Source organism: Peromyscus maniculatus, chromosome 14, assembly GCF_049852395.1.
Source record: "Peromyscus maniculatus bairdii isolate BWxNUB_F1_BW_parent chromosome 14, HU_Pman_BW_mat_3.1, whole genome shotgun sequence".
Taxonomy (NCBI): Eukaryota; Metazoa; Chordata; class Mammalia; order Rodentia; family Cricetidae; genus Peromyscus; species Peromyscus maniculatus.
Window position 1 is genome coordinate 58156778 of NC_134865.1, and position 61705 is coordinate 58218482.

At 47.2% G+C, this 61705-nt stretch overlaps 1 protein-coding gene across 1 annotated transcript; it reads left to right on the plus strand.

Annotated features, from left to right (window-relative positions):
* Window positions 1-24071: 24071 nt before the first annotated feature.
* On the plus strand, window positions 24072-47438 carry Batf (basic leucine zipper ATF-like transcription factor). Its single transcript, XM_006990295.4, has 3 exons — window positions 24072-24388; window positions 26806-26910; window positions 46911-47438. Exons 1-3 carry the CDS (start codon window positions 24326-24328, stop codon window positions 47118-47120), a joined length of 378 nt encoding a protein of 125 aa, XP_006990357.1. The 5' UTR covers window positions 24072-24325; the 3' UTR covers window positions 47121-47438.
* The last annotated feature ends 14267 nt before the right edge of the window (window positions 47439-61705 follow it).

Below are 61705 nucleotides of genomic sequence, written 5' to 3' on the forward strand. Positions count from 1 at the left end.
CAGCTCTACGCCTTTGAAGACTGCTTTTTATTTTTTGTTTTTTGGTTCTGCTGAGCCAGACTGAACTAAAACGAGGCTCACAAAAGGTATCCTTCAGGCATTCACTCAAACCCGTGAGGCATGGCAAACAACTAAAGATGAAAAAGAAATAGAAGGGTGAATAGAAGGGTAGGGGAAGCTGGTCTTCTCCAGCACACCAACACCAGTGCCTATCAGTCAGCCCTGGACACACACATGTAAGTAATATTATACAGACTGGACAGGTTATATTTAGGAATATATGTGTATATGCATGTATGCATGCACTAACAATAAGAAGAGGCCATGGATTTAAAGGAGGGCAGGGTGGATGGGAGGGCTTAGAGGGAGGGGAGGGAGGGAGAAATGTACTTATATTACAATCTCAAAAATCAAACTTAAAAGAAACTCGAGCACATTTTAATAACAGGCAGACAGATCTTTGTCCATTCTCAGTCAGCCAGGTCTATAGAGTGAGTTCCAAGCCAGTCAGGGCTACTTTGACCAATCTTTCTACTTATAACACACAGTGAAAATAAAATAATTCTTGTGGAGGCAAGGGGCAAGCGGATCTCTGTGTGTTCGAGGCCAGCCTGGTCTACAGAACAAGATCCAGGAAAGGCGCAAAGCTACACAGAGAAACCCTGTCTCGAAAAACCAAAAATAAATAAATAAATAAATAAAATTGTTTAATTTTTTCTTTATTTCTTCCCTTTCCTTCTTCCTTTGCCTCCGTTATTATTATTACTATTATTATTGTTTTCTAAGCCTGTTTTCTGCAATGGATTTAATGCTACTTTTTTTTTATTTCAGGTTAGGCTCTCTCTTGTTGGACCCTACCACTCATGGGTCTGTTTTCATCTGGTTGTAGCACACTCTCTAGTAACTTTTTTGAGAAAGGGATGGAGATGCCGATTTATTTATTTATTTATTTATTTATTTATTTATTTATTTATTTATTTATTTATTTATTTATTGTTTTTTAGAGACAGGGTTTCTCTGTGTAGTTTTGGTAGCCTGTCCTGGAACTCACTCTATAGACCAGGCTGGCCTCAAACTCACAGAGATCCACCTGCCTCTGCCTCTCAAGTTCTGGGATCAAAGGCAGGTGCCACCACTGTCCAATTTAACACTGATTTATTTTTATGGGTGCTTGCATGTTTCAAGATGCCGTTTGTCCTTCGGCTTCATCGTATTTTGGCTGTATGGAGTTCTGCCTACAAGATAATGTGTTTGTCAGAATTGTGGAGACTTTGTGGCACTGCCTCCCACCCAGCAGAGTAAATTCAAAGCCTGATGCCTGTGTGTACCTCCCTCCTTGGTAAGTTACCCATTGCTTTTCCCCAGAAAAAAAAAAACCTGTTTTTAGGATGCTCTCCCCATTTTCTTGATCTTACGTGGTTTCACAAAGAGGCATCCAGAAGTAGGCTTTCCTACACTTGTCTCATCTGTACTTTCAATTTTAAGATACATATTTTTTCAATTTGGGAAAATATTTTTGGCCAGTTCAATATCTCTTCCTAGGTTTATGGACTTTCTAAAACAGCTTTAGATTTTATAAATCTATACACATGGGCATGACGTGTGTGTGTTGGGGGTCAGACTACAACTTGCAGAAGAAACAGGTTATCTCCTTCTGCGGTGAGGCCCAGGGATCCAGCTCATGCCAGACTTAGCCTTTATCTGCTGAGCCATTTCCAGGGCTCGCTTGTTTTTCTGTATTTTTTGTTTTGTTTTTCCTTCTGGAATTCTTGTTAATCAAATGTTGGATGGACCTTCCAGGTGAGCCCTTTTGTATTACTTTTCCTTCCAACTCTTGAATTTAAGTTTTTGAATTAATTCACATTCATTTCTTTGCTCTGCTCTTATGCTGTTTTTCCTTCGTGAGTCCCATATCGAATATTTCTGAGAAGACTAATTGAAACAGTTAATTAGCTCTATTTGTTCCAGGGTCAGCAGTCGAATTATTTGTTCTTTTCTCTTCTTTTTACATTCATTTTCTCAGGTCAAATACCTAGTCATCCTTGGTTGTACAACAATTATCCTTAGGAATGAAGGACTGACTGGGTTGAATAGACAGGGAGATGCCATGGGTTTCTTGGGTATACATGTTTCCTTAAGACATTGTTTTGGAGTTTTTGTTTTGTTTTGTTTTGTTTTGTTTTGTTTTGTTTTGTTTTGTTTTGTTTTGTTTTGTTTTGTTTTGTTTTGTTTTGTTTTGAGACAGGGTCTTTCTATGTAGCCCTGGCCCTGGGAACTTGCTACATAGATCAGCTGGTCTCAAGCTTACAAAGATTCACATGCCTCCATCTCCAGAATGCTGAGATTAAAGGCGTGTGCCACCAAGCCTAGCTTAAGGCATTATTGATATAAGTTCTGTGTATGTCAGTCTTCACTCTCTAGTGGAGGGGCAGAGTACAAGGAAGGTCCTCCCTACACACACACACACACACACACACACACACAGAGAGAGAGAGAGAGAGAGAGAGAGAGAGAGAGAGAGAGAGAGAGAGGAACTGTAGTCATTTCTAAGAAACCTGTCAATTTTTTTCTACCTAAATTCTCAGGGTGGAGCTCAGTGCCATCCTGGAGGTACATACACCATGTGTGGGGTGTGTGCTCGGACATTCCTTTGGACTATCACTGTCAAAGGGAAATTTAATATAAGCCACATAAATAACTTCAAATTATATAATGTAGCCACACCTTGAATTTTCTAGTAGCCACATTCAAAATGCAAAAAGAGATACTAATTTTAATAATATTTTAACATATACAAAATACTTTCAATTCAACAAAAGCTAAGTGGCAGTTTATATTCTTTTTTCCGACTGCGTTCAAAATCTGGTATGTGTTTTACATTTGCAGCACACCTTAATTATCAACAACCACGTCTGAAGGGCTCAACAGCCGTGTGGCTATCACTCTGGCCACCAGGGTTTGGGGCCTTATTCTGATGCTCACCTTATTTCCACCCCGTCCCCTGCCCTTGCTCTGGATACCCACACACGCTCCTACTCTACTTCCCACTAGGGTTTCCCTCTCACACAGCTCCATCCATTCTGTTACACCGCCCTCCCGGACTGCCTCCTGGCCGGCTCCGTGCCTCCCTCCTCTTGTTAAGCATTTGTCCTCTGGAATGTCTTCCCTATGGTTTCAGACACCGGGCTCAGCTTACCTTGGGTCAGGGTTGAGTTTAAGTAAACCTTTTGCATAAGAGCAGAATACCTTCATCCTCCTGTGCACCCACACACATCCAAGGATGCTGCCTCCGCTGGCGGAAGGGCAGAGGTATGGCCTTGTGTCTTCTCAGACACGTCCTTGAAGATGGTCATGAGCCGGGATGGGCTGTCAGACGCTATCTCATCTACTTCCACGATCCCCTACAAACAAAAGGTCCCCCTAATTAATTCCGCAGTGAGTGCTACTCCCCAAATTCTGATTACAGATACACTCATGGGGGACTTTTTATCAATATTCTTCTATACTGAAGAGGTTGGTAGAGGAGGAGAGTGAAAAACCCCACTTGTTCAAAACAAACAAGCAAACATTGTAGCAGGGGTTGAGGAGGTGGGTCAGTGACTAAAAGCTGCTCTTGCAGAGGACCCAGGTTTATTTTCCAGAACCTGCTTTGGGAAGTTCCCAGGCACCTGTAACTCCAGCCCTAGGGGATCCAGCGCCCTCTTCTGTCCTTCTCTGCACACACACAGTGCACATACAGACAAGCAGACACACAGAATAATAGATTTCAATAAAAATTTAAAACAAACCCTGAAATGTCATAATGGTATCTGACACCTTATATGCTGATTTTTTTTTTAACTAAAAGAAGCTTTAGACAGCAGCCTGAGCTTAGCATTCTAGAAAACTGTTTCATGAAGACTGTCACCTCTCAAGTCTCCCTGATACCGAGAAACCCTGACTATATAAAATACATATTTTTTTGGCTAATGGCTTATTAGCAGTGTATTTTCTATACCATGTGACTCAAATTATTGTTTACTCTTGAGATTAAATGCTGTCTTCTTTTATTGGATTAAAATTGTGTTTTTAAGCTCTTGTTAATTTTCTTCTAGAATACAGTCACTCCAGGACTAGTGTCTTTGGTGTGTGTGTGTGTGTGTGTGTGTGTGTGTGTGTGTGTGTGTGTGTGTTGATAACCACCTTTGGAGGATTTTGTAATCCTGTTTTTCTAGGCTTCTATGACTGGACAGACAGACGTTCTTATACATACAAATGCATCCTGCAAACACTCTGTCTACAGTATCTGCCGGTCTGGAAATAATTCTTTGCATCATCTTTGATTGATTTCTCCCCACAAAGCTCTCTATGAATTTTAAACATCTTAAACAAGAATGGAAAGTTTTGAACTCTAAAACAAACAAACAAACAAACAAAGAATGGCTCATGGAGAAAAATAATTCTTCATTTCTGATTGCCCATTGATCTTGTCACTGGGATGCCCAAGGAAGTGTACACTTGCACGAGGAGAAACCGAAGGAGATGGAGAAGTCTTGCAAAGAGTGGAGGACAGTGTGGAAACACTGTGTTCTGTCGGGGGTGGGGGGTCATGGTAGTGAGGCAAATTAGATTCTATTTGCGAGGAACCGGGCTGATGGGTGGCTTTTCTGTGGCATGAACTGGGAGCGTTGACTGGTGTATACCTGAGGCTGAAGCTGGAGGTCATCTATCTTGTGTGTTAATGAGCTGCATAGCCACCCACCCTCCCGGCTGGACTTTAGCTCACAGTTCCAGGTCATGTTGTCCATGATAACAGAGAGCCCCCAAGGGCATTAGCTGGGGAGCTTGTCACATCACACTTGTAACAGAACAGAGAGGGACACATGCATGCTGGGGTTCAGACTGTTTTCTCCACCCTTGTACAGTCCAGGATCCTCTGGCCATGAAGAGTTCCTCCATTCATATGGGTCTTCTTGTGTCGGTTAACACATCTGAGACACTCTCCACAAGCATGTCCACAGGACCTTCTCCCGGGTGAGTCTAGATTCTATCAAGCCGACTAACCACCACACATATCTTCATTGGTTTTATGGGGGGGGGGGTTGTTGTTGTTGTTTTGTTTTGTTTTTGCTTTTGTTTTTCGAGACAGGGTTTCTCTGTGTAGCTTTGTGCCTTTCCTGGAACTCACTCTGTAGCCCAGGCAGGCCTGAACTCACAGAGATCCGCCTGCCTCTGCCTCCCGAGCGCTGGGATTAAAGGCGTGCGCTACCACTGCCCGGCTGAGATTGGGTGATTTATAATAAACAAAAATTATTTCTCCTAACTCTCTGTAGGTTGAGAATCCAAAATCAAGGTGCTGGAAGACAGCAAGGACCTCTTGGTGTGCCATCAGATGGAGGGAGGTAGGCAGGCATGCGTGCTGAGGAGTGAAGCCACTCCAGAAAACACTTTTTGTGGTGTTGGGCATCAAACCCAGTCTTCTACCTGCTAAGCAAGTGCTCTGCCACCATACTGCATTCCCAGCCTTCTGCAAACCCATTTTATTTATTTACTTATTTGTGTGTCTGTTGTTCTGTTTTTTTCAAGACAGGGTTCCTCTGTGTAGCCAGCCCTGGCTGTCCTGGCACTAAGACATCTGCCTGCCTCTGCCTCCTGAGTGCTGGTATGAAGAGCACGCACCACCATTGCCTGGCATGCAGATCCATTTTAAAAAGTCATTCGTCTATTCCCCAGGGCACAGCTAAACACCTCCCATTTAGCGCCCCCCCCCCCCGAATATTGTCAATTTGCAGACTAAGGTCCTAACGTATGAACTGGGAGACACATTCAAAGCCTAGCAGCTAGAAAAACCCTGTATGAGGTTTGTGTTATTGTTACAATTAGGGTGTATAGTCTTCCAGTTAAATGCACATGGCTGCTCTTAAAAAAAAATGAGTATGATGACTGTATTATTTTTAACCTAATTTTTAAATTTAATATCTTTATACATTAATATCTTAACATGCTGTGAATGTTTTGGGCACCATTGAAGTTTTATCATTTTTCTATGACATTCTTTTTGATAAATGCATAGTTCTCCAGTATATCACTCTCCCTCACCCTCTGCCTCGCTCCCCCCACCCCGCCCCGACCCTTTTCATGTGCTAAACTGATTTTTTGCTCATCATTCAAATCGTGTACATGTCCAACATTTTTTTGTCATCTAGAAATACATCCCCATCTCTTACACACTAATGCTCTTCTCATTGTTACCCTTGTTCTGAGTCACCTGTTGCCATCCCAGTGTCGCTGAGTCACAGCGGCTTGGAGGGGAGTGGAAGGCTTCGCTGGCCTCTCAACCATCTGCCCCAGGCTTAACTTTGCCTATTCGTATGGCAGCCATTGGAGTGACTACTTAATATTTAATTAAGTGTTGCCTTTTCCCTTTAAAAAGCACAAGGTAGAAAAGGTAAAAGTGCTGATATTAATTACAAGAAATGTAAATATTTTGACACTACCGTGACTGAGACAAAAAATGGAAGTCACCAAGAATGCTGAAAGTAGCACCTCGTCAGTTACTGGAAACTCACCCGTTTTCTGGGCACCGAAATAGTTTTAGAGAATCAGAATGCACATTATTAAAGCCCAAAATTTTACCGATAACTGATCGGCTCAGCAAACTGTGGTTCTGTTCATTCAATGACTATCAACCGCAATGGGAAGGAATACAATAGGATGATGCCCCGCAAAGACACAGAAAACCAGTGAAATCAAAAGTGGTCCCTGCTAAAAATCACTGAAGTCAATAAAAAAGATCGACACAGAGAGTGTATGAGCAGTTGGGGGATGGGTAAATGGGAAAGTTTGGAGGAAGAAAAGTGACAGCTAAGGGAAGTGTGTGTGTGTGTTTGTGTGTGTGTGTGTGTGTGTGTGTGTGTGTGTAATGAAAACACTATAAAATGTTCAACTCAATACTCAATATATTCAGTGTATTGTGTACTTGGGAGGATAAACTGTATGTTATGTGACTCATTTCTCAATGAAGATATTAAGAAATGAAGGGGAGGTTGGGGATGTTGCTCAGTGGTTAAAGCCCTTGCTAAAAAAGCTTGAGGTCTGGAGTTTGTATCCCCAGAGACCCATGTAAACTCCATAGGTGTGGTGGCCCAGTCTCAGAAGGCAGGAACAGGGTGGGGATCCCCAGAGCAAGCTTGCTAGACTAACACATTAACAAGCTCTGGGTTTGAGAGACCTTGCCTCAATCAAGAAGGCAGAAGAGCACTCTGGAATGATTCCCCAAATCAATCCTGGGGAAGTTGTATACACACCTACATGTGCACTCACTCACATGCAGAAGCATGCACATACCCATCCTGCTGGCCTGAGAATTTAAAAAAAACAAAAAACAAAAAACAAACACATGCTTGTCAAGACTATTGACGAAGAAAGAAAGTTTTTCAACAAATTGTGCTCAAACTGGACATACCTATGCAAAAGAATGAAACTGGACCCCTTCCTCATATCATATAAAAATTGGCGTAAAAGAGATTAAACATGCTGGGCGGTGGTGGCACACACCTTTAATCCCAAGCTCGGGAGGCAGAGCCAGGCGGATATTTGTGAGTTCGAGGCCAGCCTGGGCTACAGAGTGAGATCCAGGACAGGCACCAAAACTACACAGAGAAACCCTGTCTCAAAGAGTGAGTGAGTGAGAGAGAGAGAGAGAGAGAGAGAGAGAGAGAGAGAGAGAGAGAGAGAGATTAAAGATTAAAATGTAAGTACTAAAACTATAAAACTCTTAGAAGAAAACATAGACATAAACCTAGTGACCTCAAGTAAGAAACAAATCCTTAGATACCACACAAAATCATGAGGAAACACAGCAAAAACAGGTAACTTGAATTTCACCAAAACTAAAAGGTCTTTGTTTAAAATAATGCTAATCAAGGAAGTGAGGGGCTAGAGAGATGGCTCAGCAGTTAAGAGTAGATGCAGAGCTTACAGGGAACTGGAGCTCACCTCTCAGCACCCACGTCCAACTCACAAACACCTGCGACTCCAGCTCCAGGGCACCCGACACCCTTTGAGCTCTTTGGGCATCTGCACTCACATGCACAAACTCACACATAGATACATATGTGTGTGATTGAAAAATAAAGAAGGAGAAAGTTAAAGGTAACCCCAGAAAATACTGCAAATCATATATCTTATAAAGAACCAGTACCTATAATATATGGAGAACTCTCCCAGCAGTAAAAACACAGAAACCCTCCTTGAAATGGGGAAAGGATTTGAAAAAGGCATAAAATATACACTAGATAATAGATATACCAAAAAAAGGTTCAAGACTGGGAAGACAGACCCATGCCTGAGTGCTTGCCAAGAAAGCATGAGACCTGGCATTCAGATCCTGAGAACCCCAGTAAATGCCAGGGATGCGGCCTGCCTGTAATTCTAGCCTCAAAAGGTACAGGCAGCTATCCCCAGAACTATCTGGCTAGCAAGACAGCCTAACCCAGGAGCTCTGGGGTTGATTAAGAGATTTGCCTCAATCCACAATGTGGAAGGGCAAAGGAGGATGACTCCCAATAGTAACATTAGGTTTCCACATGCGTGAGAGCGTGCATGCGTGTCCCACCCCCAAAAACATGTAAACATGTGCATGGCATATATTTATGTCCACAGACATGCAAACATGTACAATGCACACACATGAAAATATAAAAAGAAAAAAGATACTTGAGTCATTAGGAAAATACAAACCAAACCAAAATGTCTACATCACATGTATCAGATGTCTACAACAAAAAGGATGGGCATTGGTGAGGATTTGAAAAATTGAAATCCTCATGGACCACTCCATGTCATTCTGGTAGTTTCTCCAAAGTTAAACGCAGAGTGACCTGCGGCACACACAACCACCTTGTTCCTAGGTATACATCCAAGAGAACTGAAAACAGCCACACAAAACTTATACAAAAATGTTTACAGCAGCATTATTGCAAGAGCCACACGGTATAAACAACCTTAAGTGTACCAGTGGTGAGTGGACAAAGTGCGTTATAGGCATGATGGGATATTATTGGGCTGTAGAAGGGAATGAAGCCCGGATGCCTGCTGTGCCATGTATGAGCTTTGAAAACATTACCCCAAAAGGCCACTTATAAAAGATCAACATGATTTCATTTATATGGTGCTTCAAGCTGCAATAATATGAAATAGGATTTCAGCTGATTATGACATGCTAATACCTGGAAGAAGCCGAGGGCCTTCCAGAGGTCAAGCTGAGACTCAAGGAGTCTTGGCGATATTGGCTTTTGATTATTAACCATTTCCTGCTATGACTTTCTCTTGTGCTATTGTAGCTTTTCCATCACTCATTGGACACAATTTCCCCTTTCTAATGGAATATTTAGATAACCTTCTTGCAGTAATGCAGCCAGGATCCCTAATTTCAGGCCATTCTGTCATTATCGTCATTAGCAGCATCCGGCCAGGACCATCCCTGGATGGACAAAGTATCTTATCAGAGATACCTCTATACTCTCTAAGAACAGACTTAAGCATCCAGACTATCTGTCTGAGAAGGCCTGGCGGATGTGCTAATTAAGTTTAACTTTCTCCTTTCCAAAGTATTATCTCTACTTTTAGATCCACCCTTAACAATTATCTCAGAACTAAAAGGTTCCAGCTTACAGGTACATCTAGCTGTGAAGGAAGTCGCCTAGCCAAGTAGCCTAGTGACCGAGCACACTTCCCCTGCCCTGCCAGAAACAGTGGGAACAGAGATAGCTTGGAGGGATAAGGGCCAAAGGGATAAAAGGCAGTTTTATTTTCAGAGCAGGACGGAGAAGAAAAAAAGAAAATGGAAGAACTCGATGGGTAAGAACTGGAGGGGAACGAACCGAGATGTGGAAAAACTAGATTGGAAGAGAGCTAGATTAGAGAGGAACTAGATTGAAGGGCTAGAAGAGAGGACTAGAGGAATGAGATGGAAGATGAGGGAGAGCCAGATGGGGAAGAACTAGGTGGGTAAGACTAAAACGGGAAGAACTAAGGAGATGGGAAAGAATGAGAGAGGGAATTTAGAAGATTATAGAGAGGAACTAAGGACGAAGAGGAGCTAAGATGGGAAAGAACTAGGTGGATGAGAACCTAGATGGGGCAGAATTAGAGGAAGGAATTAAGATAGCACATGGGGGAACAGCAGATAAATGTAGAGAAAAATCAGGCAAGAAAGGAGCTAAGTAAGAGAGCAGAATAGAAGCTGTGTAGAGAGAGAACTGACTTAGAAAAATAAAGTGTATGGACTAAAGAATTTCGTGTATGTAGATTCATTTCATATAGTCAAAGATTAGATTATCAGCTGGTTGTAGATTCTTCCCAGACCCTGGGAGGGGACTACTGAGGGGCTGGACCCCAATAGTCCCCGTTAATATGGTGTCTTAGTCAGCTTTCTATTGCTCTATTGCTGTGACAAACACTGTGACCAAAAACAACTTGGGTAAGAGTGTGTTTCAGCTTACAAATCTCAGGTCATAGTCCATCATGGAGGGAAGTCTGGACAGGAACCCAAGGCAGGAACCTAGAGGCAGGAACTGAAGCAGAGGCCATAGAGAAATGATGCTCACTGGCTTACTCCCCATAGCTTGCTCAGCCTATTTTCTTATACAGCACAAGATCATGAGCCTAGGGCTGGCTCTGCTCACAATGGGCTAACCTCTCCCCACACCAATCATTAATCAAGAAAATGCCCCACAGATTAGAGTACAGGCCAATTTGATGGAGGCATTTTCTTGGTAAGAATCCCCTCTTTCTAGATGTGTTTCTGTTTGTGCCAAGTTGACAAACACTAAAGCCACCCAGCCAACGAAACAAACAGAAACAAACAAAACCCAGCACGTATGGAATGACCCAAACAGGGAAATCCACATAGACATAATATTAGTTCCAAAATGTGTGTGTGGTTATGGGGGCGGTGTTTGGAGGGTGGGGGTAACTGCTAGCAGAAATGGGACTTCTTTGAGGATGCTGAAATATTTCTGATGCATGTCTAGTATATTTAAAGATACCTGAAAATTAGATAATAGTGATGCCTGTACAGCTACATGGATACAGGGGGAAAAATTAACTTTTAAAGTGGGCCACAGGGCAATGAGAAAGCTGAACTGGTAGAGGTGCTTGACACTAGGCCTGAGAACCTGAATGCAAATCCTGGGTCATGCCCGCTGGGAGGAGGGGGTTGACTCCCACAGGCCGTCCTTCCTCTGACCTCCATACACATGAACAAATAAACAAATGTCGTTTTTTAAAATTAGGGGACCAGGAGATGGCTCAGGGGGCAACACTCTTGCTATGCGAGCACGGAGACCCAAGTCTGGTCCCCTGAACCCACATTAAAAACAAACAAAAAAAACAAAAAAACAAAAACAAGTTTGGGGTTGTACACCTGTAATTCCAGCCCTGGGGATGTGGAGCCGAGAAGAGCCCTGGGGCTTATGGAAGGTGACTAAGAAAGACCCCTGAGGTGTGGATTAAATGCATTAGTGATCAACTCTGAGCCACCAATAATGCATTGGTGTCGCATTGAGGAAAGAAACGTGCTCCCCCCTTGGAGTCATTTAGGCAAGAGCAGGTTCAGACTTGAATTCTCTACTTCATACTCCCTGTGTCCCGTCCTGCACCTGTGGTGTGAGTCTGCGTCTGCGCCTGACTGAAGGCAGTCCTGTGACTATGTACCTGTGTCTGTCCCTGTGTGGACTGTGTGTGTGTGTCTGCATATGTCTGTCTCTGTGTGTCTTGTCTTTCACAAAGGGCTTTGCTCTGTCTTTGTTGAACAGCACAGGAATCATCACGTGGGGAAGGAATGGTGCACTTTACAAAAATCTTTAATAGAGCTTTAAGGGATGAAGTAACTGGATCCAAATGACCCCAACTGACCCAGACAACAAACAGTATGACTGATATCATTGTTTGTCAACCAATGGCCGTAAGTGTTGTATTCAATGTTTATAGTGGAGAGTTGTTTTAGAAGACTACTTTCAACCTCTGTGTCTGCTGCTTTCAGCAAATGATATGCCCTGTTCTGGGTCAGGAGCATGGGAAAGTATATGACAAGGTTGCAGCTACTCACTAGCTTAGGTTGCAAAAGTTGATGACATGGGAAATCCAAGGCAAGTAAGGTTGGCTGTTACATTGCGCATGCTCTCTCTCTCTCTCTCTCTCTCTCTCTCTCTCTCTCTCTCTCTCTCTCTCTCTCTCTCTCCTCCCCCTCCCCCAGTGTCTCTCTATGTCAGTAGTTCTCAACCTGTGGGTTGTGACCCTTTCGGGGTCCAACGACACTTTCACAGGGGTCACCGGAAAACACACATATTTACATTATGATTCATAACAGTAGCAAAATTACAGTTATGAAGTAGCAAAGAGGTAATTTTTTGGTTGGGGGGGTCGCCACAACATAAGGAACTGTATTGAAGGGTTGCAGCATTAGAAAGGTTGAGAACCACTGCTTTATGTAATCCTAGCTGCTCTAGAACTCATCATGTAGAACAGGCTGATTTTGAACTTCAGAGTGCTGGGACTAAAAGCATGTGCTACTGTTGTACCCGTTTCTCGAAACCCCTTGAGACCACCAATGAGCCGGTTTCTGATGCAAGCACATAAGGGTCTTTTTATTGTCAGGCTCGAACTTGGGCCACCACCAGGCAGATGGAGAGAAATGTGGTGGTGGTGGCGGCAGGCCCAGGGATAGAAAGAGAGTTTTTATAGGGAAAAACTACAAGCCAGGAATTACATGATTTGGCAGCTTGGAATTGGGTAGAAGGGATATGGGGCAAGGTGATTTTTTGAAACTATTGGTCTAGACTTTTGCGCAAAACTATATTTGAAACCATTGGGTTGGACTTTTTGGCGAGGAATCACACCTTGCTAAGCAGGATTATCTGGGCTGCTCAGCAGAATTATCTAGATATCTTCAAGGGCCCTAAACCACAGACAGGATGTCTGCAGGAGCATACTGCCCTGTATCTGTTCCAGTTGTCATGGCACATTCCTGAGGTCCTTCCTGGAACTGAGTACAGCAGGTGATCTAAGATGGTGGCCCTTCCCTAAGATGGAGTCTGTATTGCCTTCACACTATTACTCTGAGCTTACATTGTCCCCTTAAAGGCAGGTTAAGCACACAGGCTGCATACACAGTAGGACAGCAGTCTTAATGGCTTAAGACCTCAAGGTGCATTGTTAACTCAGGCTGTGAGGTCCAGAAAAAGATTCAGTCTTCAAAAATGTAAAATATATTTTGCCATAACTTATTGCTACAACCTGACATCAATCTTTTGCCTCCACACATACACATGTATAGGCACACACACACACACACACACACACACACACACACACACACACACACACACACACACATACACACACACAGAGTATCTCCATGTTTTGTGAATTACATTTCAATTTAAAAGTACACTAAGAAGAATGAACGTACAGAGCAGATCTCAGTAATACAAGGGAAATTAACTTTTCAGAATCAACGTACTTGTCAGACCCACTGACAAACCAGCCCTATTTAGGTTATAGGAAGTGAATATTATGATAATAACAGCTAGTGGGTACCACATGCTCTTCTAGGCACTAAGCATGGATTTAAATATGTCAACCTCTATGATGTACATTGCTATGTTGATTAGGAAAGTGGGCGTGGTTTCAAGGGATTGGTTGCCGAGTGACAAAGCCGGTCGCTGGATTTCAGTCAAATCCACAGCTAAGAGGTAGCGCACCTACTCTCTTGCTCCCTGGGACATATCTTTCTCCCATCATCTTATGGGCAGGTGAAGGAGAGAGGCTGCAGAACAATTTGCTTCACTTGGCACACTCCCACAGTCCCTGGCTTCAGGGAGGCCAGAGATCTTCTTCCGAAAGGCCCAGGCAGAGGGGGTTTGCCCTCACTGTCGAGAATGAAGGACTAGGTGAATCTCTGCCTGCCTGGTTCTAGCACACACACAGCTTTAAACATGCTATCTCTTTGTTGATCCATTTTCTTTTTTTATTATTTTAGCCTCTCGCTCTTTTCTCTGTGGTATGCATATGGATGCGAGCTCATTCATTTTTTATGTGGGCGTGGGGGCCAGAAGTCAGCATAGGTGTCTACTATTCTTCTCAACCTTATTTTAAAAAAATATAATATTGTTATTCTTTGAGATTTTGTTTTGTTTTGTTTTGTTTGTTTGTTTTTTGAGACAGTGTTTCTCTGTGTAGCTTTGGAGCCTGTCCTGGAACTTGCTCTGTAGACCAGGCTGGCCTCAAACTCACAGAGATCCACCTGACTCTGCCCCCTAAGTGCTGGGATTAAAGGCATGGCCACCACCTCCCGGCATTCTTTGAGAATTTCATACATACATGCCATGTATTTTGATCTTATTCACCCCACAATCCTCCCCCAATTCCTTCCAGATCCACCCTTCACCTTCCCACTTCCTCACAACTTTGTGTCCTTCTTCTTCTTCTTCTTCTTCTTCTTCTTCTTCTTCTTCTTCTTCTTCTTCTTCTTCTTCTTCTTCTTCTTCTTCTTCTTCCTCCTCCTCCTCCTCCTCCTCCTCCTCCTCCTCCACCTCCTCCTCCTCCCTCCTCCCTCCTCCTCCTCCTCCTTCTTCTTTTCCTCCTCCTCCTCCTTTATTATAGTGTCAAAAACTATACAGGAGCTAACACCGAGATGTTGCAGGATAAAAATTTATTAACAGTTGGGCCATATTTTCAGTCTCCAACAGTAGGAGAATGAAAATGGTCCAGACTAAAGGCAGAGTAACCTCTTTATACCAAGTGAGCAAGTGATTAAAAGTGGAATTTTGCAGTTACTTTTTATGATCATGGGAAAGATACATGTTATGGGCTTTATGGTCAGACAGTTAACATATGACAAAACATTTTATGATCAGCCAATTCTTGGAACAATGGAAACAATTTACAATGTATAATTTGCAAAGTTATTGAGGAAGAACAAATCAAAAAAACCAAGTTGACCTCTAGCTAAGGACATGATCAAAGTCTATCATTATTTAACCAAAAAGAAAATGGAGTCAGCTATCCCTTAACATTCTTCATCTTTTTTTCATAACCCACCAAGTTCCATTTGTGCCGCCCATATACACATGACCACTAGAACATGATCAACCTACCAGAGGCCACCTTCAAAGAAACCTGACTCTCTCTCTTCCCAAAATTATCAACTGTCAATAGCACCTCAGCTGGAGATGGGGGCTTGTGAGCCCCGCCCCCTCCACTCCATGCTAGAATGTTGACTGGCTTCATCTTGTACAGGTCTTGTGTGGCAGGCATACTGTGAGTTATGAGTGCTGTGGTCCCGTCATGTCCAAAAGACACTCTTTCTTTCACACTGGTCCTCCCCAACTTCTGGCTCTTACACCCTTTTGTTCCCTTTCCCACAATAGTCCATGAGCCTTGGAGGAGTGTGTGTGATATAGATGCCCCATTTGTGGCTGAACACTCCACAGACATTTATTCTCTGTACGTTGACCAGTTGCAAGTTTTTGCATTAATCACCATCCACTATCCAAAGAAACATCTCTAATGATGCCCAAGAGCTGCACTAATCTATGGGTACAAAGATTCACATTTACAGAACTGTTTGATACTATGTCCATTTAGCAGAATAATAATAGTAGGTTCACTTCTAGGGCCTATGAGCTACTCAAACATGGCTTCTTCATGCAGGCAAGAGTTTCTTCCTGTGAAGGAGGTCTTAAATTGATTCAGAAGGTGGTTGGTTATCCCCATAATGGTTATACCACTAGTATATCTGTAGACATATCTTGTGATGCTGGTCATTACTCTAGCATCCAAAGTATACAGCTGGTTAAGACTATCAGAGACTTCCTGTATAACCCTTATCAGTACTATGAAGTCTAGCCATCAAGGAGGAAGCTTCCTAGTGAGTATCACTGTGATTGAACTCAAGTTGTCAAGCTTGGCAGCAAGCGCCCTTGCCTTCTAAGCCATCTTGCCAGCCCTTCATTTTTTAATCTGATGGGAAACAAAGTTGGGAATCCTCTCTCATCTTTTGAGGGGCCTTGCTCCAATGCCTTCCTGTCCCGAAAGGTAAAAGCAGATTGGAACCTTCCAGAAGCAATGCTGAGTGCCTCAGGAACTCTGCTATCAACATGGCCACACCCTCAGGTTGAAGACTCAAAGCTGTATCATGGAACAGGGACACCTGTCTAGCTTAAGCTTGAGGAAGAGGGGACAGAAGAGGCCACAGGCTGAGATTGACAGATGGAGCGGGAAGTTTAGGATGTACATGCTTCCTCCCTCAGGGCATTTGGTGATACCTAAAGACATGTCAGTTCTTCTCAACTTGGGGTTCTACTGAAGTCTGGTGGGTAGACCAGAAATGCTAAGCATCCTGTTAAGCCCAGGGCAGCCTCCACAACAAAGACTTCCGTGGCCAAAATATCAAGAAACCTGCCCTCTCCCTTTTAGGCTGGCTTCATGAAGGGCTACCACTCCATCTAAGGGTTTCCTTCAGTATTTATCTAGGCTGAAAACTCAGAGGACTAGACTATGGGCCACTGCAAGGGACTTCCCTCGGCATCACCTGGCCATCCCCTCTGGCCCCTTCACTAGAGAGCTCTACCTCAGGTAAACGTTTTCTCTGCTCGTTTGGGAAACTTTGTAAAAACTCCCCTCTCGCCATCCCATAAGCTGTGATGATGTACCCTAATGTGCTTTTTCCACTAAAAAGGTCTTTAAATTAAAGCAGTTAGGGGATTTTTATTATTTTTTTTTTGCTCAAATAACTTAATAGCAGCCAATTCGAAGACTTCAAAGGTACCACATCTCAAGAGTATCCCTCAAAAGGGAGCTCAGAAAAAAAGGTGAGCGGCGGGGCGTTTAAATGTCATGAATCAATTGATGGCGTAGACAGGAAAGTTCTGGCCTGGGAAACAGCCCAACACGGCTGGACATCAGTGTGTGGGAGCATGGAAGAGGCCTTAAACTTCCCCCAGGCTGGGAGCCAGTGTTCACGTGGAGTCCCTGGGGAGTCTGGGTCATTTGCATACACTCCTTAGAGGCTCTTGCTCATTGTCCCTGGGTTTCATCTTTACTAAGTGGAGAAGGGGCTACTAGGGAATAGGAGGCCAGCACTCTGGGAATATGAACCAGCTCTGCCACCTGCCAAGGTGGAAGCCTAGAGCCCAGACAGGGGCTACAGAGAGGACCAATGAGAGCCAAGTGGGGTGTCAGGGATTCACATACATCCTGCTCCCCACTTAGCTTGGCGTGCTTTGGTTCATAGAAGTTGCTGGATAACTCAAAGCAGATGGTGAGAATAGATGACAATCTACTTGAGACCTTTTAGGCAGAAGAGTCGGGAGTCTGTGGGTGCTGACGAGGCCCAGAGTCAACCCCTGTGCATCCCTAGGCAGATGAGTGAGAGTCAAGAGAGATAATAGAGGCCAGGGCTATCTACTCCTCTGAGACACTAAGCTGCCCCCGAGGCCACAGACTGCCCCCTACTGGACAATGTGTCCAGAATTTCCCATCCAACCAAGGGTTGCATCAGAACCACAATCATGGGTGTCAAGCCAGTATTTCCTTCCTTCTATCTGGCTTTGGAGGTGTCTCACCGCCTTCCTAGAAAGGAGGCCTGACTCCTGACATGATTCTCAAGGAGGGTAGGCACCTTTTCCTCTGTCAGCCAGGGCCACACCACACTCGGCTCTGCTAGGTTTCTCTCCTAATGTTGTGGCCGGAGCCTCCCTGCCCTCGTCTGTCAATCATCAGCCAGTCAGAACTGAAAGCCTGTGAACTGAGTTGATCCCTGTGTGTTCCAATGGAATCTGTCTTTCCTGAGACATGGAAGAGCAAAGTTAGGGGACCTGGACTGGTATGAATATACGTTGTCACACTTGAAAAGCTAAAACAAAAAGACCCTATTTTGGATGATCTTAAGAAATCCATTTGCAGGGCTGTAGAGACTGCTCAGCCATTAGGATCACTAGCTGCTCTTGCAGAGGACCTGGGTTCAGTTCCCAGCACCCACCCGGTAGCTCACAGGCATCTGTATAGCTCACAGCGGTCTGTAAATCCAGTTTCAGGGGATCCAATGCCCTCTTCTGACTTCCACAGGCATCAGGCACACATGTGGTGCACATACACATGTAGCCAAAATAGTTATACATACTTTAAAAATCTAAAAATATTTAAAAAAAAAAAAGAAAGAAAGAAAGAAACCGTTTGCAAATGATATATTCTGCTGATTTGAAACAAGGCCGATCAATAGGTGTCACAATATCAGCTATGGAGAGACTGGATTGTCAGCTTGACCTGAGCCCTTGGAGTGTCTTCCACTTTCTTCCCACCTCTTCCATCTCCCTGCAATCAGCAACTAAAACATTGTTACTGTGACTCAAAGGGGCCAGAGTCTGTTCCGACCAACAAGTGCCCACCATGTTAGAGGTGGAGTAGCGGTCCCTCCTTGTAAATCACTTCAGCTGCTCACGGCAGCCGTTGCTTGAGGCTCTCCGTTTACCATATGTCACTGGATCCCTACACGTCGTTTTTTTTTTTATTTCACAAGTTCTCATCACGTCCTGCATGTAGCAGACAATGCTCTAGAGGACTGTAAACTATTAGCTCATTTGGACCTTGTAATAGTCTTACCAGGTTGGAGGGATTTTGGACATCCCATTGTGAAATCGAGGCACATTAGCCAAATGCAGTGGAGGGCTAGACCTCCGGTTAGGTCTACCTCATTCATCCCGGGAAGTTATCACTATGATGGTCCGGAGAGAGGGCCAGCTGGAATAAAGGTGTTTGCCACAAAGCCTGACGACTTCAGTTTGATCCCCAGGATCCACGTGGTAGAAGTAAAGAGCTGATTCCCTACAGCTGTTATCCGACCTCCATAGACAGAGGGCACACATCAACTACACACACACACACACACACACACACACACACACACACACACACACACACCCACACACACACCAGGCTTACACCTGGGGAAACAGGGAAAGAGATCTTCCTTAGCATCAGTCTTAGTTAGGGCTTCTACTGCTGGGATAAGACACCATGACCCAAAGTATGGGAGGAAAGGACTCAATTTCGTTTTACAGCTTACATATAGTTTGTTAACCAGGGAAGTCAGGGCACGAACTCAAGACAGGAACCTGGAGGCAGAAACGGAAGCAATGCTGTGGAGGGGTGCTGCTTACTGGCTTGCTCTCCATAGCTTGCTCAGCCTGCTTTCTTACAGCACCCAAGACCACAAGCCCAGGGGTTGCCCTACTCACAGTAAACTGGACCCTCCCTCATCAACCATCAAACAAAAGCAATGTACCTTAGGCTTGCCCACAGGCCAATTCTGTAGGAGAATTTTTCCAACAGAGATTGCCTCTTTCCAAATTATGCTAGCTGGTGTCAAGTTGGCATAAAACTAGCCCACACAAGGTTATAAATTCAGCTGAGGGGAAAGCCAGGGACAGATGGCTGCCTCCGACACCCCTTTAGTCTCATATCAGTCCACTTGCCTCTCATGAAAATGAAAGTTCCCCTAGAAGTTAGTTTGAGGGAGTATGGTGGAGCTAGCTATTGTAGACCAGGTTGGCCTTGAACTCATAAAGATCTGGCTGCCTCTGCCTCCCAAGTACTGAGATTAAAAGCACGTGCCACCACAAGTGGCCAGTCCTCAAGTTCTTTAATAGTCTCACCTTCAAGAGGTGGAGTCTTAGTCCATGGTAGTGGATTCCTTTAAGACCAGCACTGGGCAGGCGGGCCTCTGCAGGTTCTAGGCCAGCCTGGGCTACAGAGTGAAACTCTGTCTCAGAAAAAAACGACAGAGTCTGAAGAGATGGCTCAGAGGTTTAGTCCCCAGCATCCACATAGGGGCTCACACTTCCAGGCTCAGAGAATCTGATGCCCTCCTCTGGGCATTGCACACACATGGAACACAGACATACATGCAGGCAAAACACTCAAAAATAATGAATGAATGAATGAATGAATGAATGAATGAATGAATGAATGAATGAATGAAATTGAAAACAAAAGCGAAAGAGGTGAAGTCTCTTTGGCTTCCCCTCAAGAGCCGGGTATTAGTGCCTCACCTGTGAGTAGCAAAGCAGACAGAGGAGAGGACTGGGTCATAAGGCATGCATCTCTCCCCCTCCCCCCTCCTCCCTCCCTTCCCCGTCCCCTGCTGCTCACACTAGCTGAAGCCATCTCCCCAGTCCTGAGGCCTGCTCAGGCAGTCCCGTAAAAAGACCTGGAGAGGAACCCAGGCCTCTGGCTAACAGCCAGGTGGGGACTCCTGCTTGGAAATGGATCGTCCAGTCCATCAGGATCTTCAGAGGGCAACGACCCCAACTCACAGCTTGAGAGCAACCTCATGAGCCCACCCTGAGCCCGACTGTTCCTAGCCTCCTGACCTTCAAAACCTGTGTGAGACATGGAAACTTAAAGCAACTCAACGGCTTTAAGCTGCTGCGTTTGGGGCAACGTTCTGTGTAACAGTGGATAACCCAGGAGGCCCTGCCGCCGCCGCCTCCTCCTCTTCCTCCTCCTCCTCCACCTCCTCCTCCTCCTCCTCCTCACTGCTCTTGCCTGTTCAGTCTTGTGCTGTAATGAAACCTGCATCATCATCATCATCATTATTATTAATTATTATTATTATTATGTGGTGGGTGGCCAGAGGACAACTTTGTGGAATCGATTCTCTCCTTCCATCTTTACTAGGGACCAAACCCAAGTTGCCAGGCCTTGGGTGGCAGGCACCTTTATCCTCTGAGGCAGCCATCTTGCCAGCCCAGATGTTTATTATTTTTAAACTTAATTATTTTAAAACAATGTATTAGTATTAGTACAATGTATTAGTATTCCATTGAGTGAGACCCTCTCTTTCTACAAAAGAGGCCATTTTGTATTTCTCATTAGTCTCATTTATTCCCTCCCTGTATTGACTGGACACCAGAGTCAGGCCATCATTGTCTGTCAAATGACAGAATATTCAAGGAGCTAAGAACTTTGTGCACATGACCCATGACTACTTTGGTTGCTTGACTATGTTTTTCCTTCTATGAAAGCAGGGTCTCTGTCTTGTTTATATTTATGATTTCTTGATTCCTATTATAACACATGATAGGTGATAAATACGTCAGGTGAAACTAAATGAAATATAAATATGACCATTCTGTTCCTTAGGGAGTTTTTCATACACTTAGGTTTAGAGAAGATACAGGTCATAGCTTTTAGCTGTTTAGGAATTCATTTGGAGAGTTACTCAGACAGCTCTTTACTGGGTACCTACTAGGCACCGGACATGCGACTGTAAACATGAGACAATCTTCAGCTTGAACAAGGGCCGCATCCCAACACCATCATCACCACCTCCATGATTTATGCCACCAGCACCTTTTTCTCAGGTCATTACATCTAACATTGTAATCCCAGCTGGTCTTCCCTCCTTCACTTTTCTCCCCATAGTAAAATTTCAACTGTGTTAAAAGGGATCCTGTGAAACCCGAGTCAGAACACACCAGTCCTCCACTCTAACCCTACCAATGGCTGCCCACTTGTGGGAGGGAGCAGACATGGCCACGAGTCACTCAATTGGGCCCACATCAGGAGGGAGACTGTATTTTCAGCCCACTGAACACTGGGTGGCTTTGTGACTTTGGTCGATAGGATGTAGTGGGTGGGACACTGAGCTGGTTCTGGGTGTGGATTTTTGGAGGTTCTGGGTTCTTCTGCTCTGCTTTTGAAATCCCACACCTGCCCAGTAAAGAACAGGCAGGGTTGCCGGGAGGAGGGGATAGGGTGGGTTAAGGAAGACTGCTGGAAAAGACCTTCCAGAGCAGTCAGTTACCAATCAACCTGTCAGCAGAGACGCGCAGACGCGATCCGAGCTAATGCAGCCTTCTGGAATCTTCTGTATGACTTACACACTCATAAGCCAAAAACATGTTTGTTTAAAGCTGTCATGATGTTCTTGGTCTGTTACACAGTGGAAACTTAGTGACCACCATCTCATTCAAAGGGGAAAAAAAAGTCAAACTTTTTGCCTGGCACATGGTAGGTACTCAAGGAATATCCAATGAAATAATTAAGAGAGTCACAAATGGAGTTAGCATTCCAATGAAGGAAACACGATTAATCAGCGGTTATGGTAAGTGCTGCGGAGCACACACACACAATTACTGAGGTAGAATGGTAGCAGGGATGAGAGCATGGGTCTGTGGTTGGTTCTCTGCTTACTTTGGAATAAGGCAAAAATCCTCCCAATGGACGCCAAGAGTACCCAGGACCCCCCACGTACCATATCTCCTGCTCGTCTCAGAGCCTCTAATCCAGAGACACTGGCCTTTCTCCTGCTCCCACTTCAGGACGGATGATGTCCCTGCCTGGAATTTTCACTTAGATATTGCCCCTACTCTTCCTTGGGTTCCTGCTCATGTAATTCCCCTTCATCAAGCTCTTCCTGACTACTGGCTTAGAGAAGTGGCCATCCTCAGAATTCTCCTACCCTGATTCATTTTTATCTGGGACCCTTGTCACCCTGGTATATTATATGCCAACTCACTTGTTTACTGTATGCTCTCACCACTAAATAAAAATTCCACAAGTGTTGAGATTTTTATTTTGGTAAGTTTGCCCTTAGACCAATATTGTCATCAGGCAAAATTAGTAATTGTAATTAGTGGATACTGAAGTTCTTTAGGGACTAGATGTGTTGTCAGATTAAGCAAGGTGAGCGTTTGGCTTTGAGTTACACTGGGAACGTAGTAAGACATTTTATTTTAATGTGTGTGAGTGTTTTGACTGCACAGTGTGTGTGTGTGTGTGTGTGTGTGTGTGTGTGTGTGTGTGTGTGTGTGTACCCTGTGCATTCCTGTTATCTGAAGAGGCCAAAAGAGGGAATTGGAGACCCCAAAACTGAAGATACAGATGGTTGTGAGCCCCCTGTGGGTGCTGGCAATAGAAAACCCAAGTCCTCTGGAAGAGCAGCCAGTGCCGTTGACTGCTGAGCCTTCTCTCCCACCCCCAAACCTGTTTTAAAGAGCCAAAGTGCCAAGATGGGAACGGGATGGTATAATAAAACTACGAACGTGACCATGTCATGTCACACATGGCAAGCACGACCATCTCCATAGCATGTATGACAGGGTGTGGGGACATTACAATCACCTCGTTTTTCTCTCATTGCAGTAGCTCTGAGAGGCAGGCAGGGCAGGTTTTAGGTGGGGGGTGGGGTGGGGGTGGATTTTCATCATGGTTGATCTGACTCCAAGTCCAGAGCTTCTGACACTCATTTTGACATTCTCCCCTTGCTGGGTTCTGACCTTTGACTCCTAAAGACTCCTGGTCAACCTTGAACTCCTGAAGGACCCTCTCCGCCGAAGGCATCCTTTTTCTTGGGAGAATATAAGTGCCCTGCTAAGAGGCATGGGTGGTGCTAAACTTCTCCACAAGCCCCCCTTTCCTGCGTTCCCACTAGTACACCTCATCTCTGTCACACTTAGGGTCCCACCGTGGATCTTTCTAGGAAGCCAGGGAGAGGGTGACTATCACAGTATCCGTTCCAGAGCCCCCCTGGGACCCTCAGAGAGTCCCACCTTCTGGTTTGGCAGTCTGTAAAAGACATTGCTCTCCTTCACTTTTGTCCTCAGGTCACCCCCCTGTCCTGTAGGAGAATGAGGGAGGCCCAACCCCCCAAACAGGGTGGGCAGCTGCTTTTGGGTGAAACCCAGAGAGAGGTCCCAGTCTTACTGCTTTATTTGGGTTTAAAAATCAAGTCGTGTGATGGTGGAAACTCTTTCCCGCTGTTCCCCGCGCTCTGCCATGTTGACAGAAGAGGACTTGCTAATTCTGGCTGGGGATTTTCCCTGCCTGGCTGTTTTTCTCTTTTATCTCCATCAATTGAAGCAAGTTTGCTCTGCCTTTCAAACTGCCGGAAGATACTGGGGTTTTGTGTATTTTTTTTTTCTTTCACCTAATTCTCTGGTCTTTTCCCAGATATGTATTTTCTGTCTAACTACCTTCTAACTTGTTGACGTTTCCGCCCATGTGACTTCCAGCTTGAATTACCAGAAACCACAAGAGAGAGCGTGTGCGCAAGCCCCAAAGTAAGCGAGATGTCCCTTTGGGGAGCAGTCCCTCTGCACCCCAGAGACAGAAGGACGCAGGGGTCGGTTGGAGGTGACTGCTGGACAAGCAGGGGAGGCACCTGTGGAAGGTGGAGGGCTGGTGGCCCCCCTAGCAGTCAGGAAGGGGAGCCAGCTAGTGAGAAGATCGCCCAGAGGCATCTGGGACGTTTTGTGGGAGAGCCCCGAAGATTACGGCCATGCCTCACAGCTCCGACAGCAGTGACTCCAGCTTCAGCCGTTCTCCTCCCCCTGGCAAGCAGGTACCCCCACATCCCCTGCCTTCTGAATACCCTGGGGTGGTGGAAGAGGGCCAGACTCCCCTGTTCTGCCCCGGGGAGCTCTGTGGGGGAAGGAAGTAGCTCTCTACTTGGCAGGGTGCTCTCCGACAGACTCGAGGTGTGGTATTTGTTCTGGGGAGGTACCAGTGGCAAAGCCTTCATCCCACCACAAGCCCCCCTTTCCTCCGTTCCTAGCAGTATGCCTCATCTCTGCCACAGTTAGGTTCCCACCGTGGAACTGTCTAGGAAGCGAGGTGCAGGGTGAATATCACAGAACTTAGTGGAAGGGGTCTACCTGCGGCGCCAGCCAGCAGAGGAATGTTCCAGCAGGCTGCTGGCAGACTCCACCCAAATCCTAGATCTGTAGCTTTCCAGGAAGAGCCGGGGGGCAAGACAGAACTGAGGTGAGGGGGGAGAAATACAATAAGCCAAAGTAAAGTAGACAGGAAGGAAAGGATGACTAAATCTACCTGCCGAGGGACTGACTGCTTCTGTGACTAGAACAGCCATTGAGGAGGGAGGCTGAAGCCACAGCCATTGGGGAGGGAAGCTGAAGCCACAGCCCGTATCTCTTTCCCTGTGGCTTCCATATAGCAGGAAGAAGGCAGTGGTCGTGGAGGTTTGTTGGAGACCTACCTGCACCAGTAGCTAATATCAGCTCCGGGAAACCAGGGATGGAGGGAAGGATTCTGGGACTCTTAGAGTCTTGACCGACTACCAAACCAAGATGCTTCAGCATGAGAGATGCCTCAAATGGGATGCCCTTCCCACCTCGTAGTTTCTGAAGCTCTCTCTACCACATTCTTGACGTCCCTTGCTCTGGAGGGTTCTCCTCATCCAGGATAGACCATACGGATGAAACTTTTCTACATCTCAGTAATGTAAAAATGTCATTCTTTCCTTAGCACATATATCGGGCAGGGGCTGTAGTTCACTGGTAGAGTGCTTGCCTTACACGTATCCAGAGGGCTTACAAAATGCTGCAACCAAAATAAAAGTATGTAACCATCCCCTGTCACACTTGTCATAAGTGATCATCTGCTACCACATCTACCATAAGCCCCTAACCAAAAAGCCTTACTGGTGAAGACCTCTAGAGGAAAACAGTCATCCCCTTGCTCACAATGGTATCAGAGCGGTTCAACTGCCTGGAAGATGGTACCATACTCTTCTTAGGGAGGAAATTACTCACAGTTCCATGGTAACCTAGTCCCCTGCAGCATTATGGGAAGAGCGCTTCCTTGCTCTCCCTAACCCAATGTCTGCCTGCTAGAATGACCTAGAAGTATTGAATAAAGAAGGAAGGAGAATCAGAGCCTGGCCCCAGGATCTGTGACCCCTCTGACAGGGTAGGAGTTGCCAAAGGGCTTCTCTTAGCATCTCCACTGACTTGCAGTATCAGGGGCAAAGCTGGAGCTGACCTCCCTGGTCTTCTATAGGACATACGTAGAGAGCACCCAAAGAGCGCTTTGTCTTCTAAAGCCCCTACCAGTAGCTCACTAAAGCAGGTGGCCTCCACCTCGATTCATAGACTTATTTTGGGGGCCTCATTTGTAGCAGGCATCATGTTCAGGACTGGGGAGGTCTCAAGATGGCTGCACAGTGAAGGAAATGATCGAAAGAAGGAGAGATGGGGGGGGGGCGGGTTCTGCCCAAGGGCACAGCACGAGAAAATTGCTGGAGGAGATTCTCAGGCTTTAGAATCAGCACCAGAGGATGCCATACCCCAGGCTGGCCATGAGCTCAGGGACCAGTGTGGAGACCCTCAGCTTCATCCCGTGTAAAATAGAAATGACTGTACCTGCTTGGAGAGCTGGGGAGTCGTGTCATAGCGTCTCTGAGAGCGCTGGTACAGAAGTTGGCGCCTAGTGGATGCTCATCCAAGTTTGTAAAGCAAAGAAGACAGCAAAAAGGACACCGAGAAGATATACACAGACAGACAGACACACACACACACAGACAGACACACACACACACACACACACACACACACACACACACACACACACCCCAGAGAGAGAACGTGAGGGTAGAGCAGCTCTGGAGCGAGCGGAGGTGGCGGGACAGACTTCATTGTCTTAACTGCTGTTTCCCCGAAGCTGCCGTCCTGAAGCCTCCATCTCTCTTCACTTCTTCACGTAGCTTTTGATCAAAAGAAGACCATGGGAGGAGACCTGAGGGTGGGTAGCAGGGGATGCTGAAGAAAATGTCTTTGGGTGAAGGCTTTTTGTAAATAAGGGGATGGATGGTAGGGAAGGAACTGAGGACCAGGAAGGAAGGAAGGAAGGAAGGAAGGAAGGAAGGAAGGAAGGAAGGAAGGAAGGAAGGAAGGATAACAGCCTGTTTTGACTAGAAGAGAGGGATGGACCTACCTAGTTATTGCTGTCACTGCTTCCTAGGACTCATCCGATGATGTGAGGAAAGTTCAGAGGAGGGAGAAGAACCGCATCGCCGCGCAGAAGAGCCGACAGAGGCAGACCCAGAAAGCCGACACCCTGCACTTGGTGAGTGCCCAGCCTTCGCAGCATGCTCTTGTGCCTTAGGCTCTGCACCCCACACCAGTGGGGCTGTGAGACCCAGCTCTGATGCTGCTGCTGGGGGGCGGGGGGCTATGTACATGGGGAGAGTAAATGCAGGATGAGACTTGCAGGGGCGAGGTGGGGAGGGAAGGCTCTCTTTGCTTAGGCATGCCTTAAAACATCCAGTAGCAGAGAGGCTGAGTCTTTCTAACCCAGGAGAGTGCAAGGGTACATGAGTGGGATGCTGGCAGCCTCGGGGCTTGATGAGAGGCGGAATCACCTGTTCGGAAAGGGACAGCAGAGAGAGCGTCATCCTGCCTGAGTCACCATGAGCAAAATGCTGCTGCTCAGAGGAAGGTAGATGTTAAGTTTGGCTTTGGGATGGCCAATCTTTCAGGACCACACATCTCATCCCTCCAGAAGGCAGCCTGTCTGCCACCCAAATGCCCTTGCATTTGAGAACAAAGGGTCAATGATGCTGCCCTTATTTTTTTTCCTGAACACCATGAAGGTCCTGTGTTGAGTTTCCCATTGTTAATGATACATCTTAGGGGCTGGGAAACACACAGTTTCTGGGCACTTCTCTGGGACAATCACTGTCCTGCTTGAGTGGCCAATATTCTCAAACTCTTCCAGCAGGGAGGAGATGAGTTGCAGCCCCACCTGGGAGGCCCACAGCCTGGGCCAGAGACCCTGAATTCTTGCTGGGCACAGTGCTCCCAACCTGTTTCCTCTTTACAGTCTGCCCTGTTCAGTGTGTTCTTGCTCAACCCTTCTTTCTCCATCACATCCTTCTTCCTTCTCCTAAAATATTCCCATACTGCTAATATTCTAGAAGTTTCTGCCAATGGTAAAAGTACAATAAGCACCAAAACCAACTAAGCTGATGATACAAATGCTTAGCATGGCAATGGACTGCTTTAACCTTATCAGGGATAAGTAATGTGGGGCTGGGGAAACGGGTCAGTGGGCAAAATGCTTGTCATGCATGCATGAGGGTCAGAGTTCAGATTCCAAGAACCGGCATAAAAACCAAATGGGCAGGAGGCAGAGGCAGGCAGATATGTCTGTGAGTTTGCGCTAGCCTGATCTACATAGTGAGCTCCAGGACAGTCAGAACTTCAGAGAGCCCTTGTGTGTGTGTGTGTGTGTGTGTGTGTGTGTGTGTGTGTGTGTGTGTGTGTGTGTGAGAGAGAGAGAGAGAGAGAGAGAGAGAGAGAGAGAGAGAGAGAGAGAGAGAGAGAGAGAGAGAGAGAACCTAATGGCCATGGCAGCCTGCAGTAATTCCAGTTCATGGGAAGTGGAAACAGAGACTCTTAGAGCAAGTTGGCTAGCCCGCCTAGTGAAAAAGAGCAAGCCTTAGGTCCAGCAAGAGATCCTGACTCAATACAGAAGTTAGAAAGTGACTGGAGAAGAAGACACTGCCACCAGCTTTGGGCCTCACACATTCACGTGCACCCATACACATGTATGCCCACGTACAAGCACCCACATGTACACACCGCACACACGTACACATCCAACAAAAGAATAAGTCATGCGCGGTGTTAGAAGACAAAAAGGGGGAGCTCTTCTTTTAGCTTTAAAGAAACCGAAAACGGGATGTCTGAACCTCTCTGCTGCGCTTATGTTTTGCTTGATAGGCACTTAACATACTCTCATGCTGACACCATTTCCAGTTGACCATACATGTCAAACTGACAAAATCAAGACTAAACAGCGCTCAGTACAGACTGAGACCCGGCTACTCATCCACTTCCAGCGATTCCCGTAGGGCTTAAACATCTCACAGCAGTTTCATTAGTTTAAGCTGGCATTTCCCACCTGAGTCTGGTTCTTATGTAATAGTCCTTAAAGCAACAAAGCCACACTTAAAAATAGGATACGATCCTCTTTGTTTGGGTGGGTGGACAAGCACCTTTAATCTTTGTAAGTTCGCGACATTAAAAGAAGAGAAGCTGGGCGCAGCTTTGCACAGGGAAGGGCCAGGCTCCAACAGCCACTCTGCCGTTCGCTGTCTGTGTGACTGAGCCCAGGTATGGTCTTCATGAGCCTTAGACTCGGACCCTCATCTCAATGGGAAATGGCAGGAACTGCTGCCTATAGAGAGAGTGCAGATGAAGCACTCGGTATGGTGCCTGGCGTGCAGGAAACACTCCAAAGATTCCGTGAAGCCAGACTTGGAATAATAGCATAAGAAGCATGAAAACTGAGATTAAGCAGGCGTATACATACACATATGTATACTTTTCTACATAAAGGCATACGTGTATTTTCCCTGTATGTATGTATGTATGTACTATTATGTGTGTTGTGTGTGTGTTGTATGTGTGTGTAGTGTGTGTGTGTGCGCATGCGCGCGCGCATGTGCGTGCGCGCATGTGCGTGCGCGCATGTATGTACTTTACTTTTACTTTTTCTCCACCGAATCTCGGTGCTGAGAGACTTCCTAACGGCTGTAAAGCTCAGACACATTTGAGGCCCGAGAGTCTTCTGTAGTACTCACCCCTCCTGTGGAAGCCCCCCCCCCCCCCCCCCGCCCCCACTGCACACCTGCTCACTTCTAGTAGCAGAGTGCTGCCTCCCTCCTGACACAGGAGTGGGAGTCTCCCTGTCTCTAGCTGCAGGCTGCCTCCCTGTAAATTCAGCCCTCTGGTCTCTGCCCAGCCCCTCAGGGGAGGTCTTTGAACTGGCAACTTGTCTGTCTTGGGAAGACAAGAGGCAGGACCAAAACGTTTAGATGATGGTCCTGGTTACAACTGCGGTCGAGTAATCTCCGGTGTTCTGTGGGTCCATAGGGTCATGGGGTCATCGTGTCCATGTCCCAGCCTCAATCCCCACAGCACCCCAGTTTCCTTGTATTTAAACGCTACCCGCTCCTTTCTTTGGAGCACTGTACTGTGCGTTTATGTCCTGCCCAGTGACCAGGTCTCAGGGGCTGCACCCCAAGCCTGTGGGCTGCTGTCACGATAACCCAGAACTCCGTGGCTTCAGGTGGGAGCTCTTAGCAGCAACACACAGCTGCCACCATGCAGAGAGTTTGGCTGTGGTCTGAGCTCCATGGCGTGTCCTCTTGCTGACTGTCACCCCTCTCCATCACCCTCTTATATACATGTGTGGTTCGGAGAGAAAAGCTCTTGCTTCCTCCCGTGAGTTCAGTTTCAAGTCTCGGTTTGCCCTTGACTCCTTTCTATGCTTTCTCTATATGCAAGGCTCCGGAACCTTCTTCTGGCCATAGGGTTCATCCACCAAGAATTTGAAAATCAGGGCTTGTGGGTTACTGGGAATATATCCAGTAAGGGACACATGGGGCTCATCTTGGGGTCCTAGCCTCACATACGCCGGGCTGCCAGTGTCTTCTTAATGTTTCCCGTTGGCACTGTTACCTGCCTTAAAGCCCCCAGAGCCTAGCCTCTCCTGTGAGAGTATAAGATGCTGCCCAGTTAGCATTTTGAATATTCGCTCTGTCATCAAGCATGGAGCACTGATTGCTTTTCAAAAGACAGAGGTGGGAGGAGCCTTCTGTGGCAACCATGTTACAGTGATCTCAGCATTAACTCCATACAAAACGTACTTGTGATTCTGTTCATAATTATGAAATGGATGTGATGATTTCCAAGACACAGACGGAAACACAAAACAACAGAAAAGTTCAATTATTCAATAAATAGAGTTGGGACACCTGGCTAATTACTCGAGGAAGCAAAAGGCTGGGTCCCTCGTTCCTTATACAACACACAGACAGATTAAGTATTGTTCAAGGAGACTAAAGACATCTTAGGGGGAAATATGAGCTTTTAAAATGTATCTTGGCATAAAAAAATTTCAAATAAAATAGAAAATCATAAAGGAAAATACTGATATACAAACATACCTCAAAAAAGAAAAAAAAAATTGGCTGAGCATGGTAGCACACGCCTTTAATCCTACCACTCAGAGGTAAAGGCAGGTGGACCTCTGTGAGTTCGAGACCAGCTTCATCTACATAGTGAGACCCCCCCCCATCTCGAAAGTCTACATAGCTCAAAACACTATATGCAAAATCAAAGGCAAATGGAAAACAGGGAGGAGATTATCTAGAGAGCTTGGAGCCAGAAAGGCATGTTTACTGCATCTGTGAAAGCTCTTTGACCCCGAAAGCGATGGATCTCACAGAAAAATGAGCAGGGACTATAAACTTAGAGAAAGGGAGAAAGATAATGTACTTAAATATGTGAAGATGTGGCAGGCCTCCTCAGGAAAATGCCAATTAGGGTGACGGAGTGAAAGGTCACACAGGAAATGGCCAAGGGAGAGGGGAGAGTGAGGATCACACTCCCTTAGCAGGACCAGTGGCTACAGCCCATCAGAGGGCAGCGTGACCAGGCCCCCCTCAGATGACACCTTCCCTGTCTCCCAGCAGTTTGCCGTCCTGGAATCTGTTTGCGAGCACACCATTGATGACTCAATTCTCTGCTGGGTTTTGTTTTTTTCTCTTGGTTTTTGTTTTGGTTTGGTGGTACTGAGGACTGAACTCAGGAACTTGTACATGGCTGGGCAGATGCTCTACCACTGGTCTGTAAGGACCAGAAACCAGTTAAATATCCATCAGTGAAAGGGTAGTTGAGGGGCTGGAGAGATGGCTCAGTGGTTAAGAGCACTGGCTGTTCCTTCAGAGGACCTGGGTTCAATTCCTAGCACCCACATGGCAGCTCACAACTGTCTGTAACTCCAGTTCCAGGGGATCTGACACCTTCACACCAATGCACATAAAGTAAATTTAAATAAGTTATTTTTTTAAAAGGGTGGTTGAATAAATGATAGTCCATTCTGAGTGGGCTATTACAAAACTGTTAGAGTGAGTTGTGTTTCAATGTAGAAAGACTATCATTTCCTTTTCTAAAATAGTTTTAAATTTTTTTTTAAAGTTGTATGTGTGTGTGCGCACACATGTGCGTGCACACATGTAAGCACAAGTACAGGAATACAAGTGCCCACAAAAGACAGAAGGAGGTGTTGACCCCATGGAACTGTGAGCCATAGAGATGGAAACTGAACTCAGGTCCTCTGCAAGAGCAGTAGACGCCCCTAACCACTGAGCCATCTGCCCAGCTCCTCTTTACATTTTTCTAGATTACAGTCATTTATTGTTTGTTTGTTTGCTTATTATGGGGGAAGGTGCATGCATGTCACCATGTGTGGAGGTCAGAGGCCAACCCAAGGAGTCAGTTCTCTCCCTCCACTGTGTAGGTCCTGGGGATGGAACTGAAGTCATAAGGCTTGGCAGGAAGCACCTTTACCCACTGAATCATCTCACCAGCCCCAAGTCCCCAGGCTCTTAAGTAAGAAAAGTATAAATACAGTATCTAGTTTACTCTGAACCACATTGTTTTTTGGAGGGGGGAGGGTTTCGAGACAGGGTTTCTCTGTAGACCAGGCTGGCCTCGAACTCACAGAGATCCACCTGCCTCTGTCTCCCGAGTGCTGGGATTAAAGGCGTGCACCACCACTGCCCAGCTCCGAACCACATTTTTAAATCTGTTTGAGCAAAGTATACATGTAAGTTTCAAATGGATTACCCAAACTTACTGATGTTATCTATTTCCAAAAAGTCACGCTGAAGTTGGAAGACCGGAGGGGGCGTCATTTGCTCTTTTAATCCCTTTTTATCTCTGTCCTTTCAAGGGGCAACTATCATTGAGGTTTGAGTGACCCTCAGGTCCATGGTATGAGATGAAACACTGTAAGGGATGGCTAGTCATTTCCCGATGGCAGGTCATCTGTCACCGCTGGAGGCTCTCTGGCACCTTCCAGCATAGGGACCTTTCAGTCAGTGTCAGAGATCAATTTAGAAACATTGCTCACAGAAGGCTCAGAGTAGAGGAGGTGGGAGGTGGTCAGCAGAGTCATCCCAAAGAGCGTTGTTAGCCTGTGAGATCTGGTCCCTAGGGCGACCTGAAGCAAGGTAGTCTGAGTGCCGATGTCAGATCTGGAAACCAGAGTACCCAGTGCTCCTTTCAAAGGAGGTGAGCCAGGTAACTGGCTGCTATAGGCTCTTGAAGGAATCTCACCACAGTTCAGGACAGAGATATTTGTAATATTTAATATCACATAAGACAGAAAAATCATGTAAACTGAGTTAATACCATGAAAAATGAGGAGAAGTTAGAGGAAAATTAGATAATTGAGACGTTCCCAAAGACGGTGCCCTTGGCCTGCTGGGGTGCCTTTGTAGGGTCCTCTACCATTTCCACGGTTCTTTGTCTGACTCTGGGAGACTGTGCCCTAAGGTTTATTAGCATAAAGAATTCAAAGATCTGTAAAAGAATAAAACACAATGAGATTATGTTCTGGCTAGTTCTACCTTTTAAAAGTGCAATGTGAAGCCAGTGAATCATCTCTGGAAGAGAGACGCCTCTCTGGTGTCTCTATCTCTCTGAATTTCTTTTAAAGAGTGTGGTGACTGCACACCTGGCTGTGGTCAGTTTCTGTGCATTTGGTGCCCTACCAGCAATACAGCGTCTGATGGGGGGGGGGGGAATCCTTTGCCTTAAGTAATCTGCCCAAGGTTACACAGCTTGAACTTCAGAGTGCTCCTTCCTAACCACTAAACACACTATTTGTATCTTCCTTGGATCACTAGCTGAGTTTATTTTTTACTGTTTAAGCAATGCCCTCCAAAATTCTTATTTTTCCCAGCTCATCTTTTGGCTTCATTAAGAAAGTAAAGATCTCTCTCTCTCTCTCTCTCTCTCTCTCTCTCTCTCTCTCTCTCTCTCTCTCTCTCTCTGTCTCTGGTCTCCCGTCTCCCTCCCTCTCTCTCTGTCTCTGTCTCTCTGTCTCTGTCTGTCTGTCTGTCTGTCTCTCTCTCTCTCTCTCTCTCTCTCTCTCTCGTGTGTGCGCGCGCGCGCACGTGCGTGCACACGTGCATGCATATATAAATATACACACACACATATGTGATACATGTATCCATTTTTAGAAGGTTGTGTTGCATTAATATTGTACATGAGAATAAACTTTGGAGACAGTGCTTCCACTTATAATCGTGTAAGGCAAAGATAATAGATGAGGATGCTTGAAGCATGGGTATCTGTGGACTGCAAACACTATGAATGCCATAAAATTAGGTAGATGGTTAAGAACGGGGTATTGATCAGATTGTGATCCATTTATACAATGGAGTTTGAGGCTGGCACTCGACATGACTGTGGAGATCTATGTCTGTTGACTTAGAAAGATGTCTACGAGACTGAATTGAGTTAAACAAGCAAGTCTTGAGGAGTATGCCGAGCACCATCTGCTAATGTAAAGCCTGCGGGTTGGGGTTAAAAGCACAGTCTCCAAAATACTAATAGTGGTTACTCGTGGGTGACTGGGCTTGGGTAATTGCCTCACTCCTGGTACTCTGCAGTTTTATTATGATGAATATGTGCTGTGTAAGCAATCAGAAATAGTTCCAGTCTTTGCACATCAGCTATTTGAGTAGAGGAAGAACAGGTCAAAGCAATTTAACTACCCCAACTGCTTATCCAAGGATGATAGTTTGGTGTGTTAGGGTTGGGAGGTACTCACACTTGAAAAATGCCTGTCTAAACTGGATTGTGGGTACCAGGTCATAAGCCAACAGCTACCCCATCTAACAGGTGTCCTCAGGAGGCCATCCTCAGTGGCTCCTCAGTGTGATCCCTGCTTCCCACAGGAGTGGACTGGTCCAGGGGATAAAGGTCTGTGGTGATATATTGCGTACCTCAATAAAGCTTGCCTAGGGATCAGAGGACAAAGCTGGCCACTATATTAAACATAGAGGTCAGGCAGTGGTAGCACATGCTTTTAATCCCAGCACTTGGGGGGAGGAAGTAGGAAGATCAGGAGTTCAAGGCCACCCTGGGCTACAAGAGACTGAACCAGTCTACAAGAGAAACAGAGCCAGGTGGTGGTGGTGGTGGTGCAGGCCTTTAATCCCAGCACTAGAGAGGTGGAGACAGGAGTATGAGGATTTGTAGAGGTAAGAAGTTTTAAGTGGCTGCTGGCTCTGTCCTCCCATCCCCAGATAAGTTTTATTGTGGTACACAGTATTATCACCACAAAGGTCCTTTAGTTTGTCTTTCCATGGAGGGTCTCACCATGGGTTCACATAATGGCTTCTAGAGGAAATGCCAGGAATTGTGGCCATACTATCTTGTTCACAGGATCAAAATATTTAAAAAGGAAACTTGGGGTGGGGGGTAGACCAACTTGTCATGTTGCCAGTGAGGAAATCAGTGTCTTTTCTTAGGGACACCCAAGGATCCTGAGTTCTTGTCTCCCTACAAGTCTGCATCTGCTTTGTGCAAAGCTTTCTGAGCTTTGGGTTTTTGTTTGTTTGTTTGTTTGGTGGGGGGTTGCTGTTGTTTGTTTGGTTGGTTGGTTGGTTTTGCTGTTCCCATCTGTCATTTCACAAAGGGTAAGCCATGAAGTAGACCCATGGCCAGAATTCTTGCACAGCAAGACTCTTCTTAGTTCTAGAACATTCGACAAACAGCAAGAGACACTAAGAGGATTTAAGGTGGGTAAGGCCTAGAGTTTAAATACCTCTTTATTGAGAAGATGTAAAGGCAGGAACCCAAAAGGCTGATGATATTTTTGAAGAAAATACTTGCATTAAATTAAATACATGAAGATTTAATATGTGTACCAAGAAAGAACATCTTTTGAAAGAAAAACATCAAGACGCCTATCAATAAGTGGGCAAAGACTATGCACAGAAGGCCTACACACATTTTTCCTAGCCAAATGAAAATGACCTAATTTTCTATTCTGATGACGAAAACAATATGCATCAAGGCAGGGTTTCTCAACCTCAGGGTGATTGGCGTTTTGAGTCTCATACATTTTTCTTTTCCCCTGGTACTGGGAATTGAGCCTAGGGCCTATACATGCAGGGCAAACACTCTACCACTGAGCTACACCCCTGGTCTTTTCCCCTCTACATTAAAAATTTTGAGACACGGTATCACGAAGCTACCCAGGCTAGCCTTAAAGGACGTGTAAGGTCCTCTTTTTTTACTTTTTTAAGATGGTCTTTTTTTTCATCATTAGAAATCGATAACTTGTACCAGTAAATGGCATTAAGAAATTTTCACAAATGCCAGGCAGTGGTGGTGCACGTCTTTAATCCTAGCACTTGGGAGGCAGAAGCTTGGGAATCTCTGTGAGTTCAAGGCCAGCCTGGTCTACAAATCGAGTTCCAGGACAGCCAGGGCTTCACAGAGAAACCCTGTCTTGAAAAACAAAGAAAAAAAACAAAACAAAACAAATAGACAAAACAAACAAACAACAACAACAGCAAAAAAAGTGTTAGGGACTAGGATCATGGGTATTTTACTTCTTAAAAGCTCTTTAAGGCCAGGCATGGTGATGCGTGCTGTAGATGTAACCAACAGTCTTATTAAATAAGAAACACAGAACCAATGTAAAAGAGAAAGCAAGAGGTCAGAGCTCAGAGCTAAAATCTCACCCTTCCTCCTGTGGTGTCCCAGCTTCCCGAAAGAGAGCTATATCCTGTCTGTCCGTCTTTTTATAGTATTTTGTTATGCCTTCTCATTGGTTGTAAACCCAAACACGTGACTGTCTCGTCACTGTCTGTATGTACAGCCCCCCAGGTCTTGAAGGCATATGTCTCCAATGCTGGCTGTATCCCTGAACACACAGAGATCTATGGGATTAAAGGCGTGTGCCACCACCGCCACACTCTTGCTATGGCTCTAATAGCTCTGACCCCCGGGTAACTTTATTTATTAACATACAATCAAAATCACATTTCAGTACAATTAGAATACCACCACAGCTTGCCTTTAATCCCAGAACACAAGAGGCAGAGGCAGATGGATCCCTCTGACTTCAAGGCCAGCCTGGTCTACATAGTGAGGACCAGGTCAGCAGAGGTACATAGGAGACCTTGCAATTTATCCTCCAAGCTGGAGCACTTTGGGGAGTTAAAATGGACCCTAGTAAACATCAGACCCTAACGGCAGATGGACTTGGACCATCCCAGGAAGCAGGGCAAGCCAAGGGCACGGACCTGGATCACTCACAAACGCAAAGGAAATGATAAGCTCAAAGCCAAGCAGAGGGCCCAAATTCTTAGGCCCAAAAGGCAACTTCCAGTACCTGGGACGACTCAGCTGGCACATGAACATGCCTCTTGTTCGTCGATTAGCTGGGAGCTCCAGCAAAGGGAGACCCGAGTCTCAGCACCCACCAGCAGGTCTTACTTTCCACTGTTGGTCTAGAAACCAAACAAACACAGGATCTCACTAATTACACCTTGTGAAAAACAAACAAACAACAACAACAAAAAAAACGCTTCGAAGAAAATGCAATACAATGTTGAAAGTGAATTAGGGACAGGGTGAAGGCAGTGATGTGGAGGGGGGGGGTCCCCAGGCCCTGACACTGGAGCTCAAGAGCACACTGAAGAGGAGGCTGGGAAGATCTGGGGAAAGGGAACCCACGACAGAGACTTGGAGTGGAAAGTCATGAGGCATCAGAAAAGGACAGTGAGCCACAGAGAGTCAGATATGCAGGGGGGGGGGTCCAGATTGGGAAGGTGGAGGATATGAAGACCATTCTAACCCAGGCTGGGGATTGCTTTCAAACTTTTTTTTAAAATAGAATATGTTTTATTAATTCTTAGACAACTTCATACACTTAAACAGTGCCTACTGATCATCCTCCCCCGACTCTCTCCTCCCAATCTCCCCAACACATTCCCCTTCCCTCCCTGACTCATGTCCTCTCTTTTAAAAACAAACATTTTTTTTTTTTTTAAATCCACGAAGTCCAGTTAATGCGGCCATGGGACTGTTCGCTGATCTTGTCAGGTAAAGCCAGCTGCCGTGAGTTCATGAGTTTAATGGCCCATCTAGAGGACAGCATTTCACGGGGCTCCTCCTCATCCTCCAGCTCTTCCATTCTGTCTGCCCCTCTTGTGTGGAGTTCCCTGAGTCTTGGATGAAGGGCTAGAGTGGCTATCGATGTACCGTCTAGAGCTGAGCACTCAGAAGCCATTTGTCCCCTGCCCTTTGACCCGTGATGGGCCTCGACATTAACTGCTGGCCACAGCAGACAGACTTCTCTCTGGCCAAGGTGGAGGGCAGCATCCTCTGTAGCTATCAGCATCAGTACCAGGAAGGCAGTTTGACAGCATGTCCTTTATCAGGACAACGGTATCAGGTTACCGGACCTGGGCCTAGACCTCCCAAGCTAAGGGCCTTGTGAACCAGTGAACCTAAATTCTTATCACAAAGTGGGAAGCAGTAGCCTCCCCAGGCTGTATGAGTTGGAATTAGAGAGCCAGTGTGAAGGAAAGTGGAACTCCAGCTGTAAGGAAGGAGGAATCTGTCTCAGGTTTGTCTGCTAGTCAAGTGCAGAACCCGGCCTTGACACACACACACACACACACACACACACACACACACACACACACACACACACACACAATCAACCTGGGTGTCTTCTCCCCGAGAACGATGCTTTTCTGTCAGTGTGCTCAGGAGAACTCTGAGTTCGCCCCTTCACCACAACGGCCTTCCACTGTGTCTGCTGGAGCCTCCTTGGGTTGGTCAAGCCCAAGTGAGGGAAATGACATTCAAAGCTGAGGTGGTGGCAGAGTAGTATTAGCTTGGCTATTCCCACTCTCTATGCGGCTGGGCCTTTTGAAAAAGGAACCTCTGAGATTCTTTTGTAACTGTCCTAGAGGCACAAAGCAGAAGCTGTTACAGCTGGAATGTTGGGTAAAACACTCACCAAATAGCCTGAATGTCACACGTCTACTCAGTAGACACTTTCACAGGCATCTGTTACATTCCAAGGTGGCAAGCAAGCCTCCTGAGCATTTACTGAGTGCTGTCCCATCACTGAGGACTAACTCGTGAAGATAATGGCATCTTCCCTCTGCCCTGAGGGAAGATCGCCATCTCAAAAGGAACTAGTGTGACCAAGTTTTGAGTGAGATTCACACAGATTCCCACCTCCCGCCTTTCCTTCCTAAGAGCCAGGTGTGCTGGGGCCAGAGAGAGGCTCCTGGGTGAATGAGCTTGCAGCATAGTGTGCCTACCTGAGTTTGATCCCTGAAATTCATAGACCTGGCACCACAAAGATGACCTCTGGCCTCTGCAGACCTGCCCATAGCTCATGCATGCCTGTCCCCCCCCCCCACACACACATTATACACACACAATAATAATAACGATTAATAAATTTAACACTTTAAGAGCTGTTCTGAACGTTGTTTTCATCAACAGTATATTTATGTTAAAATTCCAAAGTGTTTTAGAAAAATTTTTAACTTAGAAATTTTCATCCAACTCTAAGATGCTTTGTCTTATGTACTTATAAAAATATATATTTAATGTAGCCGGGTGGTGGTGGGGCACACTCTGGGAGTCAGAGGCAGGCAGATCACTGAGTTCGAGGACAGTCTGGTCTACAGAGCTTTCCCACAGCCAAAGCAACATAGAGAAACCCTGTCTTGAAAAACAAACAATCCAAAAACAAACAAACAAGAAAGAAAGAAAGAAAGAAAGAAAGAAAGAAAGAAAGAAAGAAAGAAAGAAAGAAAGAAAGAAAGAAAGAAAGAAAGAAAGAAATATATTTAATGAAATAAATTTAATAAGGTGATTAGTTATTCTATTATACTGGTGTTAAAAACCCACAGTGAACATGAGTCTCAGTTTGGCTAAGCACTGGGCTCGTCGGGGAAATATTTCTAAAATCTTAATGCCTGAGCCCCATGCAGAACAATGAACTTGGGGCCTCTACAGGGCACAGGGTGGAGTCCAGACGGCAGAGTCTGCCTGTGGATCGCGGTGCTGTTCATCACACAGCTTGAAAAGTGCTTTGAAAAGCATGGAAGAGCGCAATGCTGAAGGGATTTCAGGACAGGGGTAGGGCAGCCACGCAGGGAGACTTTCCAGAGTCTCTGCTATTGGAGATGAAGTAGGACTCAAAGCAGAAGCCGGGATGATCTGGGAAAAAGGGACCAGCGGACAGACTCTGGGCCAAAGCAACCTGAGGCACCAAAAATGGATGGAAGAGCCACAGGCAGAAATAAACTGGATAAACTGAAGCCATGGGGGCGGGGGGGGGGGGCCGCGGGGGGGGGGGGATGCGGCAGGAAGTGTGGATTCAGTCTGTACAGTTATGTGCATGTATACCCAGGGACCCCGTCCCAGCACCTCGTAAGCCTCTGCTCTCTGTTTTCCCAATTGGGCTTCCCAGGAGTCCAGACAGCAACACGTAGTAGATAGGCCATCAAGGGGAGGCAGCAGCTAGCGGCGGTTTCTTTTTCTCACGTAGCAAGAAGCTCAGAATGGAAAGAGCAGGTTAGAGGCAGAAAAACAAAGCTCTCCTGTCTGTGCTACCAGCATCGGAGCAGCTTCTCCTCGAGGCGGCGACATGGCTGCTGATCCTCCAGGCTTTCACTCTGTGTTGAAGGACAGTGGATTTGTCCTTGCCCAGTGGCTCTACCCTGTAAGAAGAAAGAGAATCCCCTGTCCCTGTGCTTCTATCTACATATTACCAGTCACACACACAGACACAGACACAGACACAGACACACACAGACACACACACACACACACACAGACACACACACACACACACACACACACACACACACACACACACACACTCGAGGACACTTTGCACCAGATGCAAGGAAGCTGGGCATTTGAGTCTCTCAAGTTGAAAGCAGTGGGGTGTTGGGGAAGGACGCTGAGTGAGCCAACCTCCAGTGTTTTTCAAACTGTGAGGAAAAATGAGACCCAGGCAACAGCCTTCCACTCCCATGACTATAGACAGGGCCTCGAGGGCATGGCTGGTGTGACTGACCAGCTGCTGGTGGCTGGGAGCTGAAGACAGATCCAGAAGAACCCAATATGTATGTGGTGGCTCTTCCCCTCAGGTGAAAGGCCATGGTGGCAGGTGGAGGCCTAGTCCTTCCTCTCCTGGGGAGCTGCCCACCTCTCAGTGAGAAACATTCTTCAGGAACTGTGGGCTCCACTTACCGTAACCTGCTCTGGATGTGTGTGCGGCACAGGGTGGCACCAACTCCAGATGCACGTGAGTTGGAATCTCCTTGTGCCGAAGGAAGTATGCACACTCCTTTGAGCCGGAAGAACACCGAGGTTATTTCAACCTCTGGAAATGGCTATTAGTAAAGGCGAGGAGATGGGGCTGGAGCAATGGCTCCATGGTTAAGAGCAGGGTCTGCTCTTCCAGAGGACCCAGGTTCGATATCCGGCACCCATACGGTGGTTCACAACCATCTGTAACTCCAGTTCCAGGGGATCTGACACCCTCTGATGGCCTCCACAGGCACCAGGCACATAGTGGTGTATGAGCATACATGCAGGTAAACATGCACATAAAATACAATTTCTTTCTTTTTTTTTTTTTTAACAAAGAAAATGCAGGAAGGTCAAAGCCCTCGCCGGGAGCTGGCCCGGAGCACAGTAGACCCCAGCCAGAAGGTGCCAGCTGCTCCCAGTCTGCCTCCAGCTCAGCTGCCTGGGGCTGAGGGACCAGCCTGGGGATTCCCCACTGCTGAGTGACCCCCTCTTCAGCCCCTCCAATAGGGGATTTCCCAGAATGTTCCCATGCCTCAGGAAGCCTCCTCCTTAGCCACCCCCAGCTCTTGACAGAAGTGGCATCAGGTGACCCCACAGGTGAGGGAGGGTGAGCTGTGAACATTAGCATTTGGATTAGCATGGGGGAGGGAGATGGGGCCGGGTAACATGGGCGCGGGAGTAGGGCTAATTCTAGCTCACGGGGTTCTAACAGGTTCCCAAGGCAGGGGCTGCAGCCTACAAGCTGTGTGACCTCCAATGTATTGCTTAACTTCTCTGGGCCTCAGTTTTCCCTCTGCTGTAAAAGGGAGATGTTACATACTGTGCCATGATGTCACAAAGATTAGACATGATGACAGCTATAAAGCACTTAAAAGGGCAGGTCAAGGGGCACACGCCTATAATCCTAGCAATCAGGAGGCTGAGACAGGCAGATCTCTGTGTTTGTGGCCAGCTTGGTCTACCCAGCCAGTTCCAGGTCAGCTAGGCTCCATAATAAGACTCCTTCTCTGTCACACACACACACACACACACACACACACACACACGGCTGGGGGTGTTACAGGCTCTAGTCTACTAATGCATTAGGTAGGCAATTGGGAATCTGAAATATTGGAGAATCGAGGGGACTCTAGAGACACCCCCGTTCCTGTGACTAGCGGCATTAGCTGCCCAGTGGAAGTCTTGTGGAGCCTGTAACAGTGGAACACCCCAGCATCGCTAGTGCTTCCCGGAGGACCCAATACCTGGCTAAGGTCGGGGATCATCTTGTCTTCAAGTGAAAGAACTGGTATTCAACAGGGAAAGCGCATCCCCCAAGGGCCAGCCACCCGCTGCCACGGAGCCAGGCCCTGGCTCATGGTGGAGGATGGTCTGGCCTCCGTGGAGAGCCTTTCCAGGGTGGCAGGATGGAAGTGGGCAATTCTGTGGCTTCAGGGGTGTGGCCAGCTCGGCATGTGGTGTTATGTGATGTTGTGTGGGGTCATAGTCTCTGTGTGTAATGATCATTATAACTGCTGTCCCTTGGGAGGGCACAGGGGGCTGGGGTCTTCTCCTTGCTCCTGGGAGCCCCTGGCTCACCCCAGCAGTCAGGTCCTCAATGCAGGAGAGGCAGGAAGGAGGAGCCCAGCTGGAGGCCTGCAGATCTCCTTCCTGGCTCTGGGCCCACCTTTAGAGGCTTCTACACTTCTGAGAAGACACATGTGTGCAGGGACTCTGTGGCACTTTCTCCTCACCAGCCTGTGGGCATTTTAGGAAACTAGGCAGTATGGTTTTGCCCTGGGGCTCAGTTGGCCTCCTGGTAGGATGGTCAACACTGACAGCTGACTTCGTGAGAACCCGGATGGGCCTAACCACGTTCTGAAAAGCAAAGATCAGGCTAACTATGTGAAAGTCAGGAGGCAGGTTAGCTCTCTCCACTGTGGCCAGAGAGGCCTGCCTGGTAGAGGAAATTTCCTTCATACACCCATCCACTCACTCCATGCCCTCACTGAGTTCTGGTCCCTGCCCACACTGGGAAGCTAATGGGTATGGTTGTTGTCCCTGTGGATAAACAGCTGCCCCCAACTGTCCCTTTAGCTATAAGTCCTCTCAGGGGGCCCTGCTGCCCCGGGCAGGGTAGCGAGATGAGGCCCAGATCAGCCACTTCCTCCTGCAAGGGAAGTCAAGCCAGAACCTTTCTCTAGGGAGTGGCCGGTGTGGGCAAGGGCCTGAGTTTACAGACATTTCTCTCGCAAGAAGCAGTTTGGCTTTGTGAGGTAAAGACAAACTGTGCCCCACAGTTAGAGGCAGGAGGCCGAGCTTATTGGTCAGGCCTGCGCCAGCTTGGGCTCTGGAATCTGCAGGCCCAGGAGATGGCAAGAGGAGAAAGCTGGAGCTTGCTCCTCCGAGCTTGCTAGTCACTTCCCGAAAGCTGGGCCTGCCCCTAGGCGGGGAGAAGCGCAGAGCCCGCCCACCCTGTCCGTCCCTACTTGCTGCCTTGGGGTTTGCCCAGGCTCTTCAGAGCACTGAACTTACAGTAAATGCTGTCACCAGTGGAAACTCTCATAGGGGGCGAGGAAAGGACCAGGACTCCGGGGCCCCAGTTCCCGTCTTAGCGTACTGCCCCGCCCCCCCCGCCCCCCGCCCCCCCAGATTCATTTCGCCCACCTTTCAGTAAAGGGGCAATGCCTTCCTGGTAAAGGGCTTGCGGACCTCCCTCTGGGATGTGTCAGGAAAAAAACAAAAAACAAAAAACAAAAAAAGCGTTGAAATGCCCATCTGGCCACAGCCTGCTGGAGCAGCATCCAGGGACTAACCACCATCCAGCTTCTGGCTTCCCTTACCCCACTCTGGAAATGGGGGTTTCCTCTGCACCCGGCTAGGGGCCTCGGTTAGCTCAGAAAGCATTCAGAATGTCAGGCTGAGGCTGAGCACGCTCACATCTGACCTTCAAAAGAACTGGAAGCCGGCTTGATGAGCGAGGTCAGGGTCCTATGCTCCCCTCCACCACTTAAAAAAAAAAAAAAAAAAAAAAAAAAAAAAAAAAAACCACGGCTGCACTGGGTTTAGATGATTGGCAGTGTAAGTGATAAATCCCATCTCTCGTCAGCCTGCAGCCCGCTCCTGACGGATTATTTAGGGCAAATTGTAAATGTCAAGTTATCTTACCTCTGTTAACCGCTGTGCTTTTGAGTCAACGTTCTCATGCCAACAACTGATGCTATCAGCCAGCCAGTCAACAAACATTTAAGTTCATCTGGCACTTAAGCAGCCATTTAATACGTGTTTAGATCATTAAAGCAGATTTTATAATCGCTTGCGCCGTGGTGACCCAGTATTTTATTCACCATAATTCTCAAACTTGCCTGGTCATTAGAATGACCCAGGACACCTGTTAAAGGCTCAGATGTCCAGAGCTAGGGCAATGGTTTAGTTGGTAAAGCACTGATGTGAGGACCTGAGTTCGGTTCTCTACATCCGCATAAAAAGTGGGGTGAGGGGGGTGCACGCCTGGAATCTCTGCAATGGTGAGACTGGAGGCAGATCCCTGGAAGCTTGTGGGCCAGCTGGAAGTTCCAGGCCAGTGAGAGACCCTCTCTCAAACTGTGGAAGGTGTGAGGTGGGGGTGGGGAGTCACCTTCTGACCTACACACACACACACACACACACACACACACACACACACACACACACACACACCTAGCATGTATGCACCTGCAACTATACATGTTTGTACACAACGCACACGCGGAAAAGAGAAATTTCTCCTCAAATCCCAACTCTGCAAAAATAAGAGCTGCCTGCTGGCGCAGGTGGCTTCTGAGCCGAGCTGAGATTCCTTTGCCCCCCCCCCCCCAGCCAGGTTGCCTATCTGGTGAGCTGGGGAGGCTCCAGCACTTAGCAGGGGTCTGTTCTCTCAGGTCTGGGAATCCCATGGTCTGGAGAAGCTATTGCTTCTCGGCAATTGCTATGTACCGGAGCGCCATGGCGGCTGGTAAAGGATGCAGTCCCCTACCAACGCGGAAAGATGTTTCCGGCCGAAATGCTCGTTGCTTCTGTACTGAGGCGGAGAGCACAGGACTTACCTGAGCTTCCCCTCCTATGGTTTTAGCGAATCCACTGTCAATTGTGATCTGAGGATTCTCAATGGAAAGTTCCAGAAATAAACAAGTCTTAAGTGACTCCGATTATAGTATGTAGTAGTCATAAATGTTCCGTTCCGTGATTGTTTGTTGATAATCGCTTCCTATGTTTATGAACTTCCTCCTAGGTTTACACTTCGAGAAGCACTGAGTGTGAGTGGGCACTGTCCAGGGTCTGGGGATGGTTTGGAACAGGATTGCGAAACTCGACACTCGTGGAGCCTCAGTATTCACAAAGGCTCGCTCTAAACACCCCGGAGGGGGAAGCAGCGGTGCTTGTGAGAAAAGTGCAAACACACGGCACTTGGTGTGCGTGCTGGGGGTGGAGTAAACCGGCAGAGAGTGTCCCGTACACTGCTTTCCACTCTCTTAGGGTCTGGCCCGATCGCCAGTTCCTCTTGGTATATGCTTACCACTCTGAGGCCAGGGGCACACATGCAGGCATGTTTGCACACGTACCTATAAGAGCACAAGTGTGAGCTTGTGCGTGCGCATGCGTGTGTACACACACACACACACACACACACGCACGCACGCACGCACGCACGCACGCACTCACACACTCTACCTGGGTGAGGTTTTCCATGGCTTTTCTGCACCAGACTTGTGTGCATGTTTGGTCCCTGGTGAAGCAACAGTGTTGGGGGTGGGTGTGGTGGTGCCAGCAAGGGACAAGTATGTCCCTAAGAGGTATTAATGCCGTTCTCCATTTCTTTTCTATTGTTTTCTTCCTGTCTTCACACTCTCTCTTTTTTCCTTATCTCCATCTCCCGCCCCCCTTCCCTTTTGGTGTACTGGCAATTGAGCTTAAGGCTTCGTTGTCTTACCACACTAGGTGTGTTTCCCAGCCCTTTGGGCACATTTGTCTAGAGACGCAGTGACAGGCTCTCAGTTTATTTCCTCTCTAGCCCAGGCTGGCCCTCCCGATCCTCCTCTGTCCACACCCTGGCTGCTGGAATGACAGGTCTGTGCCACCGTGCCCAGCTCATCTCACTTCTGAGGGATGGCATTGGGTATCACAGGGGATTGTTATAAAGAGACTCACAAGAGATTATTATAAACCTCTCCTTTCTATTACACATGAGCTTCTTTTTTTTTTTAATTTTTTTCTTTCTTTCTTTGTTTTTTTTTTCAAGACAGGGTTTCTCTGTGTAGCTTTGGAGCCTGTCCTGGAACTCGCTCTGTAGACCAGGCTGGCCTCGAACTCACAGAGATCTGTCTGCCTTTGCCTCCTGAGTGCTGGGATTAAAGGCGTGCGCCACCACCGCCCAGCACGAGCTTCTTTTCTACACTCCCTGCTTGCCCATCCACTTTTCCACCATTTGTGGCTCTCTGTCACCATATCCTTGAACTCTGAGCTAAATAAACCACCCAGCCTCCAGTGTTTTGTTATAGTCATAGGGAAGAGACAGATGGGACTATGAAATTGCCATTTTTATTAGTCAAAACAGACAGCTATCAGTAGTTTGCATATGGGTCATATGGGTCAACCTGATATTTACACACACACACACACACACACACACACACACACACACACACACAAGCATATATAGGTGCACCCATACAAACTATATGTGTGCACATACGCACATCCTTATATGCACATGAATTCTCAGTTGCCCTTCTTCATGTCTGTGCTGATAGAAAACGACTCTGAGGCCCCCACTCCCCACCCCCCCACCCCCGGCACTGCCTTCCTGCCCCACCCACCTTCCCACCTTCCCACCCTTCCCCGATACTCACCATCCTGCCGATTGTCCCTTTCCAGGAGAGTGAAGACCTGGAGAAACAGAATGCGGCTCTGCGGAAGGAGATCAAACAACTCACAGAGGAGCTGAAGTACTTCACATCGGTACTGAGCAGCCACGAGCCCCTGTGCTCCGTGCTGGCCAGCGGCGCCCCCTCGCCTCCCGAAGTGGTATACAGCGCCCATCCCTTCCACCAGCCTCACATCAGCTCGCCACGCTTCCAGCCCTGAGCTTCCAGACAGGAAGAGGACAGAGCCCCAGTTGATGCTCCTCCCATGGGCCTTCGGAGGGGCATGTCAACCGAGGCCAGGCTACCCTCATACCTCCATCTGGAGACCCAGTGGCAGAGGCCTGGACAAGGATTGAACACAAGAACTGTGCTGGCCAGAGGGACTTGAAGCCTCCCACCAGAGTGTAGCCAATGTACTGGACCCCACATGAGTGGAAAAGCAGCCCCAAGAGTCATGGATGATGCCCAAGACCTGCAGCACAGAGGAAGGAGGGCAGGGAGTCGATAGTTTTCTAAATAAATGTTTTCTAAGAAACCAGCCCTGGAAATCGGCTTTCCTTGTTTCCCCATGAGCATCCTACAAACCACTTTCTTTTGGTTTGAGACCTGGTTTTTCTCTCTGGCTTTCAGGGAGCGCCTCCAGACTCAAGGGATTCTCCGTCTGTCTCTTTTCCGTGTTTGGTTGACCTGTTTGGGAAGCCGGTCTCTTTTCAAACCATCTTCAACTTCTAGAAATCTATCTCCCTCACCCTCCTCCCCAGATCTGCTCCGTGTGACCTGCCCAGCCCTGCCTGCTTACCCTTACCCCACGCCTCTTACCCCACGCTTTCTCTGGGTGGCAGAGCAGCTCACTCTGCAGTTAGAGAAAGCATTTAGCACAAGATGCCGGTCTGGAGAGATGGGAGTCGTCGGGGAGATCTCAGCTTCTCCCATCTGGACACCTTCCCAGGCGGCTGCTCCTGGTCAAGTCTCCAGGATGTCATGGGCCGGGTTCCTTGCTGGGAATCTTGAGTAACACAAAGTCAGCTCCTCACATTCAAGGCAGCAAGGTAGCCTTTTGCCACACCCTGCCGAAGATGCCCTTAGGAAATCGGGTGGCTGCCACCTGTGCATCTTGAGGGTCCCCAGGTTGAGTAGTTCAGGGTAGTGTTCAGTCTGGACATCTGGTTGGAGTCTGTGTGCTTCCTTTTCCCCTCTGATACCCACCTGTTTCTCAGAAGTCCCCAGGCCACATGTCTGCTGTGGGACCTGTCCACCTCCACAGTCTCTACTGAGTGGCTGGGTACCAATGAGGCAGACAGCACAGGACCAGGCTTCTGTTACAGGCCCAACCTGTAGTCTCCCAGAATAGTCAGTCATTTCTTGTTACCCTCCTCAGGACAGCCATGCTGTGGTGAAGGGGAGGAAGGAGCCAGCCACTTACCTGTCAGCAAATCCTAACCCATTGGCTAGTGGCTCTGGCTCCTTTGAGGCCTCTTTTGATGGCTTCTGCTCGGGTGTCTCCTACCTTCCGGGATGAGGGCAGTGTTAAGCAGATGTAAGCCTTAAACTTCCTAAGCCTGACAAACCTGCCCCCTGACTGTGGCTTCCTTGGGACTGGTCTGTGAGAGGCTCTCACAGCCGTCACTGGGATAGGGGCAGCAGGGAGGCTCTCCTCTTGGAAGTCATTGCCCCTGCATGCCCCAGAGTAAGGTTAGGCTGAGCCCCTGACTCAGAGTTTGGGGAGACTGCCCAGAGCTACCTCCATTGAACCCTCATTTTTTTCCTCCAGTGCCATATCTGGAATCCTAATCTTTGGTCTCCCCCAACAAAACGGCAAATTGGGGCTTCTCTTCCAGAGCAGAGGCTCCATGTGGCCTGGGACATGTGATGAAGAGCTGCCCTCTCTCCAGCTTCCTACAGGCCCTGGGACTTGGGAGTTCATGCTCTGGTCCTCTTTCCCACGCCTCTGAGAGCAGGCCAGACAAAGAAACCGCTCACTCCAGGTGTCTCACGGACCACCTCTCTGTCACAATCTTAAGACCCAGAACTTGGGGTCCAGTTTTCTTTGCAGGTGACCACAATTTGGTCTTTCATAGGCAGGCTTCTTTCCAGTCAGAGGTGTCTCTCCCAAGCCCTGCCGCAGCATGGTGATTTCCCCCCAGAAACCCCACACAAGGCACATGACTGGCCTGGGTATCTTCTGAGACTCGGGGCCAGAACTAGAAATGTGAGCTCACGTGTGCCCCTCCCATCTCTCAGCGAGGACTTCTGTTCCCCTTTCATTCCACTTTCTAATGCCCCTGGGGGGGTTCCACTTCTCCTTTCTCAGAAGCCTGCTAAAAGAGCACAAGGCTGAGGCTGGGGACGGGGTCTCGGGATGGGCAGCTATTGAGTACAGACTTGAACTTCTGAAACTTCAACCACGATGGTGGACGTCTTATCCCAGCTAGCTGCTCATGACAGGAATGGCACCCCACCCCCACCCCGGGCTGGACCAGCTGATTCACGCTCGACTGTTCTTAGGCCCACACAGATTCTGTAAAGGCAGTGAGTTGGAGAGTGTGACAAACCAAAAGAGTATGTCATGTCTCTGTAGTTCTGTCCAGCAGGGATTCAGGCACAGTGATTACTGCATCTCCTTATTTGTAAGAAAAGGTAAAATTAGAACTCCTACGGAGTTTCTTTTTTTCTTTCTTTTTCTAGACAGGGTTTCTCTGTGTAGCTTTGCGCCTTTCCTGGAACTCACTTGGTAGCCCAGGCTGGCCTCGAACTCACAGAGATCCGCCTGGCTCTGCCTCCCGAGTGCTGGGATTAAAGGTGCACGCCGCCACCGCCCGGCATCATTTTTTCTTCCTAAGTGTGTGTTTTTCTCCCCTTCGAGTACTGAGGATGGAATCCAGGGCCTCCCACATGGCTGGCAAATTCTCTATCACTGAATCACACCTCAGCATCCAAACCCAATTGTAGATTGAAGCTTCTGGGTCCTGCCTGGTCCTGCCCAGACAGCAGCCATTTTTATAAAATAATCATTCAGAGGCTTAATCGTAATTACAAACTGTTTGGTCTATGGCTCAGGCTTATTGCTAGCTAGCTCTTGCATTTTTTTTTTTTTTTTGGTTTTTTCGAGACAGGGTTTCTCTGTGTAGCTTTGCGCCTTTCCTGGAACTCGCTTTGGAGACCAGGCTGGCCTCGAACTCACAGAGATCCGCCTGCCTCTGCCTCCCGAGTGCTGGGATTAAAGGCGTGCGCCACCACCGCCCGGCTAGCTCTTGCATTTTAACCTGTTTTTATCAATCTATGTATCACCACGTGTCTCATGGCTTTACCTGTGTTCTCTCATATCTTGCTCCCCAGTGGCTTGCAGCATCTCCCAAACCCGCCTTTCTTATCTCTGCATCTCTCTTGGATTTCCCACCTGGCTATATCCTGTGTTGCCATAGGTCAAAACATCTTCTTTACTAACCAATAGTAGCAACACATATTCACTGCATACAGAAAGAGCATCCCACAGCAGCCAATTTTTAGGATTGTGAGTTGGTCTGTTTATTTGAGGCAGGATCTGGCTACGTAGCTTTTGTTGGTCTGGCACTAAATAGTCCGGGCTGGCCTTAAACTTGAAGCAATTCTTCTACCCCAGCCTTTTGGTGCTGGAATTACAAGTGTGTTCTACCATGCTCTGCCCCAATTTTTAAAAGAATCTGTAGACCCACAAACTATAATGAGGGGTCACATTTGCCGTCAACATCTGCATGGCTTGGGACAAAGTACAAAGATCACAATATAATTTATAAGTCTAAATGTTTTTATACTCTTCTCTTCTTCCCTGGAAAAGACAACTTCCCATCACACCCACCCCTGAAATGCCAGCGTCAAATTTAGGCTTTTTAGACATTTTGGAATTTTATATCAATACAGGTAGTGGAGGAGACAGCCTGCCCTCCAGCTGCAGCTGATCTGCAAGAGCCAAAGTTATATTTAAGTTTTGATTACTATGCCTCAGAAATCTATGAAACAAAAATGCCTCTGATCTGTAAGGAACCCATTTGGTACATTAATGTTGGTCTTGGTCCCCTAGCCCCTTTCTTCTGGGACTCCCTTGAGCAACTTTGGGGTGCTGAAATCAGTAAGAGAGAAAGGAACCAGAGGATAGAGACAGTCTAGTCTACCTGTCCTCCAAATAAGTGGGACACCCAGATGCCTCACCTTCTGTATCACAAAACCACAGTGACAGCTGTGACACCGGCTGGAAGTATTAATAATATACATTGCTGGTAAGCTGTGGTCCAGCAGACGGTAACCCCGTGACCTTTGAGTTCACTCGGCTCCCTTTCTCTCCCCACCCACACTATCTGCCTAAGGACAGATAGTTCCTGAAATGCTGAAGGCTATTGTTTATGGGAGAGAACAAGCCATGTGTCTTCACTCCCCTAGACAAACTCGTTTGACCCATCTGCACCAGATGTGCGTGATCACACGTGGGCGGGAAGTACATAGGCAGGAAATACTTCAGGATGGATGCCTGCCCCTGACTGAATCTGATGGGAAATGTGAATCGCGGGTTTGGCCTTCTTCAGTCCCAACAAAACATGACTTGGGGCCATTTTCTGGAAACCCAGAGAGGGACCTGGCCAGAGTCCATCCACCTGGCCAATATTTAATTAAAGCTTGCTTCAAATTTGACTTTAAACTGAGAGAGTGGTCTTATTCTCCACCGGTGGGATCAATGAACACTTCCTCCCTCCCTGGCTCCCAGCCACAGCATCAGTCTGTCTACACTCCAGCCCCAGGAAGAATAATCCTGGGAAGAGCTGCAGCCAGAGGGAGAGCATTGACTCACTGAATCCTGATGTCCCGTTCACACAGGGCTTTGGGGGCTCGGAGGAAGCATGTCTCCTTCCTCCTAAGTACCTTGTGCCCCACCAGAAGGAACATATAGGAGACAGACGAGCGTTGGCCCCTGTAAGGTGGAGGGGAGTCCGGAGCAGGGAGCCCTCCTGGATGATTCTAGAGTGGGACTTCTGAGGTCTGACCTTTTCTTCCTGATCTGGGTCAACAGCATCTCCTGGGAAAGTCCAGGCTGCCAGGAGGCAGGCAGCGGCATGAGTGCTGCCTGTGGTCTTGACCCCCCTCCAGAATGCCTGCTTCCCCACCGCTACCCACTGTGTACCTCTTACTAGCAGGACCGACGAGAATCAATTACGAGAAAGCCAGAACTTCAGTCCTCAGGTTGAGGGGTGTGGGTGGGGAGAGAAGAGGAGCCGAGGGAACGCAAAGGTCACGGGGTTACCGTCTGCTGGACCACAGCTTACCAGCAACGTATATTAATTAATACTTCCAGCCGGTGTCACAGCTGTCACTGTGGTTTTGTGACACAGGACGTGAGGCATCTGGGTGTCCCACTTATTTGGAGGACAGGTAGACTAGGCTGTCTCTATCCTCTGGTTCCCTTCTCTCCTACTGATTTCAGCACCCCAAAGTTGCTCAAGGGAGTCCCAGAAGAAAGGGGCTAGGGGACCAAGACCAACATTAATGTACCAAATACGTTTCTGTTCTGCTTTGTTCTGTTTATTTATCTATTTTTAGACACTGAGAACTTCTATTCTATGTATCCAGACTGGCCTCAAACTTGAAATGCTCCTGCCTCGGCCTCCTGAGTGTTGGGATTATAAGACTAGAGTGGATTAACACCTTAAGACCTAACAGGGATAGTGCTTGACTCAAAGGTGTGGGGTCCTGATGGTGAATGACATTTCAGGTCAACAGCACTGATTACAGAGATGTTTAATGGAGTTCTTGCTGTTAAAATGACCAGTGTCTGCCCTGGCCTTGGGTGAGTACCACATAAAGAGTACAAGATAGGGGTAGAAAGGGAACAGAGATGTGTAGTAGGGTTAATATTGCTGCGATGAAACACTATGACTAAAAGCAACGTGGGGAGGAAAGGGTTTATTTGGCTTACATTTGCACATCACTGTTCCTCACTAGGGGAAGTCAGGACAGGAACTTAAGCAGGGCAGGAACCTGGAGACAGGAGCTGATGCAGAGGTCATGGAGGGTGCTGCTTACTGGCTTGCTCCTTATGGATTGCTCAGCCTGCTTTCTATAGAACCCAGAAATACCATCCCAGGGATGGTACCACTCACAATGGGCTTGGCCCTATCCCATCAATCACTAATTTAAAAATTGCCAAACAGGCTTGCCTAGAGTCTGATCTTATGGAGGCATTTTTTTCAATAGAAGTCTGCTGTGGAATGTCTTACTCTATGCTATAAATATGTGTTTCTCTGATTGGTTGATAAATAAAGCTGTTTGGCCTATGGCAAGGCAGCTTAGAGGCAGGTGGGAAATCTAGGAGAAAGACAGGGAGAAGAAAAGCAGAGGCGGAGGAGATGCCATTCCTGCTGTCCAGGGAGCAGCATGTAATGGCATACAGGTAAAGCCACATAACATGTGGCGACATATAGATTAATAGAAATGGGCTGATGTGGTGGTATTGTGTTCCCCAAAATATTGTGTACTCTAATAAATTTATCTGGGGTCAGAGAACAGATAGCCACTAGATACAAAGGCTAGAAAATGGTGGCACACACACCTTTAATCCTAGAATTCCAGAGATAGAAATCCCTCTGGATCTCTGTGAGTTCAAGGCCACATTGGAAATAGCCAAGCATGGTGACACACGCCTTTAATCCCAGAAAGCCAGCCTTTAATCCCAGGGAGTGGTGGTAGAAAGCAGAAAGATATATAAGGCGTGAGGACCAGAAACTAGAAGATTTGGCTGGTTAAGCATTTGGCCTGGTTAAGCATTCAGGCTTTTGAGCAGCAGTTCAGCTGAGAGCCATTGGGATGAGGACACAGAAGCTTCCAGTCTGAGGAAACAGGACCAGCTGAGGAATTGGCAAGGTGAGATAGCTGTGGCTTGTTCTGTCTCTCTGATCTACCAGCATTGACCCCAATAACTGGCCTCGGGTTTGATTTTATTAATAAGAACTTTTAAGATTCCTGCTATAGGCTGAGTTTAGTTATAAGAGCTAGCTAGCAAGAAAATTGAGCCATAGGCCATGGCCATGCAGTTCGTAATTTATATAAGCCTCTGTGCATTTACTTGGGTCTGAGCGGCTGCAGGACCAGACAGGACACAGGAAAACTTCCAGCTGCAGAGGTCTGCTCCTCTCTGGTGACTCTTTGTGTCACGTTTACCGAAAACTAGCCAACACAGTCTCTCTCTCTCTCTCTCTCTCTCTCTCTCTCGTGTGTGTGTGTGTGTGTGTGTGTGTGTGTGTGTGTGTGTGCCTGCACGCTCATGCACAGGGAACACGTGTACAGGCCAGAGGTCCGACAAAGCAGCAGCCCACCTGTGCCAGTGCCGCAGAGCACGAGAAGCCTGTACCCAATGCTGGAGGCTTCCTGCACCCTAGACCACTGCTCCACCAGGCTACCCTGACACCCTAACCCAGGGTTCTCAACCTTCCTAACGCTGCAATCCTTTGATACCTCATATTGTGGTGCCCCCAGCTGTAAAATTATTTCCATTGCTATTTCGTAACTATAGTTCTACTATTGTAATATAAATATCTGTTTTCTGATGGTCTCAGGCGACCCTTGTGAAAAGGCTGTTCGACCCCCCAGAGGGGTCATGACCCACAGGGTGAGAACTTCTGCTTCATCCTTTTGCTCTTGGAAACAAACCCCATGCACCAGCTGGGCCCTGACACACTCATCCCTGGCTGGATCTTGCACACTCATTTGTTCATGCACCCTCACTCTTTGTCTACCACAGTCCCTCATGTGCTTGCTCAGCGATCCTTCCCACCTGGCTAGGTAATGCCGGTCTAAGCAGCCTGAGAAACATGACTTTATTAGGCCACATCCATGAGAGCTTTATAAATTTATGATATTTTTAATTCATTTTTTGAGGAAGGCACATGCCACAGCATCCATGTAGAGATAAGAGGACAACATACATGACTCAGTTTTCTTCTTCAATTGTGTGGGTCTAGGGGGTTGCTAGGGTTGGCCCAGGGCCATCTCTCCAGCCTTTGTTTATTTTTTAAATTCTACTCACTTTTGAAAACCCAACTGTACGACAGCATGAGTTTTTGTGACACTTGGATTGAACTTATTCTACTCTGGTTGGTATGTATTTGTTTGAATAATTATTACAGTTTTCAATTTATTATGATATACATATTCCCCTGTGTCTTAGTTAGGCTTTCTATTGCTGTGAAGAGACACCATGACCACAACATTTAACTGGGATGGCTTGCTAACAGTTCAGAAGTTCAGTCCATTATCACCATGGTGGGACATGCTGGCACCAAGGCAGGCATGGTGCTGGAAAAGGAGCTGAGAGTCCTACATCTTGTGTAGGCAACAGGAAGTGGTCTGTGACACTGGGAGTAGCTTGGGCATAGGAGACCTCAAAGTCTACCCCACAGTGACACACTTCCTCCAACAAGACCACATCTGCTCCAACAGGTCACATCTCCTAATAGTGCCACTCCCTATGAGCTTAAGGGGGCCAACTACTTTCAAACTACCACAATCCACTCCCTGGGCCCCCCATAAGATTGTAACAATATAATCATGCAAAAATACATTTAGTTCAACTTCAAAAGTCCCCAGAGTCTATCACAGTCTCAACAATGTTTTAAAAGTCCAAAGTTCAAAGTCTCATCTGAGATTCACACAGTCTCTTAACTATAATCCTCTATAAAATCAAAATAAAAAATAGATCACATACTTCCAACATATAATGGCACAGGATATACATTACCATTCCAAAATGTAGGAAGGGAGCATAGGTAGGAAATACTGGACCAAAGCAAGTCAGAAAACCTGCTGGGCAAACCCCAGAGTCTGCATATCCATGTCTGCTGTCAAAACACTCTTCAGATCTCCACCTCCTTTCAGCCTTGTTGACTGCAACACACTTCCTTCTCTTGGGCTGGTTCCACTCCCTCTTAGCAGCTCTCCTTGGCAGGCATCCCATGACTCTGGCATCTCTAACATCTCGGGCTTCCCAAGGCGATCCAGGTTTCTCCTTCAGACATCCCAGGCATCAAACCAATTGGCCATGGTGGTGCATATCTGTAATCCCACTAACCCCAGAACTGGGGACATAAAGACAGGAGGATCAGAAGTTCAAAGTCACCGTTGGCTACACAGTATGAGTTGGAGGCCAGCCTGGGCTACATGCAACCCAAATAATAATAATAATAATAATAATAATAATAATAATAATAATATATTTTTAAAATTCTACCCATGGGCTTACCAGTTAAATGCTCTGCTGTTCTTGCAGAGGACCCAGTTTCAGCACCCATATGACAGCCTACAGCCCTCTGTCACTCCAGCCCTCTTCTGACTCCATGAGTATCAGGTGCACACATGCGTGTATGTGCAGGCAAAACACTCATGCACATAAAATAAAATAAATATTTTAAAAAATGGGAAAGGTGGGGGCAGGCATAGTGTTGCATGCCTTTAATCCCAGCAGACAGGGTGTCACTGAAGTGTGACCCAATACTGGAATGCAGGTGATTAAAGTGACTTTTTTGTCACTTAAGAGTCCATCCTCCTTATTAGCACCCTAATTTCCCTTTCAAGAATTGCCTGTTTGGGGGCTGGTGGGATGGCTCAGTGGTTAAGAGTACATACTGCTCTTACAGAGTTTGAATCCCAACATCCACATCCGGCAGCTCGCAACCTCCTGTCATGCCAGCGATAGAGGATCTGATGCCCTCTTCTGGACTCCTCAGGCACCTGCATTCACAGGCACATACCCATACACAGATACACATGTGTTCCCATAATTTAAAATAATAACAACAATAGAAATCTTTTTTTAAGTGACTTTTTTTAATTGAACTGATTTTGGGGTGCCCACCAGAATGTGGAGACCTTAATGCTGAAGACCAAGTGTTCTGGTCACAGGACACAGAGAAATCAATTAGCTCTGAGCCAGACGTTTCCTCACTGCCGGTGAGATCCCAGAGCCCTCAAAGGTGCTATCCAGGCTGCTAAGAAAGGATTGTCATCCGGAGTATCACTCAGCTGAACCCTGCATGCGACATCACCAACCTTCCAGAACAGAGGTGCCCACGAGCACAGTAGTGGCAAGTCTGTGACAGACACAACCAAGCATTTTCTGATTGAATTTGAGGCCAGATCCGCGGGAGAGAACTAGTCCCTTGTGAACCGGTTCAAAAGCCCATGGGGGGGGGGGGTAGCATACGGCCAGAGTGGGGAAGCAGCTGCTGTTGTAAATGGCAACAATGTATCCATCACATTGCCTGTTAAATGACGTTTATGTATATAGAAGAGCACTGCTTTCAGCTTTGGCCTGAGAAGATAGTTTGTATAGTGTGGGCAGTGGGAACAACAGAGCCCCATACCTGGGCAAAGTGATGAAAATAAATGTTGACTGCTCAATAATAAATGGAATAGCTATACCCTCTTCTCCAAGGCTCAGAGAACGACGTAGAAGAGGAAGTGGAAAGAATGGAGGAGCCAGAGGAAGGTGTGGAAGGCTGGGGGACTCTATCTTCTGGGCATCGTGGGTTGCACTCTCAAACTCATAGCAGCTGTGATTGCCTACATAAGACATTCTGTCATAGAGCCCCATCCTCCCCGTGGATCAGAGGTAGTTAATGGTTTGGGGGAGGGACATGTTTTCTTAAACGGTGTATCCACAGGTAAGGTGCCCATGTTGCTGTAAACAGCCCTCCACCCATCTCCTGAAAACTCATTAGGTCACCAAAGACCTGTCTGTAGGTAGACACTAGTCAGGAAGAGGAAAGCGATCAGTGAGGGGAGAGAGACAAAAGATGGTCCCAGTGGGTAATTATGATCAAAATACATTACGTACGAATATGAAAATGTCATAATAAAACCCATTATGAGCCGGGCAGTGGTGGCGCACGCCTTTAATCCCAGCACTCGGGAGGCAGAGCCAGGCAGATCTCTGTGAGTTCGAGGCCAGCCTGGGCTACCAAGTGAGTTCCAGGAAAAGGCGCAAAGCTACACAGAGAAACCCTGTCTTGAAAAACCAAAAATAAATAAATAATAATAAATAAATAAATAAATAAGTAAGTAAATAAATGAATGAATGAATGAATGAATGAATGAATAATAAATAAATAAATAAATAAATAAATAAATAAATAAATAAATAAATAAATAAAAATGTAATGACCAAGGCAGCCTGTAGAGGGAAGGGTTTATTTGGACTCATGGTTCCAGGGTGATGACAGTCTACCATTGTCACAGCAGAGAAGCTAGATGCCAGGCAGGCATGGTGGCTGGGGCAGCAAGCTGAGAGCTCACATCTTAAACAGCAAACAGGAAGCAGAGAGCGCGAACCGAGACTGACTCAAGGCTTTGAAAACTCAAAGCCCGCCCCCAAGTGAGACTGACTCAAGGCTTTGAAAACTCAAAGCCCGCCCCCAAGTGACATACTTCCTCCAGCACCTTCTAAGCCTCCTCAAACTGCACCATCGACTGAGGACCAGGTACTCAAATATCTGAACCTAAGGGGGGGCATTCTTATTCAAACCGCTCCCCTCCCCCCTCCCTTCCTCTTCCCTTCCTCACCCTCCTAATCCACAACATGATCACCCCCTTTACCACCTGCTCTCATCATGGCCGCTCACCAGAGGTCCGAAGGGATGTGAGCCCCCCGGATTTGAATTCTCCCAACTATGAGCTAAACACATCCCTTCGCTCCACATCTCCTCACTCTGTAGGTACCGATCCCCCCCAAACCGCCCCCCGCCCCTCGGGTACTTTGTCATAGCACAGCGAAACCGACCAACACACCAGTCCATCTGTCCAAAGGCTGTGTTCAAACTTCCGTCTGGTCACACTAGGGCAGGAAGGGCAGGCTTGCTTCTGTATCGCCCAGGGAGAGGTACCCAGACAGATGCTGTTAACCAGCTAGCGTGGAAGTGTTTCGTTGTCCTAGCAACTAGCATAGCTGCATTTCCCTCATCCTGCCTGGGTGTCAATTTAGCACCAAGGGACTTGAATGCCCTGGGGAAAGAGGCATTCTCCAGGGTATCCCTACAACTATTTCCTCCTCCTTGGCTTCCCTGCTGGGCCCTGCCCAGCCCAGGGCTGTGCACAGAGTAGGGTATTCACATGGTTCATAAGTAAACACCCAGGAGAGAAGAGAAAAGTCAAGAGCAAGAGAAAGGATGGGATGAGAGAGTTTGGTCTGCCCTAGAAAAATCTCATTTGGGCCCTCCTGCCTTCTGTCTCCCTGAGCCCAAAATGCTTATTCATGTGCTTGTTTGAAATAAGCATTGGAGTAGGTGTGAAGGAAAAAAAAAGAGGTGAAAATAACGGCAATGTCATGGGTAAGGGAAGGGACTGAGTTCCATGGGATGGCAGAGATTGCCCTCGGCCTCATTTTCTGTTCACGCCATTTTCAGGAACTGTTGTAATCCTCATCAGAAACAGCCTCCACAGAGGTTAGCTGGTTTGCCAAGGTTAAGTGTGGACACAGCACTCAAACTGGCCTGTGCTGCCTCCAAAGCTGGGGCTCTGGGCCAGGCCTGCAGCCCCGAGAATTGCAGGGTGAGCCATGGGAATAGCAGGCCTGGGTGGTGCTGCCACCTAGTGACATGAAGAAGAACTGCATACACCAATTTTTGGTCCCTATTATCCTGCCTGAGCTGTCCACAGGAGCTCTGGTTAAGGCAATCACACCCTTCTTGCTCTGCCAGGAGTGGGGTGTACAGTTGTGGCCTCTAGATGTAAGCTGCCACCTCTCTCTGGGAACCCCAGAGTGCAATCTAAAGGGATGCATAAATGAATGACGGGCAGTTCTCTATAGTTTGGGGGTTTCTATCTGGTCTCTACACATCACCTCTGAAGGTGTGAGGGTCAAAGTTAGTCTCATATCCCCTCTATGGCAAGACCTCTGCTTTCTGCGTCTGTCCTGCTTGGCTCCAGTCCTCAGGCACCAGCCAGCTCTCTAGTCCAAGTTCACAGGGCAGAGGCCTGAACCCTGTGCCTTGGACCCAAGTGTTTCTGCTCTTCCAGGCTGCCCTGCGCCCCACTTTTTGTCAGTTGGATTCACCTGGTGAGACCTGTTCCTGTCAGCCTAGTCATTCAGACACAGTGACTCAAGAGTCGGGGCACTGGGGGGAGCTGGCTCAGCAGGTTGGCTTCCTTGACCTTTACGGCAGTGAGGAATCACTTCAGTCTGAAATGTGTGGCTGTCTAGTGATTTCTGTCTCAACTGAAATACAGACACGAGTGTGAGCGGTGAGCAGATAAACAGAAGCCCCTCCCCATTTCTACTCCCTGCATACTCCGTAGCTCCTTTCTGGGTCTTTTCTCTTTTCCCAGGTCCACGGCACCCGAACCATGGAAACCAGAGCTTTGATTCCCTTTCAGACACGGGCCTCAGCATCTTGTTGCCAATGGAAGGAGGATTAAGGTCACTCCTTAGAAGGAAAGCCATCTCAGTAAATGTACGCCTTGCTCTGACCAAAATGAACCCAATAGCTTCTTGGTCTAGTCCTCAAAAATTACCTCCAATGTGCATAATTTATATGGCCAAGTCCATACTAGATTATGTACTACCATTCTGGCTAGTTTTATGTCAACTTGATACCTCAAGTTGCTTTTTGGTCATGATATTTCATCACAGCTATAGTCACCCTAATTAAGATAGAAATTGGTACCAGGATCATGGAGCATTATTACTGTGACAGACATGACTATGCTCTTTTTGGGAGAACTGTGGAAGGACTTTGGAACTTTGAGTTAAAAAAAAAAAAGTCAAATGAACGTTCAAAACTTGATGAGCTGTTCTGTGGGAGCCTGGAAGAAAAGGGTATTGTTGCAAGAAATACAGATGGAGTCCTGGTTTGTGAAGTTCAGAGGGAAGTTTGAGAATTATGTAAAGACTACCAGGGCTGTTGCATATCGAGACAGAATTTCTCTGTATAGGCCTGGCTGTCCTGGAACTGGCTTTATAGACCAGGCTGGCCTCGAACTCACAGAGTTATGCCTGCCTCTGCCTCCCGAGTGCTGGGACTAAAGGCGTGTGCCACCACCGCCTAGCTGCATACTTGCTATTTTCAATTAGGAGTCTGTGGTTCTGGTCAACTGGGCCTAAAGAGTCAGCCATGATTAACAAGAGACCAGAACCATGGAAGTGAAACCTTTGATTTACGGGGGCAACTGATGCTGGTCGGCTGGAGCTGAGAAACTAGTGGTAATTAGGAAGAGATCAGAAGAAGAAAAAAAAGAGAGAGATCAGCATCCCTGAGGTGAAATCTTCTGCGAAGTGTTTCCTGAGTGTCAGCACACAGAAGCTGTGTTCTAGAGGTGGCCAAGGGTGTGCCTTGAGCTGACAGCCAAACTTGGCCATGTGAGAGTCACCCAGGTGGTATGGTTTTGAAGGCATGAAGGGGTCATAGAGGCTTGGCACTGTGAGAGGTCAGGAGGGGTCATTGGTGAAGGGGCAGCCTCAGCATCAGTTGAAGACCCAGGAATGAAGGGTCGTGTGGATAAGCTGAGGCTTGGCACCATGAGGAGAGCCCAGGAGAGGCTCTTGGTAAAAGTGCAGCCCAGTTGCTGAAGACCTCAGAATTTTGGAGATGCCAGTACCATGGGATGACCACGGAGAACCGTATCAATGGTGGAGTGGAGCCAGCCAGAGCCACAGCTGGGTTGTGACTGTGCCCTGGTTCTTCCCTCTTGAAGTAAGAAAACATTTATTTTTTATTTTACAGGAGCCTACAGTTGAGAGACTTTGAGTGTATAAAAAGGAGAATTTTGACTGGTTATGGCAGCACACACCTTTAA

Coding starts and splice junctions, on each gene's coding strand:
- Batf (XM_006990295.4), top strand. CDS start 24,326: ATGCCTCACAGCTCCGACAGCAGTGACTCCAGCTTCAGCCGTTCTCCT. Junction 24,389..26,805: donor CTCCTCCCCCTGGCAAGCAG/GTACCCCCACAT, acceptor ACTGCTTCCTAG/GACTCATCCGATGATGTGAG. Junction 26,911..46,910: donor AAGCCGACACCCTGCACTTG/GTGAGTGCCCAG, acceptor GTCCCTTTCCAG/GAGAGTGAAGACCTGGAGAA.